Source organism: Callospermophilus lateralis, chromosome Y (assembly GCF_048772815.1).
Source record: "Callospermophilus lateralis isolate mCalLat2 chromosome Y, mCalLat2.hap1, whole genome shotgun sequence".
Lineage (NCBI taxonomy): Eukaryota > Metazoa > Chordata > Mammalia > Rodentia > Sciuridae > Callospermophilus > Callospermophilus lateralis.
In genome coordinates, this window is record NC_135326.1 from 5,612,203 (window position 1) to 5,673,928 (window position 61,726).

General features: G+C 34.2%; 1 protein-coding gene and 1 pseudogene across 1 annotated transcript; both read left to right on the plus strand.

Moving 5' to 3' along the window:
• The first annotated feature begins 33,581 nt into the window (after positions 1–33,581).
• LOC143639783 (small ribosomal subunit protein eS4, X isoform-like) lies at positions 33,582–34,360 on the plus strand (annotated as a pseudogene).
• Positions 34,361–43,758: 9,398 nt separating this feature from the next.
• On the plus strand, positions 43,759–60,419 carry LOC143639766 (eukaryotic translation initiation factor 1A, X-chromosomal-like). Its single transcript, XM_077107824.1, has 7 exons — positions 43,759–43,905; positions 47,709–47,792; positions 49,612–49,715; positions 51,124–51,174; positions 54,589–54,670; positions 56,987–57,078; positions 59,352–60,419. The coding sequence occupies exons 1-7, from the start codon at positions 43,890–43,892 to the stop codon at positions 59,355–59,357; spliced, it is 435 nt and encodes a 144-aa protein (XP_076963939.1). The 5' UTR covers positions 43,759–43,889; the 3' UTR covers positions 59,358–60,419.
• Positions 60,420–61,726: the final 1,307 nt, after the last annotated feature.

The following is a 61,726-nucleotide window of genomic DNA, read 5'->3' on the forward strand; positions in this document are numbered from 1 at the left end:
GTACCCCAAGTTTTTCTGACCAGTGTATACCCAGCACAAAAAAAAAAGAGTAAGAGAAAAAAAGAAAGAGGAAGCAGGGAAGAGAGAAGAAGGAAGGAAATAAAGTAATCAACATGCATAACTGTTCTGTCTATGCAGAAAAATCTGCATTCCCAGTTTAACCTTATTCTTCTTATTCTTGTAACTTTGGTTTTGTTTTTTTCTTGTTTTACTTATTGTGAGATGAGCAGTGAACAGAACAAGCTGGAATGCTGGCCACCCACAACATAATCTCTGTTATAGAGAATAGATTAATATTAAAAATCAACTAAAATAAACAAGGCTGTGTCCATGAAGAAGCAAAATATATTATCAAGTTAGACAGCAAAGAGTCCCTTTAGATAATGCTGTGCTTGAGGAACTGAATGGTGATGTTTGGGGTGTGGAACAGCAGAATCAAAAGTTGGTCAATGTTGTGCATCAAAGTTGTGTGTATGTTAGTTTACTTTGGGTTTTCATAACAAAGACCATGAAATGGATGTCTCAAAAGATAAAAATATGTTATATTTAGTTCTTTAGATGAAAAGTCCAAAATTGAGGTGTTGGCAGTGCCTCTTTCCAAATGTGTAGAGAAGGATATGTTGTAAGAGGCTTTCTTCTAGCATTGGTATTTCCTTGACTTGTGGCAATATAACTCCAGTCTTCACAAAGTGTTCTGTTTGTATGTCAGGAACATTTTCCTTTCTCCCAATCCCTCTCTCCTATCCTTCCTTCCTTTACTTATTCAATTACTTATCTAGAGCCTCATGCTTTCTAGGCAAGTACTCAACCAGTGAGCTGCATCTTCCACCCTTTTTATATTTTTTTTTAATTTTGAGATGGGGTCTTCTAAATGATGGGCCAACATTTTCCTTGGTTTTCAGTGGTCCTGCCTCAGCCTTCTGCATGGCTGGGATTAGAGGTATCTACCACCATGCACCCTCCTTTATTTTCAATCACTTTTTATTGTTTACTTTTTTACATTTTTTAATTCTTAAATGAAATATTTGCTTCCGTCTATTTTATTATCTTTATTTAATAAAGTATATAATAACACTTTAGCACTACTGTCTTGATCCACATTTTGTTGGAAGCCTGGAAATGTATTTGTATCTTTGTGCAAATGTCAGCATAGTGAAAAGGGCAAATAATAGCATTTTAATATTAAGGAAGTGATTTGCACTTCATGTATACCTGAAAATGGTTTTGAGGCAATGCTTTGTTCCAACAGGCATTTGTAATACCTACATTTCAATCTTCAATAGCTTCTGATGTCAAAGAAAAAATCAACCAGGTATCACATATCTACTGTAAGTGTACAACACTCAAAGAATTAAGGTGTCTATGTAATGTAACTACATAAGTGTGTGTGTTTTGAATACTGTTATATAGATCTCATAATATATATGAAAATATGAAGAGAGAGTCTAAAGGAATGGAAAGTTAGTAAACAGAAAAAGGAAAGTAATAAATAGACTACACAGCAATAAGAAGAAAGCACTGCTATTCACTGAGTAACATGAAAGTACCGCTAAAGTGTTTTAGATGAAGGGAAACTAAATCCAAAGGAGACTCTCATTCATGTGATATTAGGAACATAAAAACTTAACTTGAAGCTCAGAGGACAGAATAGTATTAAATTGGGTTTAGGATGAGTAACTGAGAGTGGCCCCTTAGAATAACTATGAACATATTTTCAATCTTGATTTTTGAAGCGTGGTTTAAGTTCATGCATTAAAAAACTTCCAGTATGTACATGTAAGTTGCGTGCATTTCCAAGAATAAATTTTGCTGTCATTTAAAACAAAACTAGTCTTTAGTGAAGTCAGAAATAGAGTGGCCTCTTTGGGGATCAAGTGCATGGACGGTGACTTATGATTAATAATGAGCATACAGGAAGTTTCTGATTTTGTTATTTTTTCCTGTGTCCTTGGAGTCATGGTGACAAATTTGCCTTAACTGGAGCTATGTTTTAGAAGAAATAAAATTGGACAACTCTCACAGAATTGTTGAAAGACTTGAAATGTAGCTTTCTGACATACCTGGAATAATGCTGGGTTAAGGAGTAGGAGAAACTAGGTACAAAAACAGCTTATGCAGATAGCTTAGGAGCTGGGCCCAGGCAGTGGGTGTTTGGGCTCAAACATAGGCATTCTGTAGCTAATGCAGTGGCAGCTTGTCTAAGCAGATGCATCCTTCTAGCATCTGACTGAACGAAGTATCAGTATATCCAGCCACTAGGTGGCCACCTCCTTGAGCCAGCTCCAGCTGCTTCCCAAGCAGGCATGCCAGGAAAATCTGAACTTTGCCCTTCTGCTCATTAAGGCCCATTACCATACATACTCACACATATCCTACAATTAGATGCTAAAGAAGCTGAGCAGAGTTCATTACTACCTTCCAATTCCAGAGAATTTCATCTGGATTCAATCCCTGCTTGTGGACATAAACTCCCTTAAACAATAGAAATCACTGCTCACCTCTGTGGGACAGCTCAGCTCTCAAATATACTCACACTCCCTTTGTGTTTGCTTTTGCATTAAACCTCTTCTGCTATTGAAGCCTCATTTGTCCTGAAATTCCTGCAGTGATTGTCAGGAGCCTGGAGGGTTTGTGCAGAAATCTGTGCTCCAAGAGATCTCCTTGGATCCATGACTGGCACCAGTGCCAAAACAGTAATATAAAACTAATCAGGGTTAGGGGTGTAGCTCAGTAGTACAGCATTTCCTGACATGTGTGAGGCCCTAGATTCGATCCTCAGCATCACATTTAAATAAATAAAATAAAAGATCCATTAACAACTAAAAAATATATATTAAAAAAAAAGGAGGTTTTTTTTTTAATCAAATAAAAAATCTGTCAGTACTCTTAACTCTCACTGATGACATTCTCAAGATCTTAAAATTGAGGAACATTTTAGTCATTTCTGATGGTGCCAAAAGTGCCTTTTCCTTATCACCGCACCTGCGAAGCACCAAGTATAAGTACAAATTACAGAGACCAAAGGAACAAATTATTCAAAAATTTGTTATTCAAAACTGATGTGACTCACTTTCAGGACAGAAAATGGTGATGGGCTAAAAAAGCAAGGGTCTGGAATTATAGGATTCATATACAAAAGGACAGGGAAGAGCTTCTGGGGCTCATTGTATTGGGGTCAGCTGACCTATTAGAGTGAGTGGTCAAGAGCTAGTCAGGTATGGGTTCCTTTTGTGTTCTCCCTATTTTCCCTTCTGGTTTCTCTCTGGCTGAGGCGTGGGCTTTTAAATGACAAAAGCTTCAATTCTATCCCAGAGAAAACTGGTGGAAGAACAGCTAAAGATGGGAAAAGTCCCCGGTCCTATTTGCTATATCCTTAACCATGAATGCTTTATACAGTGCATTTCTGATGTTACACTCATATTTGGAAGTCTCAGCTAATGGGTCTAACTGCCAGGAGTAACATAACATGTTTTGGTCCATATTTTAATGGAGAATTAACATCCAGGCTCTCATTGCTATTTAGCTAGTATAGGAGGGACACATGACATTGTAATTTGTCCGAAAATTCCAATGATCAGTACATGTATGTGACATTTATCCTTGATACTTCTCCTTAAGAATCTCCATTCATAAAGGGAGACTGACCATTTTAAAATTTTATACTTTTATGATCAATTATATTCTGGAATAATAGTTTGGCAAAGAAATAGAACAATGTTAAATAAATAATTTACATGAATTTTTTTTTAACAACTGTTATACTTTTCTTTTCTTTTTTGAATATTGGATATTGAAGCCAGGATGCTTAATGAGTGAACTATATCCCCTTTCCTTTTCATTTTTTGGTTTTGAGACAGAGTCTTGCTAAGTTTCTTAGGGCCTCCCTAAAGCTGATGAAGCTGGCCTCAAATTTATACTCCTGCCTCAGACTCCCAAATTGCTGGGATAACAGGTGTAGATTACTATGCCTGGCCTACTGTAGTATTCTTTAGTCTTATTCAGGAGTTCTAAGGAATGAAGTGCTATTAAAACTACTTTTAGTTATCGGAAAATCTTACCATTAAGCAGTTCTTGTGACAATACCAGGCTTTGTATTTTCTTGTACTTTGATAATATGTAGAAAGTAATTTTCTAGCTTATTCAATGTGCAATTATCTAATCATGTGGCAACTACTTTCTCAACATTAATATTTCTGCTGAATAAACTTCATAACTTCATGTCTTTAGTTCTGCTTATCTTTAGAATCCAGTACTAATCTCTTGATCTATTCTTTTTAACATATAAGCATATTTACATATATTTCAATGTCAAAGAAAAAACAAACTTCACTAAAAATTAGAAAGCTGGTTACTTATAAATTGTTCTTGCAATGAGTTACTAGTATTTGAAAGTTAAGAGAACAGCCACAAAAAAGTATATACATTCTTCGTTAATAATAGAAAAATAAGTGACATAATACTGAGGTTCACTTGGAATGTCTTTATTATAACAAGTGCCATTATTTATGAGATAGGTGTTTTTAATACTGACCCATTTATTCACCTCAGCACACAAAAGAAAACATGATATAGGTAATATTATTTTATGAAATGCTAACATGGTTGTTAATTTAAAGGTAAATTATCAAATCACATTATTACATCAGGCCTTGTGTTGAAAATCATGTTGCATTTTTCTTAGTTGCATGAGGTGTATGCATATTGAGGGTTTTTTTTTCTTAGTTTTGCCTGTGAATGTTCACTTTTCTGCTTGTATTTAAACACTATCATGGATTGATTGCATTTGCATTTTGGTCAAGATTCACTTAGTTGTAATCAAGTAAGTATGTTTTGAAGTTTTCTGTTTCTACTCACGGTGTCTATCTTTCTGTTTTGTTATTCAGTTGCTGCTGTTGTCTATATCTTGCTGAAATTTTGTTATAAATGGCATCAAGCAAGCATATCAAGCCTAATTAGAAGCAATTATCTTTGTAATATGTTGAGGATGTCAGTCAGCAAACATGGCAGGTATCTGTTTTAGAGTATGTCTTGTACATACTTTGACAGATTTAAAATCATTGTTAAATGACTATAGATAGCATTTTTTTAATTTTAGTGGTCACATTATTTATAGAAGTTCAAATTATTTATCTGTTGATCCTGTATCCTGTGAACTTGTAAGAACTCACTTTTTTATTTTGTGAGCTTCTTGAGATTCTTTAGAATTTTATGTGTAGGCAATCTTATCATTTTTAATATAGAAACCATTTTATTTTCCTTTTCTGATCTCTATGCATTTCATATGTGCTTCTTAGCATAGTGCCCTGACTAGAATTTAGAATTATGGTCATTGTTAGAGAACAGTGGTAACGTTGAAATTGTTGCCTTGTATAAAATATTCAGTATCTTATATTTTAGCTTGTAAGTTTTTTTCTTTTTATAGCTATTAAGTTAAGGAAGATCACTTCTTTTTTGTATTTTATTAAAGAGTTTGTAATCATTTTATAAATGAATGTTGCATGTTGTCAAACTTTTTCTGCACTGGTTGATTTTTTTTTCTCCAACCTATTAACATGGCATGTTATTTTGATTTTTAAACACTGAACCATGTGCATGGCTGAAATCTTATTGACCATGGAAAATATGTGTGTCTTAATTCTATTTATAATATTTTCTTTAGAGTTTTTGCATCTTCAGTAATGATGGATTTTGGACTGTAGTTATTTTTGTACTCTTTGTGAAGTTCCGCTGCACCTGTTTAGGATCACATCAGTCATTATTACCTAAACTTTTCATTACCGTCTAAAATTTCAACATATTACAAAGACAAAATTTCTTAAGTATTTCCACTGAAAATTTTTATGCTTTATGCTTTTTCATTTCATGCTTCCTCTTAACTACTCATTTTAACCCTTCCACGAAGGCAGTTTTAAAATCTTTGCCAGATGAATTTTATATCTGGCATTTCTGTGACGGCACTAATGATAATGATTTTTTTTTTTCATTCAGGTTGAAGGTTTTTATTTCTTGGAAAGATGAGTGACTTTCATCTGAAATTTAGATATTTGGGATATTATTACAAGACTCTGGGCCTTATTGTAACCTTCTTTTGCTAGTTTTGCCTATTATCGATCTGCAAAGGGAAAAGACTATGCTGCCAGGTGGACAGCAAAATTCCAGGTTTGCTTCTTGTCTTCATAGACATCTGAAAGAGGAATCCTCATCCATTGATGAAAGAATAGGCAAGCTCCAACTCTTTATTAGGCCACACCTGCATAGGATTGGGTACTTTATTACTGCCTGGTGCAACAGAATTTGCCACTTGGCTTTTGTTGGCGTGGGTAAGATGCATCCATATTTCTTTGTCTTTGAGGTTTTCGGCTCAAGTAAAGTATTTTATAAAAGTGTGGTTTCAGTAAACTACCCATTTCCTGTTTCTAAATATAGAGAAAATAGACTTTAGGGAGCATTTTTCTATGTTTGTTTACATTTTTTGTTTGTAGCTTCTTCAGAACTAAGTCTGAAGTACAAAAATCCACTTCATCTTTCAGCAGGATTTAATTTCTTTCCTTCATTGGTTTATCTCATCACTCCATGTTTCAGACTCTTCTGTTTTATATTAACCTAAAGATTTTAGTTGTACATATGAGGGAAGCAGGAAAAACTACATTTATACCAGAAATTTGCAGTATTCCGTTTTGGCCAGAATACCGGAATTATGTTTTGCTTTTAAAGAATGCCTAAGAAGGTTCAGTGTCCTTCTTCAGATTCTCAGAGACGGCAAGGAAATTTTGGAGGGCTCCACTGCTTTTGACCAATTATGTTAAAACTGTCATGTGATACATCTTGGAGTATATATAAAGAAATTGGGGAGATGGGGACAGATGTTCAAGGCATCCTGTCTTCTCTACTTTTTGTATTTTTTGATTCTCTATTTCCTTCTTTCCTCCCATTCTCCCTTTATTTTGTAGTTAACTCTATAATATTTTTCCCATATCCTAAGTTAATTTATGCTCTCATGATTCTTTTTTTTCCTTTCTTGTCCTCAGGTTTATTAATTACCCAGCTTAATCTAACTTCTTTCTTTTATTTCTTTTTCTTTTTAAAATTTGGTTCTGGGCATTAAACCCAGGTTTTTATTTGTGCTAAATACAAAAGTTATCCACCAGTCTCCTTCTCATTTATTTTTAAGACAGACTTTTTTGTGAAACATTTATTTGTGTAAAATATTTAGTGACATTTACACAATTGCACTTTGTAAGTAGGGAGTGCTAATAATGATAATACATTGCATATGGGTTTAGGGAGACCATTGAAATTGTATCAGAATAAGAAATCAGGATTCCCTCTGTAGGTCATTGATTTCAAGCTTCCTCTGCTTAATTTCAATATGAAAATATTTTGAAATCACTGGTAGTGGGTTCCAGCCTGAAATCTCTGTTGTCTGTATATCCTAGCCATCTGGAAGGCTGAATCAGGGCCTATCCTGTGACACTGGGATGTGTGTAAGTGCATATTATATAGTATAGATTATCTGCTGTAAATGCTGCTTTTTTTGCTGTCATTCATTTTAGCACAACAGTTGGGAAGCTCTGCTATATGTAAGGGAAGAAGGGGTAAGCAAACTGCAGGATCTCTTAGGGAAGACAAACCAGAAGATAGAAAATACATTTTAGAAGAGGCAGGAAAATAATCAGTATATTTTGGTTTGGGAAGAGGAAAGACTGATAATATTGCCAAAAGTTTTACTCCATATATTATTTGCATAATATTTAAATGACTAGAAATTAAAATTAGACCATAGTAGTTAGTGCTTGAAGTAATAATCAGTGACACTAATTTCACTAATTTAAAAACCACTACATCTTTGGTGAACATACATTAAACTTTGTTGTGAAGAGTGAACACAAAAATATAGTAGCTTGAATACTGTGAGATGATTGTTTTGGGGAAAACTATATATATATATATATATATATATATATATATACACATACATACATATATGTGTATATATATATATACATATACATATATGTATATATATATATATATACACACACACACATAGATAGATAGATAGATAGATAGATAGATGCCCTGCATCTAATAGGCCCAAATCTTCAAAATGTTGGCTTAGAAACTGACTTAAATAGATACAAATCAAAACTATAAAATTTCAATGTACACTATTTAGACTGGTAAGCATTAAGAATACAAATTATAAAAATTGCTTGTGAGGATGTGGGGGAAAGTGTACTTTCATACATTGTTGTTGGGACTGTAAATTGGTATGATCACTTTGGAAAGCATTAATTGATATTCCTCAAAATACTAGAGTTTGAATCACCATATGGCCCAATCTTCTTACTCATTGGTATTTATTCCTAAAACTAAAGGGAGTATACCATAGTCATATAGGCACAACAATGTTTATAGTGGTACACTTCATAATAGCCAAGTTATAGAACAGGTTATAGAACAAGTTATAGAACAGCTGCCCATTAACAGTTAAATTAATAAAGAAAATGTTATGTACATTATATAATATGTATATTCTTCATAGAATTAAAAAAAAGCAATATGAAATTAATTTGGAAAAATAAGAGATCCAGAAGACAAAGCAATCATTAAAAGACAACATAGTCCTGTAAATATGCATATAAATAATATATTTGTATATAAATAATATATAAATATGTATATGTTATATATACATACTGTTATTTTACTAGCTAAAAATTATGTTACATGCTTGTAAATGGATGGGACATGAAACAGCATGTTAAAGCTGGTCTCAGAAATTCAAAGAATGAAAGTATTCTCTGATATGAAAGGGGGAAAGGATAATTTAATTTTAATTAAAAGTGGGGGAAAATCTCAAGAATTGAGGGAATGCAAGTAGAGAAGAGAAAGGGAACAGAGGATGGAGGAGTTATAAAGGAAGTATTGGGAAACAAAATGTTCCAAATTATGCTATGTACATATGCAATTATATCACAATAAATCCTACTTTTATATAAAATTGGAATAATAATAATATAAGGGAGATGGCATTAATCATGTTTTTCTTATGTTTTATATTACAATTAAAATAACCACATTACATTTAACATAAATTAGATTAATCTACATAAATATATATATATATATATATATATATATATATATATATATATAAATTAAAAATTATAGCTAATGCCAAAGTGATACCTCATTTTTTTCCAGTTGTTAAAGAAATAGGATAATGCTTCCTTCATTCCTTCCTTCCTTTCTTTTTTCTTTCTTTTATAGAAGGATCTGTTACTGTTTTATTTTATATTATTTTTAATTGCTTTTATTTTTTAAATACATGCCAGCCAAATGCATCACAATTCTTATTACACATATAGAACACAATTTTTCATATCTCTGTTTGTATATAATGTATATTGACACCAATTCATGTCTTAATACATGTACTTTAGATAATGATGTCCATCACATTTCTCCATCATTGCTAAACTCCTGCTCTCTCCCCTCCCCTCTCACACCTCTGCCCTATCTAGAGTTTATTTATTCCTCACATGCTCCCAAGTCTCCCTACCCCACTATGAGTCATTCATCTTATATGCTTTATTTAAATTCTTCTTTAAAATAGACTTTACAAAATTTTTTTTAATTACCAACAATAATGATAAAATAACTTTCAATATTTAATGTGCCATTGTCATTGATAGTTTTTTATAAAACACTTAATGCTTTTTCAACAGTACTTGCTAGCTATAATAAAAAATTATATATATTAATAATAATTATATTCTTATTTTTCAGGCTATAATATTTTGCCTTTTACTGTTTTGTATGCTCAATAAATTACTGATGGGTCATACTAAAATTTTATCCTTAACCAATATGATCATTTATGTTTTATACCTTACTTTATACCTTGGAAAAACTTTATATCTTCAATATTTGCAGTTCTTCCTCTACTATCAGGTTGTATTAACAAAGTTTTTAAGGAACAATTGTTTTTCACATGCCTCATGATAGACAATTCTCTTTGTATTTTTCTCTTCTTCCTTAATTTCTATCATTCCTCTTATAAATGGGTTAGAGGTGTATACAAATAGAGATAAACAAAGAGTAGTAATATCTGTTCTTATTGTAATAAATAAACTATTTTACCCCACCTCAAATCTCTCCACAGTAAGCTGAGTAAATTAAAATTGTCCTGGTGCTAAAACTATTTTCTACTATTTTAAACATTGTACAGTGTCAGGAGCCATTCTCACACGTGACTAGGTGACTCCCGGTCAGGGTCTGAGGTGCTCTGGCTGTGTCGGAGCTTTCCTGGCCCTCTCCTGTTGAGAGAACCCGTCCGTGTGGGGGTGTAACTGACCACTGACCCCGGAGGCCCAATCACTGACCCTGACCTTGGAGTGCGGCCCCCCCTTCAACCTTCATTGGATGGAATTCTCCCCTGAATTTCTTGTTCCCCAATAAAAGGGTACTCCCTGGCTATGCTCGCGCTCTCTCTCTCTCTCTCTCCTGCTAGCCCTGAGTAATCCTTGCTGCCATGCCGGGCGGTTAGAGGTGGGAACCAGAGAGGGGAGCCGTCTCGGACCTGGTCATAGAAAAAGGTAACTGAGTCTGTGTGTTTATTTCGATCTCTGCTAGCTAACTTTTATGCCAAGAACCTCATTAATGAAACCATTGCGCTGGCCACATGGTAGAGTTGGTGCCCAACGTGGGGCATTCTAGATTAGCTAGATTGAGTGGGAGCGCGCACTATAAAGATAAAGAAAAAAGTAAAGATAAAGGAAGTGGTGACAATTTGGGTCACAAAAGTACCTTAAGATATTGAAGGAAAGAGATGTTAAATTGATTAAAATGGGAAATTCAACTTCTAAGGATAAGGAAATGTATCTAACTATTTTAGATAGTATAATTAATCAGAAAGGAAAACAGATAAAGAAAGCTCAATTATTACAATTCTTAGAGATTATAGGTAAATATTGTCCTTGGTTTTGTGAACAAGAGTCTCCAAATTTACTTACTTGGGAGACATTAGGAAGAAAGTTACAAAAGGTCTGTCTTTCAAATGAATTACCTGGAGGCATAGATAATATTCAGAGAACCTGGATGGCTTTGGAAGTTTGTCTTTTTGAATATATGGGACAAAGTTTGTGGCCCCCTGAGGACCTGTTAAAAGGCATTCAATGGGCCATCAAGTCTATTCAAATGGAAAATCCACCTGAGGCTAAGTTAATTCCTTTTCCTTTAAGCCACTTAAAAACGCAGGCACTAGGGACCAAGCCCAAAGTTAAAAATGTAAATTTAAACTTGCAAAATCAGGCTATTCTGCAGGGAGATTATGGAGAACATTATCAGAGAGGAGATACCTTCGAGGTCCTAAAGAGCCCTCCAAGGGAGGTAGACAATCTTCCTGGAGAGGAAAATCCGGAAGAGGTTTCTAGAGGGGCTCAGAGTTTCTCTCAGCCACGTGACTTAAAACCCCAAGTTCAAAATAGTGATAGCGCAGAATCCGACCTTGTCTCACAGTCAGAGGAAGAAGAATCAGATGTTGAAATTCAAGATTTACAGAAAAATTTTGATAGGCTGTGTTTAACACCGCCTGCCCAGGCTACTCAAATTCGTTCCATACCTGCTAAAAGAACAAAGTTTAACAGGAATGCTGGATTAACGATGACCTTTCTTACCCCATTCCAGCGAGGTATTAAGAAGGCTCAGGAATTGGGGGAGGATACTAGTGGCTTTCAACTTTTTCCAGTCTTGAGCAAGATCAGAGAGTTAGAGTTCATGCTGTAATTCCATTTAAAACCATTAAGGAACTAAAAAGTACATGTGAGACGTAGGGTCCAAATTCGCCTTTCGTACAGAGTCTGATAGATGATATTTGCTCCCAGCCCCTTCCTCCTAGCGACTGGATTTCTGTAGCCAGATCCTGTCTGAGCGGGGGAGATTTCTTGCTCTGGAGAACTTATTGGACTGATTTTTTAACTAAACAGGCAGAACTGAATAGGAAACGTAATATAGAAACACCAGTAAAAATGTTTTTAGGGACAGGTGAATTTGCTGATTTAGAAAGACAGTTAAATTATGACTTTGTAATATACAATCAAATAACTGATGGTGCAAAGCGTGCCTGGAGACAAATAGTCTCTAAGGACCAATCCAATTTAGTTCTTACCAAAATCAGGCAAGGTGCCAGTGAACATTATTCAGATTTCGTAGCTCGGTTGTACCAGGCTGCAAACAGGTCGATCGGAGACCCAGGGGCAAGTGAATTCATAGTCAGACAGCTGGCATTTGAAAACGCAAATAAGTACTGTCAAGATATTCTCCGACCTCACCATAAAAAGGGCACAGTTTCTGAGTTCATTCACTTGTGTTCTGATGTGGACTCTACACATTTACAGACTGTAGCTTTAGCCGCAGCCCTAAAAGAAACCTTAAAGCCACAGGATTTAGGGCAAAACCCCGCGAAAAATGTTACATTTGTGGAAAAAAACAATCATTTTGCACAGGAGTGTCGCTTGCGCAAGTTCAGGGCTCCATCTACTGGTGATAATAGATATTACAAGACTCGACCCCACGTGGCGGATCCAGATATCAGCCCGCCTTCTGGCTGTCATTTCCTCCTAGCGGGAGGACAAAAAACTTCCGGTCGGCCCCTCCCTGGGCTGAGCAACAATACCGGGAATTTGAGGAGAGGTCTCACAGAGGTCTCACTGGCGCCAACCAGGACAGCCCGCGATTTTTTCCGGAGCGATTTTTACCAGAACGTAGATCGCAGACAGTTTTCCTAGGGCCTTCAAGGACAGTTGTATTAAATCCTAAATCAGGGCCAAAACAAATCCCTACTGGGATTTTTGGGCCGCTTCCTGATAATACTGTAGGTTTAATTTTGGGACGTAATAATTTAAAGGGAGCCATTGAGGTGATACCTGGTGTGATAGATTCAGATTTTAAAGGACAATTAAATGTTACTGTAAGATTCAATTATGCCCTAAGGCTCACTCCAAGAGATACATTTGCCCAATTGATTTTATTGTCCTGTGATACAGGGAGACACCTGCAAGTAGGTTCAGTTTCTAAGCCGCTGGACAGAGTATACTGGTCACAGTTAGTACAACAAGAGCATCCTTTATTAAAACTTAAAATTAATAATAAAAAATTCCTCGGAATAATTGACACAGGGGCTGATATCTCTGTTCTTTCTAGTAGGTTCTGGCCAAGGAACTGGCCTTTACACGTAGCGCCAGCTAACCTAGAGGGCATAGGGCAGATTTCACAGCCCGCTCAAAGTGCCAACTATCTCCATTGGGAAGATTCTGATGGAAACAGTGGAGTATTCAAGCCTTATGTGTTAGAGACTTTACCAGCTAATCTATGGGGAAGAGATATTTTAACCAAAATGGGATTATTATTAGTTACTCCTAACTCTATAAGATCAGTTGAGGAAGTTAGTCAGAGGTATTTTCCTGGAGATGATAAGGAGACCCTTCAGGAAGAGTATCTGTTTACAAACCAGTCTCCACGACAAAGATTAGCAAATGCTCCAAGCCAAAATTTTTATTAGGGGCCCTGAGTACTTCCCCGATCCCTAAGACAGCTAAAAAAATCACTTGGCTCACAGAGGAGCCTATATGGATCTCTCAGTGGCCCATCACAGGGGAAAAGCTTAAAATAATTCACAGGCTAGTTGAGGAACAACTTCAGGCTGGTCATATAGAACCAACGCTTAGTCCTTGGAACACACCTATTTTTGTTATTAAGAAAAAGTCAGGAAATTGGAGATTGCTACAGGATTTAAGGGCGATAAATCATGCAATTCAGCCTATAGGATCATTACAGCCAGGACTTCCCTCTCCCACAGCCATTCCTTTAGATTATAGCTTGATGGTAATAGATTTAAAAGATGTTTTTTTTCTCTATAAGGTTACATCCTGAAGATTGTGAGAGATTTGCTTTTACTGTCCCAACAATTAATTTTAAGGAACCTGTTAAAAGATATTGCTGGAAAGTACTCCCACAGGGAACGTGTAATAGTCCTACTCTGTGCCAAAAATACGTAGACCAGGTGATAGATCCCATAAGAAATAGCTTTCCTGATGCATATATTATTCATTTTATGGATGATATATTATTGGCTCATGCTAATCCCGAGGTACTTTCAGAAATCTTTACTCAGTTAGAGACTTCGCTTACAGCAATGGGTTTATGCATAGCTCCTCAAAAAAATTCAAAAAGTGTCTCCTTTTCAATATCTAGGTCAGATAATTTAAGGACGTACAATCCGTCCTCAAAATCTTCAGATAAGAATTAAGGAGTTACATGCCCTTAATGATTTTCAAAAGCTATTAGGAGATATTAATTGGCTGAAGCCATCCTTAAAACTAACTACTTCTGAGTTAAGTCCTTTATTTCAGATATTACAAGGAAATCCTTCTCCAAACTCTCCACGTCAGCTAACTTTAGAGGCTAAAACAACTTTAAAGAAAGTTGAAAATGCAATTAAAAATGTACAGCTTACTAGAGTTGATCCTAAGGAAATAGTGTATTTATTAATATTTCAAACTGAACATACCCCAACAGGAGCCATATGGCAAAAATTAGGAGTTATTGAGTGGATTTATTTATCCCACTCCCCTCAAAAAACACTAATTCCTTTTCATGATTCTATAGCTCAATTAGTAATTAAAGGTAGAACTAGGATTTTACAATTAATTGGATCTGAGCCTGATATCATAATTATTTCATTTTCTGTTCAACAGATTAATTGGCTTTTTCAAACTTGTAGCTCATGGCAAATCACTTTTGCTGATTTTCCTGGCCAGATAGATAGTCACTATCCTCGTGATAAAATTATACAATTTGCATCATTAACGTCACTTATTTTTCCAAAGATTGTATGTGCCCATCCTATAGATGAAGTCTTATCAGTGTTCACTGATGGATCTAATTCAGGTAAAGCAGGATTTTATAGTCGTGTTCACACAGAGGTAATACAAACTTCTTATACTTCTGCCCAAAGAGCAGAGCTTCAAGCTCTGATTTGTGCCTTAACTTACTTGACAAATGAGCCTATTAATATTTATTCTGACAGCTTATATGCAGTCGGAGTTACTAAAAATATTGAAACTTCAGTTATTGGGTATACTTCATCACAAGAGTTATTTGAATTATTTCATAATTTACAAAAGGCAGTGCTAATGCAGAAATATCTATGTTTCATAAGACATATACGAGCTCATACTAATCTTCCAGGACCTTTAATTTCAGGTAATACAAAATTGACAGATTAGTAGCTTTTTGTCAACAGATGTCTTCATATGACTGTGCACTAGCTTCCCATTCCTTACATCATGAAAATGCTTCTAGCTTACGTAAAAAATTTAATATTACTAGAGAACAAGCTCGTCATATTGTAAGCCAGTGCCCTAAGTGTGTTATTCACACTCCATCTCTGCCATCAGGGGTAAATCCCTGTGGATTAAAACCAAATCAAATATGGCAAATGGATGTAACTCATATTCCTCAATTTGGTAAACAATGTTATGTGCATGTCATAGTGGACACTTATTCTAGATTTATTTTTGCCATAGCACGTACTAAGGAAAATACTCAAAATGTAATTTCTCATTGCCTAGCAGCTTTTTCTGTTTTAGGATGCCCTATGCAGATTAAAACAGATAATGCTCCAGCTTATGTGAGCTCTTCTTTTCAACAATTTTGTCAAGAGTTTAAAATTAATCATAAAACAGAAATTCCTTATAACCCCCAAGGTCAAGCCATTGTAGAACGAGCTCATTTATCTATTAAACTTCAATTACAAAAATTAAAAAGGGGGGATAGGCTTATGACTCCCCAAAATAGCCTTAATCATGCCTTGTTTGTTTTAAATTTTTTAAACTGTGACGTAGAAGGTCACACTGCTGCTGAGAGACAAATGTCTCCCTCAGTAACAGGCCCTTTAGGCAGAGTTTTGTGGAAAGATTTACAGACCGGTCAGTGGAAGGGCCCAGACCCGGTGCTTATATGGGGCAGAGGGCATGCTTATATTTTCCCAGAAAATTCTTCTTGTCCTATTTGGGTGCCTGAACGTGCTATCAGACATAGAAGAGATAGAACCCAGATTCAAGCGACTGAGGATCGACCCAGAGGAGCCCCTACCCAGAAGGAGGAGATATCGGAAAAGGATGAAGAAAGACCAGATTGACCCAGCCGAACAGCTGATTTCATGGAAAGACGTAAAGAAGCTAACAACCCATGCTTCCCAAATACTTCGAGACCTAGGAGAAAACAGGACCCCAATGATGATGGTAGCAACAGTAATTGCCCTACTGGGCTGTCAGGTAAAGGGGGATCAAGTAGACACTTACTGGACATATTTCCCAGATCCACCCCTGGTACACCCAGCTGTGTGGACTGGAGAATCTATTCCAGTATTTACTAATGACTCATTCATGATGAAAGGATTTACAGATACTCATATTACTCCCAATCATGTGACTAGATTTAATTATTCTGGCTATAGTGCCCAATTACCCTTGTGTTGGTTCCACGATAAACATGCTGGCTGTCTAAAAGTATCATTCGAAGAAAAGACAGCGGTCGGTAGACCTAGACTGACAAATAATTCTATTTATGAAGATTTAAAACCTAATACTAGATCAGTAATTAAAATGGGACTTTCCCATAACAAGCCAGTCATTTCTGCAAAACCTCCGCAGATACACCACTGTCCAAATAGTTCTACAATTGAGTTTGGCACCTTTCCTAAATGGATGGATTATATAAATCCGTTTCCTATACAACATAAGGTGTCTAAAGATAGTGGGCATATTTTAGACTGATCTCCAAAAATTGATAAGAGACAATTACGAAGAAATTCTGCTATGACACCTGAGGATTTGTTAGTAATATTTTGACTTATAGTGAAGGTGGTGTTCAAAAAGATATTTGGCGTTTAATTGCTGCCTCAAAATTCTTACATTTTACAGACAAACCCTTACCAAGATTTATTGGCAAGAACTGTAAAGAGGGATCTTGCTATGGCTTACGAGCTTGTGTCCAATTTCCTTATGTTTTAATTATTGGAAATGTAAAAGTTAAATGGATAGATGACAGATATGTTGTTACTTGTAATAAATGTAACCTAACCAATTGTATTACTAGGTATAAGGGAGGAAAAGGAGTGCTAATACTTCATCAGCCCTCTTTCATTTTATTACCTGCTAATATTTCAGAGCCATGGTATGCTGATGCTGGTTTGCAAGTCTTGCAGCAAATTCATGCCCAGCTGGCAAGACCTAAACGTGCTATTGGAGTTATAATTGTTGGTGTTTTGGCGCTAGTCTCTTTTATTGCCTCAACTGTCTCTGTGTCTCTGCATCTCTGACATTGTTTCAGAATATTCAACATACAAAATTTCTTAATAATTTAGCTCAAAATACTTCCAAGGCTCTGCTTAATCAAGTAAATATTGATGAAAAGATTGAAACTAAATTAAACACCTTAGAGGCAACTGTTATAGACATAGGTAATGAACTTTCAGCCTTAAAATTTAAAGAAAGGCTTAAATGCCATGCTAATTATAAGTATGTGTGTGTTACAGCTGCCAAGTACAATGCTTCTCTCTGGGATTGGGAGAAGGTTAAAAACCATTTGTTAGGTATTTGGCAAAATAGTAATAATAGCTTGGATATTCTGGAACTTCATCACCATATCCAAGACATTTAAAATAATAGAGCTGATTTTTCAGATCCTTCTTCTTTGGCTAACCAAATATTGAAGGAGTTAAATGGATTCAACCCTGAAATATTCTTAAACACTCGGCCTGGTACATTATTGGATTACTCTCTTTGCTGTTAATTCTCTATTGTACTGTGATTGTAGGATGGCAAGTCTTCAGAACAAGAATACAGAAACTCCAGAGAGTGAACCACCGCCTCATTTTTAAGAAAAAAAAAGGGGAATACAGATTCTCAATTTATGACTAAACTTGTTCCTCATACTTTCATAGCTGTTTTATGCCCTCATTTGGATTCCAACTTACTTCCTCTTTTTTTTATTGGTTGTTCAAAACCCTACAAAGCTCTTGACATATTATATTTCATACATTAGCATACATTAGCTTCAAGTGAGTTATGAACTCCCTTTTTTACCCCAAGTACAGATTGCAGAATCATATGGGTTACACATCCACATTTTTACATAATACCATACTAGTAACTGTTGTATTCTGCTACCTTTCCTATCCTCTACTATCTCCCCTCCCCTCCCCTCCCATCTTCTCTCTCTACCCCATCTACTGTAATTCATTTCTCACCTTGTTTATTTTCCCATTCCACTTACATCCTCTTATATGTAATTTAGTATAACAATGAGGATCTCCCTCCATTTCCATGTAATTCCCCTTTTCTCTCCCTTTCCCTCCCACCTCATGTCTCTGTTTAATGTTAATCTTTTCTTCCTGCTCTTCCTCCCTGCTTTATTCTTAGTTGCTCTCATTATATCAAAGAAGACATTTGGTATTTGTTTTTTAGGGATTGGCTAGCTTCACTAAGCATAATCTGCTCTAGTGCCAACCATTTCCCTGCAAATTCCAAGATTTTGTCATTTTTTAGTGCTGCGTAATACTCCATGGTGTATAGATGCCTGGAAATCCATATGCAACAAAATGAAACTGAACCCCCTCCTCTCACCATGCACAAAAGTTAACTCAAAATGGATCAAAGACCTTGATATCAAATCAGAGACTCTGCATCTGATAGAAGAAAAAGTTGGCTACGATCTACATATAGTGGGGTCAGGCTCCAAATTCCTTAATAGGACACCCATAGCAAAAGAGTTAATAGCAAGAATCAACAAATGGGACTTGCTTAAACTAAAAAGTTTTTTCACAGCAAGAGAAACAATAAGAGAAGTAAATAGGAAGCCTACATCATGGGAACAAATATTTACTCCTTACACGTCAGATAGAGCCCTAATATCCAGAATATGCAAAGGACTCAAAAAATTAGACAATAAGATTACAAATAACCCAATCAACAAACGGGCCAAGGACCTGAACAGAAACTTCTCAGAGGAGGACATACAATCAATCAACAAGTACATGAAAAAATGCTCATCATCTCTAGCAGTCAGAGAAATGCAAATCAAAACCACCCTAAGATACCATCTCACTCCAGTAAGATTGGCAGCCATTATGAAATCAAACAACAAGTGCTGGCGAGGATGTGGGGAAAAGGGTTCTCTTGTACATTGCTGGTGGGGCTGCAAATTGGTGTGGCCAATTTGGAAAGCAGTATGGAGATTCCTGGGAAAGCTGGGAATAGAACCACCATTTGACCCAGCTATTGCCCTTCTCGGACTATTCCCTGAAGACCTTAAAAGAGCATATTACAGGGATACTGCCACATGGATGTTCATAGCAGCACAATTTACAATAGCTAGACTGTGGAACCAACCCAGATGCCCTTCAATGGATGAATGGATTAAAAAAATGTGGCATCTATACTTCCTCTTTTTTTAAAACCCTTTAAACACTCTTACAGCATTGCACATCTTTTTATTTCTTGCTCATATACCCAGCCACACTAGAATTCCTAAACCTTTGATGGATGGTAATGCTATGCAGATGAAACTGTGAGATCCCTTTGTCCTTTGTTTTCAGATACTGTAGAATTCCATTGTGTTTTTTTTTTCAACAAAATGCTTAATCATTAATAAAGATGTTTTCTATCTCTTCAGAAAAGTCCCATGCTATAGTTAACAACTCTTCTCAGTGTATACCCTTTGAGCCATATATGGGAGTCTACAAATACACAAGGCTTACAGTCTAATACATTTTAACAAATCCATATTACTTATTTCTCTTCTTTTCATCCATACTTCTTTTCTCATGTTTCTATTGATACTCATTCTAAGTTCATTTGGGCTAGTGCTCAAAGTTCTTATAAGCCATCTACTTACATTTCTTATTTACCACTTTGTTTTGCCATCATGGGTAACCCTATTTCTTTGAAAAAAATAGAAAAGCCCCTACATATACATCTCATACTTTTGCACAGTGTTGTAACCAATAAAAGATAATTTTAAATCATAAAATTCCATATAATTCTACCAGAAAACTTTTGGGTAATTGAGCACATTGTACTCTTAAAACTTGCCTTAAAAAACTGAGGGGTGAATCATTTTTTATCATATTAATATGCTTTAAATATTGTTTTATTTATAGTCACACTCAACATGCAAAAAAAAAAGTTTTTACTCACAATTGGTCATCTGCTTTGTGCTGAGAGCCACAGCCAAGTCGGAATGGCCCCTGGCATTTTGCCAATAGTATTGGTTGAGAGGCAAGCCATTAAGATAATGCTGGATTGATTCAGCTGTATATTAGACCTTTCCTATCCACCTTGGCCTGCTACTTTGGAGTTCTCATGGGGATTCCTGGAGAGTTTCCATTGGTTGGGGAAGTGTGGAAGGAGGGATTTCCGGAAGAGGGATTTCCGGTTGTTGGTTCCTGGAGGAGCCACGTGACATGTGGGAGAGTTCCTGGGAGCATGTGTGGAGTGTGCTGGTGGAATTCAGAAATAAAGTTTTTTCCTGCTTCAGTGGCTCGTGATTTGTGCCCAGCCAGACTGTGGCATCTTTGGATAGATATCTTTTTCCCCCCAAATAGCCAATACAAAAAATTTATGTAAATTATAGGGCTCCACTATACCCAGGATGATAAGACCCTATGCCTCTCATCACATAGGTAAAAGGATAGATTGAAATGCTTACACAAACTGGTCCAGTTTGGATTCCAGCTCAAAGCATGAGACTGCCGAAGTCTAGCTCCAATGCGGGGAGTGATGGTCCAGAGGGTTCTGAAGGAGGAGTGGTGCCAGTGAAAGAAGAAGAGTGGGGATGACAGGTTGCAAATTATGAGCAGCCTCCAGAAGACATTTCTGCTGCCTCTGAAGAGATCTTTATTTTTTTTGCCTTTTTCACAGGTGTCTTTACAGGTAGTTAATGAATAGCTTTAAAGCCCAAAACTTTTTTGATTTACATAATTTTCAAGAGTTGCCATCTTTCTAACATACATGATTACCTAAGATATTGAATATATTGTTCAAAATATTTTCCTGTAACCTTAGCCAATCATGATTAAGCTTTTAGGTTTTTTATCTCAATCACTAAATACTAGGCAACATAACTAGACTACATCTCCTGACCTATTAATCACTTCTAACTTTAAAGCATACCTATAATTATTTCATTAACCTTTAACTTTAAAGCATACTTATGATTATTGGTAAGGTTTCTTACTTCTAAACTAAAATCCCAGTAAAACACACTTAAAGTAGTGAAAGTCTATTATTTAAAATCCTACTACTCTAAAGTGCCTCTAAAATATATCTATGTTAATTTTACATTATTTTATTTTTAGTTTCCAAGATAATTTCCTTTTTTCATATGACCTATTCAACTGCTTTCTTATAGAACTTCCTTGATCCTTGGTCAAAGCACATCAATTCTTATGTCTTTGTAATCTTTAACTAAGGGGCAGGTTTTATACCTCAATCCATTTGTCATTTATATTAACCATGTGCTTTCCATTTTCATCATAAGTTTCTGTGTAAGGCAAAGAGTCTATTGGTTGGGGGAATGTATTTTTATTAGCTGCTTGTCCTCAAGGGGGATACCATAAGCTACATACGGCTGTCACAGCAATTATTTTTCTGTAGCTAGGCTGTTGTACAGGTTGTGGCTTTAGGATGGGGTTGGGGGTGGGGCTAGTGTAAATCCTTAACCATGGGATAAATATTTCTTGTTGTTTAAACTTGAAGAATAACATTATTGTTTGTATCCTGAGAAATATTGAAATGCGCCTCATGGCATGTCTCAATTTTAATCTTGGTCTCATTCTGGGAATTTTCCTGCAAACTCAGGCAGTACATACTTTTATTTTTGATAGACTATGCCCTGTTATCCATATCATGAGTATTATAAACAAAACACTTCACATTCCTAATGGTTCCAGTTTCCAGATGGTACTGCCCTGCTGCAACATCACCCACTTGTGACCCTGTCAGACAGTGGGTGCAGGGTCACCTTCATCATGAGACCTATTGTGAAGATGACCTTAGGTGTGAGCCTAAGCAACTCCATTTTAAAAAACTGCAGTTTGAAACCCGAAGTCTCACCAGTCACACTTAATGGAACCTTCCAGTATGGATCTCAGAAAAGTCACTTCCCCTCACTCTGGTAAACAGAGTGAAGCCCCTGGCAGGCTATCCTCACCAGATAAGAGAGAAAGGGGAGAAGATCAGGGTGGAGACCAAAGACCAGATGTTTCTGACTCCAGGGTAAATGATGTCATGGAGAAATCTGAGGGTAGCTGATAAGGATTAAAAGGGAGGTCAAAAGCCCCCAAATTTAGTATAAATAATGGAGCTAACAAACAGGGATTCAGCCAGCCAAAACAAGGATGCATTCAAGCTGGCGATCCTGATGAGGACTTGAACTGATATTCCATCACTTATCATTATTTTTCTGATCCTATGCATGATCCTACCACCCTCAAACTCTACAATTTCATCTGGGCCATTGTGAGAGCTGCAACTTTTCCATACAACCCTCTTCTCAACTGGTCATCCACTGTGTGCCAGGAGAAGCCTGCCTCTGTTCCAGACCTGATCACTGCAGTTGATTTAGTATGCATCTGTTGAACATAAAACTTAAGACTTAAGACTTTCAAACTTAGCACATAGAGGAAATGTCTGTCATTAGCCTCTCAGGTTTAGGTGTGTTTGCAGTGCTTAGAATTAATCTAGAATTGTTTGCAGTGAATTAATTAATCTAGAATTATTTGCTGTTAATTGATTATGTCTATTGCAGTGCCTAGCATTAAGAATCATTGTGTTCTTGATTAAAAACCTATGGAGTAAAATTGTATTTGGTAATTTGAGTGAATAAAGCATTGAAAATTGCAGAAGCATGTGAACATTATTTATTTCTCTTTTTTCACATATATCACAATTTTGCCCCCTTGTGACACCTATCAATTATAAATGGACATAAGGGAGTTCACAACCTGATCCCAAGTTTTGTTTAATTATGGATGAGTAGAATCCCACCAAATAAAAGGACTATGATCACTCTCCTTGAAAGAGAAGATACACTGAAAAAGGTTCCAAAGCTACTAGACTTCCAATGACTTGGGGAGATACAAAATCATTGTTGAGCATTAGCTCAACAGCTTTGGCATAAATTGGGTTAAAATGTACTCCAAAAAAACATAGTTACTGCTTTAATTGCATAACTCACACAAAACTCTGTAAATGCTTTGGTTGTAACAATAATGTTATTCTGTTGTTGTAACCCGGCTATGGAACTGCAGAATAAATAAGTCTGTATAGTCAGACTCCTTAACTCCTAAAATCCATTATAATAACTAGGTTCATTTGGCTAAAATTGTTATACACCTACAAAAATGACTCATGGTACCCATCATTGTCTTAACAGGGTAACAGTGTTCTTATCATCCCTAAAGGACTTAATAGGCCATTATCCTGCATAATGTATTAATAAAAGAGGTATTTCCCTTGAGAAAAACTGTGATGATATAGTGAGGCTTGTCTCTAAGGCAAAATTTGATGCTTTGACATTTTTCTTAGTGGGTATCCCTGGACTGGCTATTGGAGCTTACAGAACCACTATAAAACTGGACTGTGCTCTGGTAAATAATATTAACCATACCTCAATGGCAATTAATATGCTTCATGAACAACAATTTCAACACCATCAATCTATATTTGACAATTGGGCTACAACTCATTAATTGTTATTATTACATCATAAAGAATGTCAGGACTTAAGTGACAATAGTAATTCTATTTTTAAAAAGTTAAATTACTTTAATTTTATCATTGATAAGGTCCAACCATATGATAAATGTTTAGACTGATTTTTTTTTTGGATGGCTAACTTTATGATTATCCAACTTTACTTGGGTCAAACACTTATTCATAGGCAATATTTACTAATACGGGATTGTTGTTTTGTACTTGCTGTTGTCAACACCTACCTTATTTTTTGCCTCCACCAACATTAAGAAGAAAACAAATATTATTCATCCAAAAGGACTTTAAAAAGAGAGAGAAAGTGGATCTGTAGGAGTTCTGTGTTTGCGATTGGAGTCCCTTATGACCTCATGGCTGTGGCATGATTGGTGCCCAGGAAAGTTTGTGTGCAAAGGCATAGAATGCCTTCTTGCTATGGTAATGCCCTCCATGCTAGCTGCCCTCCAGCTTCAACCTTAATCTTAGGCTCATAAATCCTGAAAATAAAGAAATTTACTTACTTGATAACTTCAATGTTTCACCAAGCTCTGGTGCTCCTGGAGCTGCCCATCTAAGAGTAACTTCAAACAATGGATCTTTTTGAGAACTTCACAAAGCTTCTAACATTGCATACTGTGATTATGAAATTTAACTGCAGAATAAGCAACTTTACTGATACTCTAAATAATAACATGGTTATTGGTACTAAGGACCTAATGTAACTAGTAATATAAATAAATGTGACTGCTTGGACAAAAGAGCCATTCTGTCACCTTCCTTGCCCATTGTCTTTGTGTCTTCTTTCTTTGAGATTAAACAAACAAACAAACAAACATCATTTGACCCAGCTATCTCACTACTTTGGGTATCCAAAGGACTTAAAATAAACATACTATTATGATGCAGCCAGATTTATGTTTAAGCAGAAAAATTCACAATAGCCAAATTCTGAAATAAATTTAGATGTTCTCAACAGATGAATAGATAAATAAACAATGATATTTATATACAATGAACTACTACTCAGAATTAAGAGAGAATGAAATTATTGCATTTGCCAGTAAATGGACGAAGTTGGAGAATATCATTCCAAGTCAAGTAAGCCGGTCATTCCTGATAAGTTGATTCTGACTCATAATGAGGTAAGGAGTAATGGGAAAAATGGCAAAACTTAGGATGGGCAAAGGATAAGGAGGAGAGGGGAGGAGTCACGGGGGTAGGAATTATGGTAGCCTGAGAAGAACATCATTACCCTAGGTACATGTATGATTTCACAAATGGTATGAGTTTACAACTAGAGAAATAAAAAGTTGTTTTATTGTACTCCTATTGTGTACAATTAAATAAAATGCATTCTTCAGCCATGTATAATTAATTAGAACAAATTAAAAAGATAGCATTGTTTAATCTCCATGTGTTTATTTAGTTTCTAATATTTTTCATGTTGTTGATTTCTAGCTTTATTCCATGTGATGTGTTACAGAGAATTATGTCAGTTTTTATTTGCTAAGATTTGCTTTATGGCCTAGAATATAATCTATTTTGAAAAAGTTCCATGTGCAGTTTGGAAGAAAATAAACTCAGTTGTTTTGTGGTTGAATATTTTCTAAATGTCTTTAAGCACATTTGATCTATATTGTTAATCAGATTGAAAATATTATAATTAATTTTTTAACTATTTGTCTACTGGTGATAAAGGTGTATTAAAATCAACCAGTATTATTGTGTCCCATGTGGGATTTAATATTGTGGTTGATTTTTTTTTTCTTGTAATTATGTATGTTGACATTTGGGGCATAAATTCTTACTGTTGATATATCTTTCTTTCTTGGATTGTCCCTTTGTACTAACTATATATATATATATATATATATATATATATATATATATATATATATATATCAATCATTTCTTTGTTTCTTCTGATTAATATTTACTTGGAGTCAGGTTTGTCAGATATGAGAAAAATTATGTCTGTTTATTTTCTTGCACCAAATGCATGAAAAATTTTTTCATTCTTTTAACTTCAGTCTGTCTGTGTCTTGGCTATAAATGAGTCTCTTGAAAACAGCATATAGTTCAATTTTTTCCTACTTATTCTACTAATCTGCTTTTTTTAGTATCCCAGTTCTCTAGGAACAAAGTTGTATAGCACAAAAAATTTGCAAAGTGGGGAGAACTTCCAGCTAACAGGATTTTGACAAGCATCATACAAAGGCAGAGAGTAGGTTAATAATCTACATGGCATGATATTTCCAGATAGGGAGTAAATTCAGATCCCAACAATAGAATTTATGAGGTCCAACTGAAGTTCCAAAGGGGATTGTTATCTGGTCAGGGAAAGCCAGGTATGGGTGAGTTGAAGGCATGAACAGGAATTCCAAAAATGTTTAGAAATCACAGTAATTTATAGTAAAACAGAAATTAACTTTTCATGGATTTGTGATGAGATGGATCCCAATCTTAAGATAGAATTAGATTGTGTTCATCAGTTTTCTTTACTATTTTTGCTTGTTTATTAAAGTTTTCTTTCATCTTCTATAATCGATGCCTTAACTTTTTTCTTAGACCTTTTTGGTGCTTTGAACATTTTGATAATTAATTTTTTAAAAATTTCTTTGGTTTTTTAATATACTCAATAATAAATGTAATCCTTTTGGGGGGTCACTAAATTTTTTGGGGGGGGCATTTGTTTGTCTATTTTTAATGTTCTCAGAGGCCTTATCTTGACAAAAGCTTAAATATATTCCTCTATCTCCTTTTTGTATAGGTACTTTTTTTGAATAGGCATTTTATAAAAAGAAGAATCTTGCTTGATAATAAAAAATATGAATAATCACTTGAAAGAATATTTTTACTACCTCACACCTTCATTCCTAGATAAATATTTGTCAAAATTGCAAGTTAATTTATACCAAAGAAGCATAAGAACAGTATACTAAAAAGGCATAAGAACATTTATAATAGCTATCTTTATAATAACAAAGAACAAAGCAATATAAAAAAACTTGGAATCCACCCAAACATTCCTTAACAATAGATTATATAAAGAAAAGTCATAAGAACATTCAGAATAGTTATCTTTATAATAATCAAAAAATCCAAAACCAAAAATACCTGGAAACTACACAAATATCCACTAATAGTTGAATAGATAAGTAAATTGTATTAAATGAATATAATTGCTTACAGTGAAACAATACAAATGATTAAGCTACTGCTATTCATTAATAATATAAACATAAGTACTTTTATGTGTAATTATCTTTTTTTCCCGAGACTTTTCTCTGTTTTTAATGTATGGGTAGATGTTAAGGTTGGAGTCTGAGTTCCCTTTTAGATTGTTCCTCCTTGAGTTCTTATTTTTGGTTGGGGATTTTATCTCCTCTCCTCTTTTTTTAAAAATAATTTTAGAGCATGTTTAGTTTATCAGCATAATCTTTAATCTGTATATTTTCATCCCTCTATGTTATCAGTACCTCAAAAATGGGAACAAAATAAGCAATTGTAATTATTTTTGCAAAGAGTAAAGAGTAAACAGTGTTAAAGTAAATACTCAGATGCTATTATGGTGTCTTCAAAACTAATTACCATCAATAAAGGAAAATGGTGGATTCAGCAACTTCCAGCAGTGAAAACAATAATCTTAAAGTAGCTCTGTAGCAGATGTCAAGTGTTTGGTTCTCAATAGTAATAATTGTGTTAGTATTAGTGGTGGGGGGCAGGAACTACATAAACCAATTTGTTTGTAAAAATGTTAAAGCCAAACTTTGTTAGAGGAAAAGAAAATGTGTTAGAAAGTTATAAAATGGTTTTATAATTTCAGGAAGTAAAAAGGGAAAGCTAAAGAGTTGTAGCTGGTAATGTTCAGAAAGAGGCAGGGAATAGGTTTTGGGAGAGGAGAGAGAATAATAGAATTTGGCTGTTAATAGAAAAGAGAGAAACCAGAGGGGAAAAAAAGTCTTGAAAATAATTAAAAATGAAACCAAGATGTACAATCCAATGAACCCCAAATTTTAGAAAACATTGCTAGAATAGAATAATTACATTTTCAAAAAATGTCAAATATGAGAAAGAAAAAAGACAAATATGTGTTTACACTATATTCATAAAATGATCAGAACAGTCAGAATAATCAAAATAGGCTCACACATTCACCCACACACATATGTGTGCATGCATATACACTGAAGGAATAAGAGGTATGAAATGATATAAAGAAAAAGGGGTGGACATTGTTGTATTCTTTCTGTTTTTGTGTTGCCAAATTACCAGTTGGAGAAGCCTAATATTAAAGCTGTTTGATATAAGAATCAATTTTCCTTTCTACAGTATGAAATGAAATTGGTAAAGATGTATTGTCAGTTTGCATTTTGACTCTCTGGTAATTGTGGTGCACTCACAGTGTTGGAGGAGATACAGATGAAGATAGTAGGAGAATGAGGTTAAGAAATTAATTCTATAAAATTGATCCACTGTGATGAATCCCACATGATTTCTTTTCCAAGAAACCATTTACCTGCACTTCTGTCTGTTCTAATTGAACAGGCTATGTAACTTTTCTCAGCAAATTATCTGTTCACTATGGGAGAAATGTAGGCATAAGATAATGTCAATGGAAGGAACCCAAGTGTTGAGAACCACAGCCAAAGGGGCCCCAGCAAACTTTCAGACTGCTAGCTGATGATAGGCTCACAACGACAACAGCAACATCTAGCTGATTGGCTCCTCTGCAGTGATGCTCATTGGAGATGCTCATTGAGCTGTTTCCCTGCCCTTTCAGGCCACAGAGCTGCTCATTGGGGGACTTTTTTGGCTCCGGCCATGTGACCCAGCCAATCGGCCTCAAGAGCAGGAGGATTGTGGGAGGTGGAGAGGCTGGTGGTGGGGGAAGTGGCTTGTGGGAAGCCAGTGGTGGCAGTTGGGCTCTGAGGGTTTTCCCTGAGGAGCGGTTTTGTTTGGCATGTGTGGTTCTAAAAATAAAGTTAGTTCTTTTGATAAGTGGCTCCTGAATTGTGCCCAGCCAGACTGTGGCAATACTCAAAGGAATAAGAGCAGCAAAGGGAGTGTTTGGAATTTCTCCCAATAAAATTATTACTCCATATTCTATGAATCAAATTGATGAGTTAGCTAATGAGTAAAATACTTGGGCAATAATCATGTGCAAATCTAATGTTTCATTTGATAACCACTTACCATCTAATCCTTTATTGTCTTTTTGGTCATCGCATCCTGTAATTTTTCCAAAAATGACAAGAAAAACACCTATCATGAATGCTCCAAATATATTCACTGATGGATCAAATAATGGTACAGCAGCAATAGTTACACCTGATCAAACTTTTAGTACCCAAACAATCAGCTCAAAGGTAGAGCTTAATGCAGTATTACAAGCTTTTGTTATGTTTAAAGATTCTGTATTGAATTTATTTTCCGATAGTCACTATATAGTTAATGCTATAGTATCCTTTGAAGATGATGATAGGATTTCACCTTCCTCTACTGTTTTCTCTTTGCTTTCCACTATACAAAGTCTAATCTGGGACAGAAAAGATCTGATTTTTATAGGACATATCAGGGCACATACAGGATTGCCTGGATCCCTTAGTTTGGGCAATGATTTAGCATATAAAACTATACATTACATACATATTTTCTCTACACTAGAAGAAGCTACAAATTTTCATTAAAAGTTTCATGTCAATGCTAGTATTTTACAAAAGCATTTTAAAATAACTAAGGAACAAGCTAGACAAATAATAAAACAATGTCAAAATTGTGTGACCTTTTTACCACAAGTTAATCTTGGAGTCAATCCTAGAGGATTGATACCTAACCATATTTGGCAGATGGACGTCACACACTTGCCAGAATTTGGAAAATTAAAATATTTGCATGTTACAGTTGATACTTCTTCTGGATTTTTGATGGGCTGTCTTCGTGCTGGAGAAAAAAACTAAAGATGTTATAGCTCATTGCTTACAAAATTTTGCCACTGTGAGCCTTCCAAAACAGTTAAAAACAGATAATGCCCCTGATCATACTTCTACCTCTTTTAAACAATTTTGCTCAACATTTGGGATTACTCATATAACAGGAATCCCATACAATCCACAGGGACAAGAGCTCATCAAACTATTAAAATGTACTTACTGAAGCAAAAAGAGGGAATTAAAAAGGGGCATATATTTCCCAAAGATAAACTTAAAATAACCCTTTTTACTCTAAACTTTTAAAATTTGGATTCATCAGGGCTTAGTGCTGCAGAAAGGCATATATATCCAAAAAATGTACATAAGCCTAAGGTACTTTCAAAGGATATTCTAACAGGACAATGGAAAGGTCCTGACCCAGTGATTGTCTGGAGTCGGGGGTCTGTTTGTGTGTTTCCACAGGGAGAACAGCAGCCGATTTGGATTCCAGAAAGATTTAACTAAAGTGATTTCTACAGACCAAAAATATGATGATTTGGCTCAAATCCATAACAACTGATATCCAAAACTCCAGTTTGGCTATTCTTACATCTGCGACAGAACCAGGATGCTTTTTTCAATATCTATTTTATTATTGCCCTTTCCTATATCATGAAGTTCTATTTTTTTTTTTTTTTGAGCTCATACAGACCTAGGTTAATGTTTTGCTGATCAGTTCTATTTTTTTGACTATAGAGTTTTTAAACATTGCAATGTAAAAAGTTCACCTGTAAAAAGTTATAAGGCCTTTACTATTATGTGATGTGTTGTATGTGTTATATTATGTGTGCACACTTAGTTTTTTTATATGTTTGAATGTACGTATGTCCATATATCATATATGATGAATGCTCATGAAAAAATGGATCCAAATATTTTTTTTATTCACGTAATTTAAGTGGTTTAATTTAAATTGGGTAAATAGCTGTTGAGGATTGTTTTAATATGTGAACAAAAAAGGAGGTTAACAGAAGGTTAACAGATCTGTTTGTTACTTTCACCTTTCCTTTTCATTACATTTAATAATTCTATTGAAGATAAGGTACATTGTTAAGAAAATTGTTTTCTAAAAAAAAAAAAAAAGAAAAGAAAGAAAATTGTTTTCTTTTAGTGCCTTCTGGAATGTTATATAATTTTTTCTTTAGCCATTATTGCCAGAATTCCTATCTTCATCCCAGTGCTGGTGAAGACAAAGATAAAACCAATCTACAGCTTCTGCAATAGCTATCACTGAACTGCTTGCAAAACTTGCCTGGACTATGTATCACTTGTATGCATTGTGAACTATCTGTTGGTGCAGTGACTTGTGGTAGTGTTGGGGTATTTATGCTGATGGTGTCATCGGTGGTAATTCATTGTGAACTATCTGTTGGTGCAGTGACTTGTGGTAGTGTTGGGATATTTATGCTGATGGTGTCATCGGTGGTACAATTTTTCCAAAAGGAGCCATCACTGAACTGCTTGAAGAACTTGCCTGGACTATGAATCACTTGTATGCATTGTGAACTCACCTGTATGCATTGTGAACTATCTGTTGGTGCAGCGACTTGTGGTAGTGTTGGGGTATTTTTGCTGATGATGTCATCGGTGGTACAATTTTCCAAAATGAACCGTCAATTGGCTTGGTGTATCTTCCTCCCTTCTGCTTGTCATGGTCATTCAACTAAAATTTGGCGATCAACAGAGGTGAGGTAAAGAACCTCACCCCCCCCCCACTGATACAAAGACCTATCCACAGGTGTGGCTGTATACTTGACCTGTAGTCAACGACAGGTAAGATCCAATTGCAATGGCACCAACCTAAGACAGGAGGCTGACGCCTTGAGGTCAGCTCATCCAATAACGAGTAAGGACCATATGTAGTATTGGACAATCTAAGGCAGGCACAGTCCCTAAGCCACATGCTTGTTGTTAAAACAGAGAGGGAGAGATATTGAGAGCCACAGCGGAAGGGGCCCCAGCAAACTTTCAGCTGCCAGCAAACTTCCAGCTGCCAGCAAACTTCCAGCTGCCAGCTGATGATTGGCTCACAGCGGCTCCAGTAACTTCTAGCTGCCAACTGATTGGCTCCTCTGCAGTGATGCTCATTGGGCTGTTTCCCTGCCTTTTCAGACCATGGAGCTGCTCACTGGGGGACTTTTTTTGGCTCTGCCCATGCGACCTAGCCAATCGGCCTCAAGAGCAGGAGGAGTGGGGGAGGTTGAGAGGCTTATGAGAAGCCGTTGGTGGCAGTTGGGCTCTGAAGGTTTTCCTGAGGAGCTCTTTTGTTTGGCGTGTGTGGTTCTAAAAATAAAGTTTGTTTCTTTTGACAAGTGGCTCCTGAATTGTGCCCAGCCAGACTGCGGCACCCAAAGACTTTGTTGCATGTTCATAGTGGTCATAGTGTCTCCATACTGGTCCTTGCTTTTGCTGCTATTTTGGCTGTGTACATCACTCAGTAAATTCAGAATGCTTTCAATGTAAATACAGTTGTCCAAAATCTTACCTAAGCCTTTATACTGTAGAGTAACATGATGTAGACGAAAAAAAATAAAAAGTCTTTTCTCATGACTGCCGCTAGTGGAGTCCACAATGAAGTTTTGGGGAAACCTAGTAGATGCTATGGTCTTTCAAGATATACTTACTTGGAATTGATGGTGCAAACATGTATGTGTAACCCCTGCCTATGGAACAAATCAGTTCACATCTGCGAAAACATTAAAAAGCATTCACATTTTCTAAGTTTTCCTATTTCTTTTTTTTAGAGTTCTGTGGTTTTTGCTGTAGAGGTCTTTTTCGCCAATCATTGTAGATTGATTCCCAAATTTGTTTTGGCTATTATGAATCAGGTAGTTCTTCAACAAATGGTGCTAAAATAACTGGAAATCCATTGTAGCAAAATGAAACTAAACCTCTATGTATTACACTGCACAAAATTCAACTCAAAGATCCATTGTAGCAAAATGAAACTAAACCCCTATGTATTACACTGCACAAAATTCAACTCAAAGTGGATCAAAGATTTAGTTACTAGAATAGAGACCCTGCACTAATAGAAGAAAAAGGTAGGCCCAAATCTTCACCATCTCAGCTCAGGAAATGACTTCCTTAACAAGACTCCTAGAGCACAAGAAGTAAAATCAAGAATTAATTAACAGGATGGAATCAACTTAATATGTTTCTCCACGCTAAAGCAAACAATCAGTAATGTGAAGAGAGAGCCTACAAAATGGGAGAAAATTTTTAGCACTTGCACCTCTACAAGAACTTAACACCAAAAAACAAACAAACAAACAAAAAAAACCCAACAAATAACCCAAATTAATAAATGGGCTAGGAACTGAAAAGACCACTTCACAAAAGAAATACAATCAACAATTATATGAAAAATGTTCAATATCTCTAGCAATTAGACAAATGAAAATCAAAACCACTCTAAGATTCTATCTCACTCCAGTCAGAATGGCAATTACCAAGAATACAAGCAATAATAAATGTTGATGATAATGTGGTGGAAAAAGTACACTCATAAATTACATTGTTGGTAGGGCTGCAAATTGGTACAACCATTAGCAAAAACATTATGGAGATTCCTCAGAAAACTTAGTATGGAATCTCCATTTGACTCAGCTATCTCACTGCTAGTTTTTACCCAAATGACTTAAAATCAGCATACTAGACTCATGTAGCCACATCAATGTTTATAGCATCTCAATTCACAATAGCTAAGCTATGGAACCAACCTAGATGCCCTTAAACTGATAAATGCATAAAGAAAATATAGTATAGTTTTTCCATGCCTAGATCAGCCATGGCTCCTGGTTCCAAGAAGCAAGTAGCAGCTCCAAAGCACTGGATGATGAATAAATTGACTGGTGTGTTTGTTCCTTATCCATCCACTGGTCCCCACAAGCTGAGAGAATGTCTTCCTTTCATCATTTTTCTAAGGAACAGACTTAAGTATGCCCTGACTGGAGATGAAGTAAAAAAGATTTGCATGCAGCGCTTCATCAAGATTGATGGCAAAATCCAAACCAATATAACCTACCCCAACAGTTTTATGGATGTCTTCTGCATTGATGAATGGAGAGAATTTCGTTCTGATCTAATGACATCAAGGGTCATTTTGCTGTTCATCACATTACACCTGAGGAAGCCAAGTACACGTTGTGCAAAGTAAGAAAGATATTTGTGGGCACAAAAGGAATCCCTCATCTGTTGATGCATGATGCTCGAACCATTCAATACCCTGATCTCCTAATGAAGGTGAATATCATTTAGATTGATCTGAAGACTGTCAAGTTTATTGATTTCATCAAGTTTGAAACTGATAACCTGTGTATGGTGACAGGAGGTGCTAGCTTGGGAAGAATTGGTGTGATTACCAACAGAGAGAGACATCCTGAATCTTTTGATGTGGTTCATGTGAAAGATGCCAATGGCAACAGATTTGCCACCTGCCTCTCCAACATTTTTGTTATTGGCAAAGGCAATAAACCATGGATTCCTCTTCCCTGAGAAAAAGGAATTTGACTCATCATTGCTGAAGAGAGAGACAAGAGACTGGCTGCCAAAGACAGCAGTGGGTGAAATAAGTGGTCTCTAGGTGATATGCCTACAGAGTAGAGGTCTTTGTACTTAATTAAAAAAATATGTAGCAGGATAAAAAAACCAAAAATATATATACACAATGCAATATTACTTAGCCTTAAGAAAGAATGAAATATTGACATTTGCCAATAAAGAGATGGAGGTGGAGAATAATATTAAGCAAAATAAGACAATCCCAAAGAACCAAAGGCCAAATGGTCTGTCTGATATGTGGATGCTAATTCACAGTAGAAGTTGGGGGATGGTTAGGGAAGAATAGAGATACTATGGATTAGGCAGAGGAGAATAACAGGAGGGGAGGGTACATGGGGATAAGAAGGATAGTAAAATGAATCAGACATTATGACCTATTATATACAACTACACAACTGGTATGATTCTACATTATATACAACCAGAAAAATGTGATGTGTAGGATGTGGCAAAATGTACTCTACTGTTATGTAGAACTAATTGGAACAATTACAAAAAATGAATGGGTGGGATACCTACAAAACTGCCTTAAAACTAACATCACTATGGTTCATTGTCCAGCTCCAAAATCAAATCCAGATAACTATTCTGGCCTCTCAACAGCAAGTCTCCACCAACTTGATTGTCTAGAATTTACAATAACATTCAGGCTTCTTGGATCCCCCAAAGATAGCTTACAAGCATCAACTGCAAAATGATATTCTTTGCCATAATCCTAATTTGTGTCCTTTCTCTTCTTTGTTCAGTTCATAAAGTCAGAATAAACACTGCCCAAGACATTTGGAGATACCACCAAATGTGGTTCACTCAACAGCTTTGAAAAGTAAAAGAAATAGAGATGTGTGGAGACCCTGGGGATGTTTAAAGTTCACTCAGGACACTAGGCAAGAGAAACAGAAAACTGCTGATGTTTGGAATCAGAGTGTCCTAAAGACAGTATGCTCTATCCAGGGTTAACTAAAAGTGCCTTGGGAAAGAAAAGGAAGCACAGATTGTTTCCCTCAGTTATTTGCAAAAATGTTATGGTCATTCCTTTTTAAATTTATCTAGAGTTCCTGCCTGTTGGCATAGAGAACTGCTTGATAAAGTAATAAACTCTAGCATTCAGCACTCATGGTTACTTTAATCATATCTCTGGTTCATGTTCCTGAGAACACACATTTTTTTTCATCTTATCTCTAGTTTTTTTTTTTTTTTTAATGTGTGTGTGTGTGTGTGTGTGTGTGTGTGTGTGTGTGTGAACACTATACCATTGTTCATTCCTCTGTATAGAAGGAACAGGTCAGCCTGAAATTTCACTTCATCTTGGCTTTTTCCTCTCCATCTTTTATTTGCTACATCCAGGGTTTAGCTCATCTAGCCCAGCAAGGTATTATAGTACAATCAATCTCCCTGTAGCTTCTTTGGTGGTCTGTAATTAGTGTTTTTGGACACAGCATGAACCATATTGAATTTGGAGAGATTCATTTTCTGTGTACCACATAAGACTGGGGACATTAGCAGTTCAGCCTGGTGTGTCCAGATCCTACTTTATTATTCTTAAAATGAAAGTGATTGCCTCGTTGGGTATTTTGTGTTTCCTCAGGCACTGTTGATATTGGTTTGTTATTTGAATGCTTTTTGGCTTCCTTAGTAGTGGTTATGGTCCAAAGCATTTATCTTTATTAGACACTAGAAAACGTCCAGGTATTCAATGGGAAAGTAGTAGGCAGGAATTAATGCAACAGGAACCATATGAAATGGTAAATGAGGAGTAATGGTAACTGAGTGTGCGTCTTTCTTTTGTGTTGGTACTCAAGAATATCAGAAGACAGTCTCCCTAAATACTTGACTTCTCTCAATGAGACCTCCACTCTTTTCTATGTCCTCATCCTCTGTTTCTTATATGCATGAATTTGCCTATTGTTCATATTTCATAAAAATGCAATCACAAAATGTGACGTTTTGTGGAGGATTCCTTTTACTTAAAAGCATTTTAAAGTTACAGCATGTACAGCATTTCAATATTTTCATTCATGTTGTATATATAGCAGAAATTCATTTTTTAGCTGAGTTTTTTCCTTGTGAGCATATCATACTTCTAAAGAAATCAAATCATCGATTTATGCACAGTTTTTTTTTCTATCCTTTAGCTATTGTGAATGATACTCTTACAAATATTTTTGTGTAAGACTTTTTTTAGTGTTAGAAGAGGGTTTTTCAAATATATACATATTTTTTCACAGAGAATGAGGAAAGATAGGGTATTTTAGAATGAAATGATGAAAAAGTTTAAAGGTAGATAGCAATAATGGTTCTAAAACAATGTGAAGGTTAAACTGTTCCTTCATTGTACAATGTAAAATAGTTTAACATGTGAGTTTTGTAAAAAAAAACTGTCTTCCTAGTTTTTTGAGTGTTTTTAGCATAGAATTTATTTGGTTATGTAAAAATTTTTCCTAAATTAAGCAGGGTGATTCATGTCATTTCCCTTCATTCTGATAATGTGGTGTGTTATGTTGACATTTCTCAGTTGAACCATGTAAAATAATGTCACTGATTATTATGTGTATGATTCTATAATATGCTAGCAGACTCATTCATAGTATTTTTATTATTGATAAATAAAAAACTACATTCTTACAGAGTACAAAGTGATGTTTTGGTACATTTATACAATATACATTATCAACTCTGGATGCAGAGAATATTCATTATCTGAATCAATTAGTATTTATTTGTGATGAAACACTTAAATCATCTCTTTTAGCTATTTTGAATCATGTGACACCAAATTTTAATTATAATCACTAATGATGTAATGGAAAATTAGCTCACATTCCACGTGGTTTCTCCTCACTTTTTCCTTATTTTTTCCCCTCTCCAGCCTGTTATAACTAGATGGCTCACTAGTTTCTGGATTCTACATAGGAGTGAGATCCTCTAACACCCGCATTTGTGTGTCTTATTTCATGCAATATTATGATCTCTAGATGCACCCATTCTGATGCAAATGATGAATTTTGTCCTTGTTAAGCCTGAGCTGTATTCTGTTGTATACAAATTTTACATTTTCTTTATTCATTAATCCATTGATGGACACCTTGTTTGATTTCTTATCATGATTATTGTAAATGGACTAGATCCCTATCTCATGCTGCATTCAAAAACCATTATGAAAATGATTTGGTATTTAAATGTGCAATATGAAAGTATAAAACTACCAAAAGAAAATGTATGGAAATATTTTATGACATTGGAAAGTATTATCAGTATTTTCAAGGACTTTTTCACATATCTTTATAGGAATATTGATCTATATTGATCTTTTGATATTGATCTTTTCTTTTCTACTAATGTGTTTGGTAACAGAGTGATGCTGACTTTTATAAATAAATTTGAAATGCTTCATCTTTTTGTATTGATTTAGGATAATAGGTATCAGTTATTTTAAAATTATTTTTAAGGTAGAATTCAACCATGTAGTTATCTGGTCCTCTGCTTCATATAGTAGAGAAGTTTTTAAATTCTATTCATATATTTGTTCACTTTCTTCCACTTTCTTGGACTGATTTATAGTTGTACATACTGATGGGATCTATGTTACATATTTGTGCATGTACATAATACACAATATAACAAAATTATTTGGCTACTCTCAAACCTCAGCATTTCCCTATCCCTCTCCACATCCTACCCTTTGGTCCCTTTCTTCTGATTTCCCTTTGATTTTTCATGAGATACTTTCCCAATTTTCTTCTCTCTAGCTTGCATATATGAGAAAAAAACACACAACACTTGACTTTATGATTTGGGCTTTGTTTTTAATTGAAATAAAATTCATATGACTAAGTCTGGCATTTTAAACTATTTTAAAATGTATTATTCAGTGTTTTTTATTATCCACACTATGTAGCCACTATCAATATCTAGTTCTAGAACATTCATCACCTCTTAAATTAACTCTGAACTTGTTCACAGTCACTCTCTGTCCCCTCCGCCCCTAACTAATACTAATCTTCATTTTGTCTTTGGAATTGCCAACTCTGCACATTCTGTGTAGGTGGAAGTCTATTACAGATAGTCTTCTGTGTGTAGCTTCTCTTACTAAGTGTAACACTTTCAAGGTTTATTCATTTTGAAGCATGTAGCATAACCTTTTTATAATCAAATAAAATCCCATTGTGTAGCTACACCACATTTTATTCATCCTTTCCTGGATTGATGGACATCTGGGTGGTTTTCACTTTCAGCTAAGCAATGCTGCTTAGAACATTTATAAACATTCCTGAACACTCTTTTGTGGAAACATGTTTTCAATTTTCTTGGATAAATACCTTAGAACAAAATTGTAGGATTGTGTGGTATTTCTCTTAAACTTCCTAAGGAACTGCCAAATAACGTTTCATGTCAGCTGCACCATTTTACAGCACTGGATGAGGGTTCCAATTTCTATATGTCCCTACCAAACTTGTTTCTTTCCTTTTTTTTTTAAATAAATATATTCTAGTGGGGGTAAGGTGAAATCTCGTATTTATTTTTTTTTCACTTCCATATGACTAATGATTTTGAACATTTTTTCATGTGCTTATTGGCCATATTATGTCTTTTTTTGAGAACTATTTAAATTCTTTGCCCATTTTTAAATTGGGCTGTTGGTCTTTTTGTTGTTGAGTTGTTAGGTTCCTTTATATATTCTGGATTCTAGACTCATCAGATATATAGCTTGCAAACACCTTCTCTCATTATGGAGCAGGTTTATTCATTCTCTGGACAGTGTCCCTTCATGCATAAACACATTTTAATTTGTTAAAGCCCAGTTTATCTACTTTTTGCTTTTGTTGCTTTTGCTTTTGTGGTCATACTGAAGGAATTTACCTAATACAAGAATTTTAACTTATTTTGCTTAATCTGATAGTCTCTAGTTCCACCCATTTTTCGGCCAATAACATGATTTCATTTTTTCTTTTAAGATTGAACAAAAACTCTATTGTGCATATACACCACATTTTTTTTATCCATTCATGACTAATGGATACCTAAGCTGGTTCTATAGTTTAACTATTATAAACTGTGGTGTTTAAAACATAGATATGCATGTATCACTGTAGTAAGATGACCATAATTTTTCAGCAGCACTCTTTTTAAGTCATTTTTAGTTATTTGTTTCTACAAATATTGTCCATTTTATCCAAGTTATATAATTTGATAGCACACACTTAATGTTTTAATTCTTCTATTTCTGGAAGTTTGGTGATAATTTTCCAAATGTTCATATTTGCTTTTTTTAATTTGTTCATATCTGCTTTTTAAAATTTAATTTAATAAATTTCTTTATTAAAAAATGTTGGCCTTATTTTTTAAATCTTTTTAAGAATCACCTTGGATTTAGTTGATTATTCTGTTTTCTATCTTTATTATTATTATTATTCATTCTAATTTTTTATATATGTATATTTTTATTACATTGACTTAACTCTTTTATATTTAGCACACATAACTCTATTGCATCCTTTGCTGTGGAGATTTAATTTGATGAAATCCCATACTTTCACTTGGCTTTTGTTGCCTGTGAAGAGAATGGTGTCTATAATAAGAAATTTCATTTGAAAATTGCAATGAGAAACATGATAGGCAAGTAAAGTGATGGATTTACTAATTAGCCTAATTAAATCATTCCAAGTGATAAACATAAACATATAGTGAAATATCACATTACATCCCCAAAATATATGCAATTGTTATTTGTCAATTTAAAATAAAATAGAAAAAAGAATAGAGATATTAAGTGTTAGCATGGATATTGAAAATTCCTTATATACTATGGGTGAAAATATAGATTGTGATTTACCTTGTGAAAAGAAGTATGAAAGTTCTGTATCACTAGCTTTTTTCCCCCCTGAATTTAAAATGTTCCCATTATTATAAGCTCTTTTTTTCTTGACACTCTCCTTCATTGTAGTCCTACAAAATTCTTTTAAAAATTTGCATTTTGGCTTCTTCCTTCAAATTGCTAAGATTTCTTCTTTTATACTGATGACCTTTTTCATTAAACTAGAAAGCCTTGAAAAAGAAAGTCCACACTTTCCTACAATATTTCTACAATCCTAACATCATAATCATACATTATATTCTCCCATTTGTTACAAAAATTATAAAATAAAAAATCTGTTCTGGGGCAACACTTTTTTGTGATACTACATCCAATTCCAAATCATTTTATGAAAGATGTCACCAAACTTATTGGTTTATCTTTCCTAAGTGATCAGTCAGTACATCTTGCTAGAATATTGTTGTCAGTGCATAACAAGCTATACTTTTCCATCTTTAAAATGTTTTCTTAAGATATCTTCAAAATAGCATTACAGAGGATCAGAGGCAAAAACAAACAAACAAACAAAAAAACCCTGAAAACCTATCAAAAATTGTAAAAATCTGTACTCTAGAAGATACTGAAGGGTTACAGCCACTACTTAACTAGAAAAATTATGGTAGGAAAATTTTGGTGGCATTTTAATTTAATTTTTCTCATTTACTGCTTCCTTTGCCCTCATAGCAGAAAGATTTTGTTACCAATATGGATGCCAGATTCTGGATGAGCAGAATAACACATTTACAAGAAATTTTTGTCTTTTTAAAAATAGTCTGAGGTTCTCTGATTGACTGATAGTAGGACTTTCCATGGATAGACCTAGCATCAACAATCTCAGGATAGGGAAGCCATTACACAGGTATTGTGCCCTAAAACAATGAAATTTTAAAAATGAAAATATTACTTCTTCCTGAGGCTAAATAAAACCAGTTTTGACTCTAATAGACAATAATAGACATGCTGAAAATGTGAGAAGAAAAGTAAGAAGTAAGCTACATTGAGGAATATGGCTTTGAAAATATCTTACATCTTCTAGGAAATATAGAAAAATTATGCACATAAACAGAATAGTAGGTCTATTCAAAACAAATAAATAACAACAAACCCTTTAAAACCTACAAACTTTTACTTCTCTCTGATATTCGGTTTCAAAAGATAAAATAAAATGAAATCTTTGATGGATCTACAAAACAGTTTTCAAATACTTAATGTTTTTTTGTGTAAATGCCAGGTCTACAAAAATTGGACAAATATGTACAAAGTTTTTCTTTTATAACCAGAATTTTAAGGACTTCTCTGCCAAATCACTTGCTAAAAAAGAGTGAGATTTCATTTTGAGTGTATAGTCTCTTTTCTTGATTGTAAATCAGTCATATTCTGATATATTGCATATTTGAGAATAAAAATAATGTCTTTGTCTACTATCTTCATGGAGAAGTTTTTAGAGTTCAGAGAAAATTATGTTCTTAATTGTAATTCTCCAAAACTAGATTGTGAAAGGGGGGGGTAGATTTTACATTAAAATAATCTAAACCACCAGTAAAAATTGTGATATTACTACTCAATTATAAGATCTATGACTGTTGAGTTTAAGACTACCTCTTTCTTCTCTTTTTCCTTTTTATGTGAGTTTAGCATCTACTATTTATCAAATTTGTGCTATATGCAAGTAATTGTTAGAGAACTGGCACCTTCTGAGAAACTGAGGCAGAGTGAAGAACCCCCTTCAAACCCTTTTATTTCAGATATGGCACTCAGAATAACCAAAAGGAGTTTCTTGAAGAGCTAGGAAAGGGAAAGAGATACTCTCACAGGAGAAAATGGGTGCACTGAGAGAGGATAGGAACAGTGTGTCTCTTGTGCCCTCCAGTTTTATTGGGGCTCCAGAGAAGTTTCCAGGATGGCTTCCTGAAGTCCACCTCTTGACTTCTGACTGACAGCTGGGTGACATTAGACTTCCAAGATCCCAGTGTCATGGTCACTGTAGGTTACCTAGGCCCAAATTGTTCAATTCTAATTGGATTTTTAACCATATATTTTTATAGATTCTATGGTTATGAGGGAAAATCCTTATGTCACTAAATCTTATGATCTGTGTCCCAAAAGATTTCTGGTTTCCTTCTATTAATATCATCTTGATTGGGGCTGGGGATGTGGCTCAAGTGGTAGCGTGCTCGCCTGGCGTGGGTGCGGCCGGGGTTCCATTCTCAGCACCACGTACAAAGAAAGATGTTGTGTCCGCCGATCACTAAAAAATAAATATTAAAAAATTCTCTCTCTCTCTCTCTCCTCTCTCACTCTCTCTTAAAAAAATACTATAAAAAATGTGTTTCCTTCTCTTTCTTTAAAAAAAAATATCATCTTGATCCTACACTTCTTGCACAGATAACAGGGGGTTTGTCAAAAAAAAATATGACATATCCTATCCACTTAGGCCAGGTAGGTCTAAAGGTAAATTGCTTTTTGACAAAGAAAGCATGTGGGGCCATTTTAGAATTATTCTCTTAACTTTTTGTCCCTGCCATCTTCATGTGTCTTTTCCCTAACACAATGATAAGCATGTTCTTGACCCAAAAATATTTATAGAGGTGATCCACTGGTTATCAATGACAAGTCCTGCTTCTGTACATGTTGAAGTTTGATCATTAGAGAAGCTCACTGAAGCAAGTATATAAAGCAGGGTTTATTTAAAAAGGGGTAACATAAACTTCTCCCTCCAGGGAGAAGGGGGCTGTAACTCATATCCTTGTACCCTAAGAAGGGAGGTGTTCTGCCCTTTTTAGATGTCCAGGGCTTCCTTGTTTTCCGACCTTTTTACCATCATCTTTCTCCTTCCTGCATAGTGATGTATATGCAGTAATGAGAATTGAATCCAGTGCTCAACATGCTAAGCTAGTTGGTGCTCTACTAATGGGCTGGAACTACAGCCTTGATACGCTGTTCTGTGTAGTTTCTTTCTGGGCAAAAGCACATCATATTTTGCTGCTATGTAAATTAGGATTCATTATCTAACACCCGCTTCTCAGTCATTTGCTCTCACTACATTCCCTTACTATTCTCTTCAGCCTCTGAAAAATCACCAGTCTAGTCTGTGCTTCTATGAGATGAACATTATACATGTGAGGGAAATCAAGCAAATATTTGTCTTTCTATGCTAGGCTTATTATTTCATTTAACATAATGATTTCCAGTTTCATAGGGACGACAGACGATTTCATTCTTTTCATGGCTAAATAAATACTCCATTGTACACTGATTTGTTATGTTTCAGTTGCACATTTCACTGACATCTGTTTTTGTGTAGCAGCAGATACTCAGAACCTGCCTATTCCACCCGGACTCCCGTTATTACTGCTTGCAAGGCAGATACACATTTCATTCATCCTCCCTCAAGTTGTACTCCAGTACCTTTTGTGTTTGTTCAGAGGTATCAGTCAGTTGACCACGCCCATGCAGTAACGCGAAGTAACGGAGGAGGGGTAAAAGAGGACCCTACAGGCCACCGGAGTCTAGGTAGCTCTGTCGCCATTTGCTGTTTCGTCATAGTGTACTGTTGTGATTTACGGGAGAGCTCCGGTAGGTAGGCATTTGTTTAGTCAACCTGCGACTGATAGATACTTCCTGCTTTCTCAAGGGGAAAGGAGTTGGCAGCGACCATCTGTAAAAGTCGTTGCTGTTTCCGCCATGCCTAAGAATAAAGGTAATGAGATGAGATTACCAAACCGCGGCTCTATTTAGGCTTGGTACTTTTCCCCCATAATTTCGGGTTTGATGCCTGTAGTGTAGGCAGGGTCAGTTCTTACTCTTCACTCACGGAAATGCCTGCATCTCAGCTCTCCAGAGGGCCGAGGAAGTTACTTCTATTTCTCAGTTTGGTCGCCTTGGTATGGAGCCGACGCCATCTTTCTAGGACCGTCCCTCCACACACACACTCCCCCACACTCCCCCCCAACACACACACACTCCCCGCGGGAAAACGTGGCCTTTTGCCGGTGGTTCCTGCTAGACCGCGGCGCTTCAGGAACTTGTCGAAAGGGACGGTGGAACCCTTAAACATTTTAAGGTTTGCTTTAGTGATTGATTTTAGCCCAGCCCTTTACAGAGTTTAACCAACTTCCAACTTTTCCTTCCCCACCTCCCCCATCCCCGAACATGTCTATATTGAGAATAAACACGAATAGGGACCATTCACATTATTTCTCTATTTATTGCTTAAATGTTCACAAACTAGAGGTGAGAATAAGTTTACTGGGAATTTCCAAAATAGGGGGCCTAACCTTTGTAGAGATGAAAGAACGCACCTTACAGAAATTCGTTACTGAAATTCCTTTTATGGAATTAAGGTTTTTAATGCCCTTGATTTCTTTAAGAAAACTCTAGATACAAAGAAACTGGTAATGGTGGTTTTAAACAGGAATTACAGCTCACCAGAAAAGTGTTTTTGTTTGTTTGATTGCTTGTTTGTTTTGTGGGGACCTGGACAACTTCTCCTTTTTACTTCACAGAGGGCAGCAGGCATTTTACTTTATTTCTTTTTGTAGCTATTACCTGTACTTACTCTATGATACTTGGTAGCGATTCTATTTCATTTGTTTACCGTGCACTAACCCACAGGCATTTCACCTTATTTTCTGCAGAACCATTTTGTAGCATAGTTTCATTGCCAATTGAAATGAGGGAAGAAGTAACTCCTTCAGGCATTACACCTTCACTTCTCTGAAACCAACTGATTGATCATTTTTGTAGCAGTACTTTTACTGCCGATTTTTTTGGGATGTGGAAAGAAGTACATCTTTTTCCTACTATAAAAGTATTATTTTTTTCGTTAACCTATATAATCCCTAATTACCTCTCAGATTATAACACATTTAATCCCTAGTTACCAAATATCTTCAGAAGGTATTTGGTTCTCACTTTTTATTTCTAGTGGTGAAAAGTTGAAGCCCAAACTAGGCTATAAATCCTGAAGGAAAAAATAGCTCATTTACACAATTAGTAACGGTTCAATAAATATTTATTAATTCTCTATCCATATGCCTCACTTAAACTTTAGGGGGAAAAAAAATGGTTCTCCTTTCATTTTTGTGGGTTAGGACTTTTTAACAAAAGAACATATCTGAATTAAGGAAGAGATATATAAATTTTGGGTTACGTTTATAAAACAAATATTTTATAGTAGAATAAACTGAGCTTTAATTGTTTTATGCACAGTTTTAATATTATCTGAAGAGAATTTAAATTGCACTTTTACTTGGAAAAAAAATCCAGGGTAAATAGTACACTTTAGTAAATTTATAACGAATTATATAATATTTTAGAAACATTAAAAAGATATATATAATATAATGAACTCCTGGAGAACCATACCACTGAACATAAGAATTACAGGATAGGTTCAAAAGTCTGTGTGAACCCTTTCTAAATTTCTTCCTCTTATTCTGCAGATATGTACCATGCTTTCATTCCTGCACATGTAAATAAATCCGTAATGTAGTTTTCTTGACAGATTGGCATTTTTTAAGATCCTGGATTTTAGAAGATGTTACTCACTGATGTAGAAATGAAATTTATTATTCTCACACTCGACAATTTAGCTAGGCCTGATGGCAAAGCTGAGAAAATAGAATAGAGGGGGAAAGAATAAAAAGAATAGAATTAAATAATAAACTAAATAAAAATAGCTAAGTAGTAGCATTCCCAGTAACAATTTCCTTTTTAAAAGGAAAATTTTGAAGTTTTGCAGTATTGGCTTGGTGAGAGCTGTCTAACTATAATGGGCTATATGTTGAATGGATTTTGATTTCAGCCCATTCTTACTCCACAGTTTCCTCTAGAAATTTTACAAACCATTCACCACATCAAGAAAATGGGTATCCTTTGGCTTACTCATATAGGCTAAGATGCATTGGATTTTTATATAAAGTATGTTCATGCCAAATTATGTCCAAGTAGGTTTTTAAATTGCCTTTCTTCTAAAAGATATATTCATGATTATTCATATATAAAAAAAGTTTGGTATATAACTCAACAATCCATTCCCTAATGTAGCTTATAGTAATATTTGAAGTTCTGGCATGATTGATGCTGATAATATAGAACATTTTTTTTTTCATTCCTAGTAAGTTAGTTTTGGTGTGTCCTGTCAATACCTCAGATACTGAATTGATTGAGAACAGAAATTGTAGAAGTTTACCTATGTTTTGTAGCAGCACAAAGCATTGGGGGAACTGTTGCAAGAGTGAGTTGATACATTTGAGAATTAGATGTCTTTGTAGTGATAATTCACATATTCTATTTTGGGATTTTTTTTTTTTTTTAAAATTCCAACCATTGGTCTTTTATTACTGCTACTCTCAACCTTTTTCCCATTTTTTGGAAATGACTGCTATTGTAGATTTTGGAATGGGAATAAAATATTTTGGAGAAGTATCCCAATTCTGTGACTACTTAATTGAAAATCCAATAAAGAAATAAAATATAAAATATATACTTATGTGTTTGACCTTATTAATATGTTAAAATTCAAAGAAAAAAAAATAGTGAAATTTGATTATAAATCTTTAGCATGGTAAGGTTCTGGTGAAAATATAGGGTGATGGAGAACTTGATTTTCTCTTTCTTTGCTGGTGAGTCTTAAACTAGTATAGTTTATGAAAAACCTAAGAAAGTAGATACAAAACTTTTTATCCTCAATTACTACTTCTCTACATCCATCTGCTGTAAGTTGTAGACTGGACTTTAATGCAGCATAATTTAATAAAAGGGAAACTGCAAAGGATGCCAGAATAAGGAAAAAATGTATTTTAAGGATTAAAATGTTGGATCCACATCTATACTTATTGACATTAAAAGATATGCAGGACAAATTATTGAGTGGAGTTAAATATACTATAATAAAGAATGGAGCCAGGCATGATGTTGCATCTCTTGAGGCTGAGACAGGAGGAACATAGATGCAAAGCCAGCCTCAGCAACTTATTCAGGCTCTGAGCAATTCAGCAAGATTTTGACTCAAATAAATAAATAAATAAACAAACAAATAAATAAAGAAAGAAAGGTCTGGGGCATATGGCTCATTATTTGAGAGAAAAAGAGAGAAAGAAACGATGGTTGTTTCTTTTGGAAGTATACACAGTATTAATATTTTTCCCCGGGCTATATCTTTTTCTATGTACTTTAATATATATACTTTTATTTTAGAAAATAAATACCTAAACAAAATGTTCAACAAAGGTAAGGCATTGATGGTAGGAATATTTGGTATTGGATATAAATGAATATCAAATTATATCAATCAAATTATAAATCTGATTGATAAAATTAGGTTAGCTTTTTTATAACAATAATTATTTATTGTTCTGTTAATATGGCAGTGCTAAAGAGATATGCATTTTATTTTTCTTGATTTTAAAAACACATTTTAAAAGCGCTTGGTTTTAGAATTTAGCTAACAGACATTATGCAGATAATTATGGTTAAATTTTTTTATTTACCTTTATTTAGGTAAAGGAGGTAAAAATAGACGCAGAGGTAAAAATGAAAATGAATCTGAAAAAAGAGAATTGGTTTTTAAAGAGGATGGTCAAGGTAAGACTTTTTAACTTATGCTCCTTTATTTATTTATTTTATTATTTCTTACATACATGACAATAGTGGAATGCATTACAGTCATGATTATCCATTCACAGCACAATTTTTTGTAACTCTGTATATAAAGTATGTTCATGCCAAATTATGTCATTACACATGAGCTCTTATTATTTTTTTTGCATACAATTCTTAATACACCATTATACCACCATTTATCATATAATACACCATTATACCACCACTTATCATGTCTCTGTTTGTATATAAGGTATGTTGACACCAATTCACATCTTCATATATGTATTTTGTATAATTATGAGGGTTTCCTTCCACCATCCTTGCTATTCCCCTTCTCCCTCCCTTTCCCTCCCACCCCTATTCCCTATCTAGAGGTAGTCTTCCTTCCATGCATTGATTCTGTTTTAATTTTTTTTTAAGCCAAAGCCTTCTTAATCATAATCCTGAGTAGTAGTCCTTGTGCCTCCATTTTGCTTTTCTTCATTTTTCCTAATAATTAAACTGTTAATTCCTCCCTAAGTTTGAGGGAAAGGAGAATAAAAATATGACTGTGTCCATATGGGACAGTATCTATTTTGAAATGAGCCACCTTGTATTTAGAAGAACAACATGCAGTAATAAAGGCAATAGGTAATTGATTTATTCAAAATAAATATATAACTAAAACATTTGTAATATAGAGATGACTCTTCATGGAATAGACACTTGTGTTTGGGTGCAAACTACTTGATTTGTTCTTTATTACTCTAAAAGGAATTATCACATAAAAGCATGACTAGGATAGGTTTAGAAATTGTCAATTTTATTTATATATATATATATATATATATATATATATATATATATATATATATATATATATTGCCGCAGTCTGGCTGGGCACAATTCAGGAGCCACTTGTCAAAAGAAATTACTATGGTACCAACCTAAGACAGGAGGCTGACGCCTTGAGGTCAGCTCATCCAATAATGGGTAAGGACCATATGTACTATTGGACAACCTAAGGCAGACACGGTCCCTAAGCCACATGCTTCTTGTTTAAACAGAGAGGGGGAGATGTTGAGAGCCACAGCCGAAGGGGCTCCAGCAAACTTTCAGACTGCCAGCTGATGATTGGCTCACAGCGGCCCCAGCAACACCTAGCTGATTGGCTCCTCTGTGGAGATGCTCATTGAGCTGTTTCCCTGCCCTTTCAGACTACCAGCTGATGATTGGCTCACAGCAGCCCCAGCAACATCCAGCAACATCTAGCTGATTGGCTCCTCTGCGGTGATGCTCATTGGGCTGTTTCCCTGCCCTTTCAGACCACGGAGCTGCTCATTGGGGGACTTTTTTGGCTCCGCCCATGCGACCCAGCCAATCGGCCTCAAGAGCAGGAGGATTGTGGGAGGAGGAGGTTGTTGGGGTGTGTGGCTTGTGGGAAGCCGGTGGTGGCAGTTGGGCTCTGAGGGTTTTTTCCTGAGGAGCTGTTTTGTTTATCTTGTGTGGTTCTAAAAATAAAGTTAGTTTCTTTTGACAAGTGGCTCCTGAATTGTGCCCAGCCAGACTGCGGCAATATATATATATATATATATTTTTTTTTTTTTTAAATGGGATAAAATTAGAATTTGTGTCACCTTATAAAAGGGCTTTCAGGGTAGACATTTTACTGTTCAAACTATATTCATTAAAAAAAGATAAAGTTTGATTCAAATGTATTAGTACAAATAAAGTTTTATTGTCTATTCTAAATTTTACCTATTACACTACTAAATTGAAATGAATGTTGAATGATATATTATCTTTTTTTCTTCCTCAGAGTATGCTCAGGTAATCAAAATGTTGGGAAATGGACGATTAGAAGCAATGTGTTTTGATGGTATTAAGAGGTTATGCCATATTAGAGGAAAGTTGAGAAAAAAGGTAAGTATGTAGATTTATTTACTTCAAGATTCAGTTGATTATAAAAACATTTTAATATGAAAGCAAATTCAGTTTCGAAAAGATATTTATAAAACAGAGCTGTGATTTATATGACATTTAAATAAGAATATCTTTGATCTTTATTATATATCACTTAATATTATATTTCTGCTGGATATCAACCGTAGATATAATATATCACAGTAGATAAAATAATAAGGGAGAAAATAATCTGACAAATCTAATTCATAAAACAAATGGTCTAGACTCCATGAAAAATAACATGGAGATTAAAAGAGACTACAGAAATGGATAATTAATGGATCATGTTCCTTAATAGATTTTGTATTAGGGAAAAATAATCATAAGTGGTCCTAGGGAAATTTGAATATGGAATATGTTAGATAACAGATTCCTTATCATAGTCCATTAAGACAGTTTTAAAATTATTTGATTAATTATTTATTTATTGCCCCATGTTATAAGTAGAAGTCATTAAAAATTCATCTGTTAAGGCCATGAAACATGTTTTCTGGCTAATTAGCCTTTATGCTTCTCATACTATTAGATGTTGTTATTTTGTATTAGGGGATTTCAGTAATCTGTTTATAAAAAAATATTTTTAGATCTGTTATTCATTCTTTAACAAATTATCGGCACTTTTAAGGCTTATTCTTTTGAGGCTCCTGTAACAAAATACTACAGCCTGGGTGACTTATGAATAGTAATTTATTCCAGTTCTGAGGACTATTTTTGTCTAGAGGTGGTTTAAAATCTGGTGATTTTAAAAGATGGCCTGCTTTCTGATTGACAGTACTTTCTGAGTCTTGATATGGAACTATGAAGCATTCTAGGACTTATTTAATAAAAGCATTAATACTATTCATGAGAATTCTGTTCTCCTGACCTAAACAACAACTCCCCCAGACTCCCATCTCCTGATTTTAATATGTGCATGTCATATACACACATTCAGACAAGAGGAGGCCATTTTTATGTACATTGATTTCTGAATGGCTACATTTATGTAGATAGTAATTCTTTCATATTTTGGATAACTAAATATTTTAAGATAGTTTTTGATGTTTAGTCACTTTCCTTGATGGATGATCTTTTCTTTGAAGTTTTAAGCTCTTAAGTAATTGAAATAAAATTTCATATTTTAGTAGGCTACATGTAGAGTATTGTACTATAGTTTTATCTTACCTTTGCATTTTTTTAAAAATAATACTTGGGATGGAATCCAGATCCTTGTGCTTGCTAGGGCAGTGCTCTATCATTAATCTTTGGTCCCCTAATTTTTGATAGTTTACAAAGTGGATGAATAAAATATTTTTTGTGGGATGATTCATTTAAGTTGGCTCTTTTTAATTTATATTTTTAAAATGTCAGTAAATTATTTTCACAGGTTTGGATAAATTCCTCAGACATCATATTGGTTGGCCTTCGAGATTATCAGGTAAAAATTATATTCAAATTTATACTGTGTGCTGGGTGACGCACCACACCTATAATCCCAGTGAACATGAAGGCTGAAGCTAGAGGATCACAAGTTCAAACCACCCTCCACAACTTAGCAAGGCCCTGAGTAACTTACAGACTCTCTCTCAAAATAAATATTAAAGGGTTGGGGATGTAGCTCAGTGGTTAATCTCTCCTGGGTTCAATCCCTAGTACCAAAAATATAAAAACAAAACAAATTTGTTCTGTGCCCTTGTTATTTAATAAATCATTAATATTTCCTAGATAACAATGTTTCTACTTTCTGCCAGTTTCAGTACATACTTTGACACCATTCTGTCATCAACACTTAAGGGAATACAATATTTTTACACTTATTAAGAGACTATAGTATTTTTCTAATTCAAAATAATTCCCAAAGTTGATGGTACATGTATAAGAAAAGTGATTCAACACAGTTTTTAATTTCTATTATTATTTTAAATATAGTATGTTGTAAATAGTCTCTTTGTATAGAACAGTACTATGGATGGATCATTATATCCTAATTCATTTGATGGCTTTCTGTTACATACTCTAGTTTTTACAGATGATTCCCAAGGGCCAGTCTGTGAAATAGTAGTAACACAGGCTGACATTTTATCTGCTCCCTAGAGAAATAAGAAGATAGGTAGGTATGATGTTTTTCATGAAGCTCAATTGTCCATTTTCTTTCTAAAATATTTCTAGAATATTCTTCAATTAAATTTTCTAAAATAAGATGATACTGTGTAAGTATGGTAGTGTTCTTTTTTAATGAATGTGTTTACTTTTTACTTTTTTTTTTTTTTTTTTTTTAATTGAGTGGAAGGAGTCTCACAGTGTTGTCCAGTCTGGCTTTGAATTTCTGTTCTCAGTTGATCCTTCTGCTTCAGACTCTGGGACTACAGGTGTGTGCGAACACACAGTTTCATCATTTTATTTTGAAATCTATAGTTCTTGCAATCCAAGTCTGGAAGAGCAAGTCAGTTTTTTGTTTATGTGATGAGGCAGAAACCCCATGACAGAAGGGCTTGGTGGGTGATAACTGCTCAGCTTATGGCAGTCTGAGGGGAGAGAGAAAGAGGCAGAGAAAAAAAAAAAAAAAAAATGAAGAGTCCAGGATAAGATACAGGCAAAGGGCTTACTTCAAAGGATATAGTCTCTTCAACTAGGCCCCATCTCCTATAGATTTTAACACCTCCCAGTAGTCCTTTCAATTATGAATCCATCAATCATGTATCCATCAATACATATGGGTAATGATAAAGGATGGGAAGTTAACATCTGTCACTGCCTTGCCTAGTACTATGGAGAAAATATTTATTGAAGAAGGTAGAGTCCTAATGATACAATCATTTGCCAAAAGTCTCACCTTGAACATTCCTACATTGGAGACCAAACCTTCAACACATGAGCCTTTGAGAAATATTCTTTTCATATTATTAGGAGGGGTTTTCCGTAAATGTCTCTTAGGTCTAATTGACTTATAGTATTTTATTCTCTCTTGTTTGTCTGTTTTAGTTTGTTTGAAAATGGCATTTTGAAGTTATTCAACTTCTCATCTCCTGAATTACTATTGTTTTAAATAATTTATGCATTTTTCGAAGTATCATTTGTAGGACATTAGTCTTTTAATTTCCTTAAATATTTTTAAACATGATTTATTTTATTCTTAAACATATTTCTTCAAACATGTTTATAACAATTTGTTAAGTACAACTTCAGGGCTTTCTTAGGAAGAGTTTGTACCGATTGCTGCTTTTTTTTGTTGTGGGCCTCTTTTGTGTTTTCTTTTTTTTTTTTTCCTTCATTATTCAAAGATGTACATTTCAAATACTCTGGAAAATATATATATATATAAAAATAAAATAATCTATATCTTACAGTTTAAAAAATTCTGGTTTTTCCTGTATTGCCAGTGAATCTCTGTGATCATTTTAGTGGCCTTTCTTTGGATCTTTGTTAGATAATTTGTAAATCAGCAACATACACTTAACTGCCATCTACCAGTTTAACTGATCATATTCTTCAAAATGGGTACATGTGAACATTTTAAAACTGGTTTTCTGGGGTTTGCATTACAGACACTTACTCAGGGGAGCTGTTAAGAATACAATTTTTTGGACTATCCCCCCAGGATTATTGTTGTTCTTTAGGAAAGTAATTAAATTAATTATGATAGGAGTACATTCTAAAAAACAATTCCACTACCACTGGAGAGAGCCAGTAGTTTGAGAGACAGAGTGACCAGAGAATTCAAAAAAGGTTTTATTAGCAACATGTGGGTAATGTTAAAAGATGGGAAGTTAACATCTGTCACTGCTTTGTCTAGTACTATGGAGAAAATGTTTATGTAGAACTTTTGTGGGAATGTTATCTCCTCCTCAAGCAGGTGGATGCTTAGAATAGTTTATTAATATGGAAAAATGGCCTATTCTGGAATATAAGTTGTGAGCACTTACTTGTGTAGTGGTGATCACCAAGTCATCACAGACCTGTAAATCTAAAAGAATATTTTTCAGAGGCTTTTGGATTCTGTCACAGCTAGTCTCTGATTTTCTGCTTTGTATTTGCCTGACAATTTTTTTTTTTTTTTTTTTTTTTTTGTACCAGGGATTGAACTCAGAAGCACTTAGCCACTGAGCTATATCCCAAACCTTTATTGTATTTTATTTAGATACAGGGTCGCCCTAAGTTGCTGAGGGTGGCTTTGAACTCACAGTCTTCCTGCCTCAGTGCCTCCTGAGCTGCTGGAATTACAGGCATGTGCTGCTGCTCCCGACTGACAATTAACTTAATCATAAATTTTTTCATAACCTAGGAATGAACAGGACACAAGAAAGGTCCAGTGCACTTTAGTTGATTCTTTAGTCATTAAGATATGAATCAGAGTATAGGGAGAAAATAGTTATGTTTTAAAATGGTGAAGAAGAAAGTGAGGAGGAAAACAACTTTAAACTTGGAGGCAGTTTTATGCTGGTATTCTTTTCTTTGGTCATATTATTTGCAGTTTTGATTGCTATATTTGACCTAGAATATGTATGTTGCAATTTTTTTCTTTTTTTTACTTCTAATCAGAAGATTATTTAAAAATACTGAGTTTGCCTGTTCTGCTTTTATGAGGATGAAATTGGTATGTATGTTTTGGAATGTATGGAACCTTTTTTCTTTAGTTTAACCCAAAATTTTTTGCGGGGGGTAAGCAGGAAGATGAGTGTACTGTGTAGAAGAAAAGCAGAGAATTTTTAACAAAATTCTTAATGAATTTTTAACAAAATTCTTAATGAGTTTTTTCTTAATATGTTATTTGAAAGTAATTTATGTATAATTTGAAAACAACTGATGATATTTTGCTGTAACCAGTTTTAAAAGTGATTTGTTTAATTCTAAGGATAATAAAGCTGATGTAATTTTAAAGTACAATGCAGATGAAGCTAGAAGTCTGAAGGCATATGGAGAACTTCCAGAGCATGGTAATGTCTATATTGTTGTATTCTCAGTCATTTATTGATGTTTAGGTAATAGAATTTTGGTAGATTTGTTTGTTTTACACATTATTGTGTGTATGTGTATGTAAACCTAACAAAATTAGTAAGTATGCCTGTCTGTACTTTATCAATATTTTAGGAAAAGTAAGAAGTCTCTCATGGTTTTTTTAAAATTAATTTTATTTTTTAAATACATGATAGTGGAATGTACAATTCTTATTACTCGTGTAGAGCACAATTTTTCATATTTTTGTTTGCATATAAAATATGTTCATACCAAATTATGTCTATATACATCTCTTGTTCTTTTGATAAAGAATTTTCCAACCTTTGGATGTATAGCTGTCAAGGAATACATTTGTTAGATTTTTATGTTTTTTGTTTAGTGTGTACTACATTTACATAATATTGGGGTTCATCTTGACAAAATGATAAAAGGGTTGGTTATAATTTGCTCCAAATCAGGTCCTAGTACTTATTCTTTCCCTCTTCTTCTCCCTCCTCATGTTTTCCTGTTATACAGATCTTTCTTTCTTTTTATTGGATTATGGAGGCTTTTATTTTTGTTTTTAATTAGTGCATTATGTGGAATATAGTTTGCTTTATTTACTTCAGTTCCCAATGCTTCTTCTTTCCTTCTTCTCCATTCCTTTTACTCTTCCTCTACTTTAATGATCTTTCTTCTATTATTTGTTTTTGAGTTGGTGTGTTCTAGATATTTGTAAGATGAAATATACCAATATAGTTGTATGTAATATCATAACTTCATTCCATATTTCTAACCTTTTTCTATTCTTTCTGTTTTGCTTTGTTTTAACAATTTTTAAGAGACTGGCAGTTTTTGTATAAATGAAGGCAGCAATTATAACAGTAGCTTTTAAGTTTTAGAAAACAAATATATTATTATTAGAATTGTTACTTAGGGTGTTTAGAACAAAAGTATTTATTTCCTTTTTGAAAGAAACAAAATATTTTCACAGGAAAAAAAATAACTTGAAAAGACTGAAGTGACCCATAACATATTACTAGTAAAGAGAAAATGCACTAATTTATATGCCTACATGCTTTACTTGGTAGCTACATGCCTTTTTATTCCACTGCAGTTTTATCATAAAAATACTAAGATTTTTACAGAAGCATGGAGATTCTGATTAATTATTAGCTTTTTAAGGAGTGCTGAATTATCTAGGAATCTGATTAGCAGCTTCTTTTTTGCTTTACTTCTTGGAAATAAGCATGATTAACCCAAGTCTCTGTGATTTGGTAAATCCTTTTTAAAGATGTTGAAATAGTTGTTCTGATCCAAGGAGGACTTTAAAGATGCCATGAGGATGGTGTTAGCCTGTGCTCAAATCATTTGTTGTTGTTGTTTTAATTCTTTTTAATTATACAAGACAACAGTATGTATTTTGGCCAATTATATGTACAGAGAGTATAACTTATTCTACTTAGGATCCCACTTTTGTGATTGTACATATGTGATTGTACATAATGCGGAGTTACCCTTGTTATATATTCAAATACAAGGCTGGGAAAGTTATCTTTGATTAATTCTACTGTCTTTCCTATTCCCTTTCCCACTCCCTTCCTTTTGTTTCCCTTCGTCTAATTCAATGAATTTTTATTATTTATCTCTCCACCCTCCCCTGTTTGGGTTAGTATTCATAAACCAGAGAGAACATTTAGCCTTTGGTTTTTTTGGAAATTGGCTTATTTCACTTAGCATGATAATCTCCAGTTCCATCCACTTACTAGCAAATGCCATTATTTCATAATGATTTATGGCTTATTCCATTGTGTACATAAACCACATTTTCTTTATCTATTCATCTGCTGAAGAATATCTAGGTTGTTTCCATAGCTTAGCTATTGTGAGTTGGAGCTGCTGTATACCCAAAAGACTTAGAAACACTGCAGAGGTACAATTACATCAAACCATTTGAAGCATACATTGAAAGTGTTTAGCTATTGAGTTAGAGTAATTGGAGTCTGCCTACTTTTCTAAAAACTGTTTTGAACAAAAGAAATATGTAGCCCATGTTCTGTTTGTTGTAATTATTTTGTAATGAGTGAACATCTGGGGAATTTTATTGATAATTTGCTGTTTATAGTACAGCTGCTAGAAGTTTAATAATTTTTAGTAAAGAAATATCAGTTGAATTGGAGTATATTTTAAAACTTCTCTTTTTATAATTTTAAGTCTTCTCCTGTAGTTCAGTATTTATATCAGGCCTTTTCTTTAGTAGGTAGCTTGCTTAAATATTGTTTTGATTATATAATGAGTTCATTGGTTATCTTTAGCTAAAATTAATGAAACAGATACTTTTGGTCCTGGAGATGATGATGAAATTCAGTTTGATGATATTGGAGATGATGATGAAGATATTGATGATGTAAGTAGATGATCCTTATAGATTTCTTCATTTTATTTATGAATTGTGTAAATTAATTACCTTGTTTTTTCTAAATATTTCCATTTAGCCAAGAATATTGAATACTTAAATTCGGGTGTGTTTGGGGACTTGGCCATGAGTTTATTAAATAAAGGCAGAAATAAGGTAGTTAAATTGTATTTTCTTTGGCAAGCTTTATCAATCCTTTAGAATACTTCTTTCTTTAAAATTAATATTAATTTGGGCAGAAGTATTCCAAAATCATAACATGTTGAAAGTTATGAAAAGAAATAATTATTATGAGTTGCAGCAGTTTTGAAACCATGGCATTTCATAAATAAAATACTAATTTGTTAAAAGACTTAATGCAGCACTGAAATTACAACAGACTTTAAAAGTCTTGTTAAAATAAAAGCCTATTGCCTGGACATATAGTGGAATTTTATTATTTAATTTGTCAGCACTGTTAGTAAAATGCTTCATTTGAAGTTAGAGTATGATTATTTGGGGGAAGAGCTTTGTTTTTCCTAGTAATAAAGCAGTGAGTCACATACCTTACTGTTTTTATTATATCTAAGTAAAATTTGTCCTCATTTTTTTAGCATGTGTGTGAGGGGAAGGTATTTTTTTTTTTAAATAAATGGAATAGTGATTTAGTAATATGGTTTACACTTCAGTCAGGCTCTTTTTAAAAGTATTCCTATAATGTAAATGTAGTTCAGAAACTATCTGTGTACACAAATAACTATGAGAAGTAATAAATTTGGGCACTAAGGTGAAATTTTAAAGTACCTGGAGTAATTGTTTTGAAAGTTTGTACAAAATAATTACCAGACATTTTAAAAATTGCAAAGGCCAATCTTTGGAAAAAGTTGAGCTTAAGTAGTCCTGACATTCATCCCCATTTATAACATCCATAAACTTGCCACCCAGATTCTATAGTTGACATTTCTCTATACTTAACCACACTCATTCTTCTATCCATCCAACATCCCCACTTTGTTTTGATGAATTTCCAAAGCAGTTAGATTACTTGTACCATGAATTAAAATGAGAGTATGTATCTGTATAAACATTTTTATATTTACATTGTGTATTTTTAAGTAAACACTAATGTGTGAATCTTTAAGTGTACCCAAAAATGGGGGGGGGGGCGGGGGGGGTAGGAAGGATGAGAAACAGTTATTGTAACATTTTCCTTATATTTCTTTCTTTGGGGACTCTATGCCAAAGGATTCTTATAACTAAAACAATATTAGTATATATTTAATATGGCAAAAACCTATACTTTTGATTTAGGGCAGACTTGAATAATTTGACTGCCAGTGAGATTTAGCAACTTTTTAGAAAATTAAGGAACTTTCTAATTCAGATATGTTTGGAGATTTGGCCAAGAGTTTATTAAATAGTAGGCAGAAATATTTAATAGGTAGTTGTCTAGTCTTTGGGAAGTTAAGCGTGAAAACACAGATGATAAACTTAGGGTCCAAGCAGGGTAAATATTTCTTCATGAAAAAAAAGCCTTATAAACCAAGAGACTTGAAGTAGGGATTGCAAGTTCCAAGCCATCCTGGCCAATTTAGCCATAGTCTTATATCAAAACAAACAGGCTAGGAGTATAGCTCATTATTATATCCTGGCCAATTTAGCCATAGTCTTATATCAAAACAAACAGGCTAGGAGTATAGCTCATTATATAGATGCCAGGTTTAATCCCAAAATTGCAAATAACAAAACAAAAAGTATTTTTATGAGTTTGTAATAAGGGCCTTCCTTTGGAACTGCTGATAGGGAAACAAGAGAGTAAAGGTAATGATTATTAAAGGAATTTACTGTTTTGAAATTTGTAAATTTCTTTTTTTTTTTCTTTTTTATTTTTTAGCCTGGGAATCTTACTACTTGTAGAGTCATTTCTCTAGAAAGATTTACATCTGTTGTAGTGTTAACTTCTGTAATTAAAATAGTTCTTAAAGGGGGGGAGAATTTGGTTAAGACCATACTTCCATTTTGAAAAGATGGTGCTTTTCCATTTCTATGCCAACTTTCAAAATAAAAGAATAAAGAAATGTCAAACTTTATTAAAGATATTTTGTGTGGTATTTATAACAATGTAAAAAAGACAAGAAGTATACTGGCAACAGACAGGACTAAGGAAAAACCTGGTATACAGAATATGTGCCATAGTGATTGTCTAGATAACCTTAAAATGGTCTTAAAAATAGTAGGATACTATAGAAATTATTTCATGGATCTTATGTTGTTTTTACTTATAGATTTAATCTGAAAGTGATTCTGAGGATTGTTCCACTGTTGAAATCTCAGCTGTCACCTGCTAAGAAGAATAAAATTTCATTTAGAATGAGTAAAATTTATTAAAGCAGATCCATTTATTTTCATTTTTTTAAAAAATATTATATTTTGTTAAAACTAGAGTAATCTTAAATAACATGTTAATAACACTTTATTTTTTAGATGTAACTGAATTTAGAAGTAAAGGCTCAAACAACTTTGCCTTGTTAAAAGCAAAGTAAGGAAGAAATGCCTTCCCATTTATGACTACTTTATTTCTAGTAAATGAATGTTTTTAATTATTTGCCATATATATATAGTAGATTATAGTAAGCCCTAATTCCAACTGATGTTTACAGCATTTTTTTTCTATATGGTTTGGTTAACCAGATATTCTCTTGAGATTTTTATCACATTTTTAAGGAAAAAAGAAATATGCATTTGAAATCAGAAAAAATAGGGCTATTTTTCTTATTTATCAAAATGTATTTTTAGATCTTAATGTCTTCTATATTTCTTTTTTTATTTATGTTGCCACCATCCAAAGTAAGCTTTTCCAAATTACAATTTAAAACATGGGAACAATTTTGAGTTCAAAAGATTAGCAGTTTCAAATGGAACATCTGGTGATAACCATTTTTCTTCATGTTAGAAATATTGATATGACTTGACAGTGTTTATTTAATTTTTACTTTTTTAAGATCACACAAAAATAGAAAATGAAAATACATTGTTCTAATATTTACCTAGCAAATTTTCCAAACAAGGAAACTTTTGCTATTACATAATAGTTTTTTTACTTTGCAAATAAGTTATATAAAATGATGACTTTTTTTTTTTTTTTTTTTTTTTTTTGCCCCAGAGTCATACATTGTAGCCCACATTTTGAGACTTCATGGGTAATTAAATTGCATTGTGCAAATGGAAAACTAATTTTATAACATTCTATAAACTAAGTCTTTCTTAAGCTAACCTTAGATTAAGAGGAAAAGAACTACAACTTATTGAAAAGATGGTTTCTGTTTTCTGTATGGAAGAACCATGGCATTAAAAATATAATAAAGAGTCATACTGAATGTATGTTTGTTGGCCTTTCTTGATGTTACTAATGTAATTTGTCATATGCACTGACACTGTTAGTGTCAGATTATATCATAATCTTTCTTTTAAATTACCAATATAGTAAAATGAAATCAAACTTGAGGTAGTTTATCTTCTTTAGCCACAGTTAAATCTTATACTGCTTTCAGAGATTCAACAGTTGGTGTTACCTTTATTACATTTTTTCTTCTTGAAAATTTTTCAGTAGTGAAAATTAATATAAAGGATCAACAGGCTCACATGGGTTTTATGACACAAATGTAACAGCTATGACAGACAATAAACTTACATATGGCTTCATTTTATGTTGCCATAAATGCTTAAGTATGGAAAATTTAGGTATAAAATGTTAGGCTAGAACCAAAGGATAAGATAGAAAAGTGCCCCATGGTATTTAATGGTTCTTACCTATCAAATTTCATAACACGAATATAAGTAGATATATCTTGAGACCAAAAGCTGGATTTTAATACTATTAAGCAGTTTTAAAGTGTTTACCTACTGATGATGTTCATGAGTAATGAAAATTCAGTGACATATTTATCCTACTACATAAAAGTATATTGCTAAATGTCTTCTTTCAATACATGTCCTTGTTCTCTAAAATTTAGAATTCTGCTTGTGTAAAACAGTTCATGATAAAATATAAAACTGCTCAGACATATTTTTTCCCCAACTGACTTCTAACAAATATAATTTTTCTAAAGATTTTTTTTCCTTCAAAAGGACAACGAGGGTTGCAAACTGTGTTTTATGATATTTTTTTTTTCTTGCTTTTACATCCAGAAGGTACTTTGTCCTGGAAAGCCTGTAGTTCACATTAAACATTAGATATGTTATTGCTCACATGCAGCATTACTTGGAGGAATTACTTTGATAATATTATTAAAGTATTAATTTTATATTTTATTTGATTATATTTCAGATTAATGGATTAAATAGGAAAGTAGGTTCTTGTTACATCTTTGATTTCTGCAATATAATAATATTAGTCTAGAAAGTAAATAAATATATTTAAAAGCCAAAAAAAAAAATAGCACCTACACTGACATTGATCAACTTTATTGCTAAGAGAATATGTAATGAATTCAGTATGGTTACATTCTTCATGCAGTATTTATTATATAGAGTATACACATGATGTAGTATGCAGATGGCTAAATAAGACAATAAATATGTAAAAAGGGTTGCCAGCTTTTAATTATTTGTTCACATTTAAATTTGCAGCTTCCTAAGTTCTGAAGCCTTAAAAAGAGGT

Bases quoted from the DNA above. Each gene is read 5' to 3' on its own strand.
- LOC143639766 (XM_077107824.1), top strand. The intron at 51,175-54,588 runs GTAAAAATTATA...TTTAATTCTAAG, and splicing joins TTGGCCTTCGAGATTATCAG to GATAATAAAGCTGATGTAAT. The intron at 54,671-56,986 runs GTAATGTCTATA...GGTTATCTTTAG, and splicing joins TGGAGAACTTCCAGAGCATG to CTAAAATTAATGAAACAGAT.